Consider the following 72,089-nt stretch of genomic DNA (forward strand, 5'->3'; position numbering starts at 1 on the left):
TCTGAATACAGATTGAAGTATAGTTTTATTTGTTAGCTAATCTTTCTAAAGTTATTTTGTCTATTTTCTTTCACAACCTGACTAATGTGAAGATGTTTTGCATAAGTGCACATGTATGACCTATATTGAATTGCTTGATTTCATAGGGAGGGTTGAAGAGGGAGGGAGGAAGAAAATTTAGAACACAAAATTTTAAAAAATCAATGTAAAAAAAACACTCTATTGAGTCTGCCACCTAACTGCTTAATTGCATGTATTTTGCCATTTTATCCTTATAATCATTTGATATAGGTTCTATTATTATTCTAATTTTACAGATGATGAAACTGATGATGATATAGGTTAAATGATTGGTAATGTTTGGACCTCCTAATATTCCACTCTGGTACCCTGTCTCCCACTGGGGTAGGAGTTTCAAACTCTCTTACTATTTCTATCACTCAGCAATCTCTTCTTTTGAGGTTCACTCACAAATTTGTTGTCCAGTCCAGATCCTGTGGCTGTAATATACTAACCCCAGAACACAGTCTCTTCTTCCTCAATGAATTTAATGCATGGCTTATAGTCTTGCTACCCTAATGTTTGCTATCATTGCAAATGGAACTCGGCATACATTTTGATGTTCCCTCAAATACTCTTAATTCTCAAGTACTCAAAATACTCAGGTTCCATGACCACCTCTCAACATCAGCTATTCTAAAGAATGATTTCCATGGTTGATCTCAAACCCTCCACATCATAATTTTTGTATTTCCATGATTAAGAATTCTGAAATTTTTTATAAGATCATAATCTCCTGTCTTTCCATTTCTCCCTATTCTTTATTCTTTCTAAACCAATTTATTTTCATTATGATCTCCAGTCCTATCCCTAATACTTCCTAAAATTATAGTTTCTTCTCTGAGTATAATCTTCTATACTTTCATAAACATAAACCATTAGTGAACCAGTTTAACTCAACAATATTCTTTGGCTTTGAATTCCTTGAATTCTTGCATTAGTTGCTTTTGTATCCTCCCAAACATCACCTACTGCCACCTCTAGCCCTGCTCACCACAGCTATTAAGAGGAACTATTTTAAGTAGCTGCATATAAATTTATGTTAATTGATATCATCTGAGTTCTCAGGACATCAAGGAAATTTTTTTCTTCCTCCTAATTGCTTTACTTCTCACACAATTGATCATACTCACACAGACACCATTCAAAATTTTCTCTTCTTTCCTTAACCTCCCAGAGCATCAAATCTATCTATGCTTTTATGTGAGGAGCTCATATCTTACTGAAAACAAAAATCAGGCTTCCACCACCAGCTCTCTGTATTATCCTCCCGTTTAACTCACAGTCATATGAAGACACCCCCTGTTATTTCCTCCTTTGATGGAAAATGGCCCTTCTCACAAAAGCCAACTTATATATTCCCCTATTCCCCTCCTATATACACAAGAAAATTATATCCACTGTCATTCACTTTTTCTCTAGCTGGAAATCCTCCATTTTCTTTTATGAAACCTACGAACTTTTCCAACTCTTCTTTATCTTTATGTGGAAAAAAAAAAAACCCAAACCTGTCTATAGCCTTCCATGTTTTATCTGTTATCTAATATCTGTCTTGTGTGTGTTGACTGAACTCCCTGAAAATATTTTCTACATTTAGTGGTTGAACTTCTTGTCTTATTATTCTTTTCTTTATTTTCTGCACTTTGGTTCCCAACATGACAACAAAAATTCCTATTGGTAAAATCACCAACAATCTTTTATTTGTCAAATCACATAGTCTTTTCTTAATCTTCATCCTTCTTAACTCTTCTTCAGAAGATAAGATGTGATACTTGACCACCATCTTCTCCAATATAGTCTATCTTCTCTTTTTTTTTTCCTTACTACTTTTGTTTGGTTCTCTTATAAAGCTTACTATACTTTTTCAGTTTCCTTTACTGGATCTTCTTAAACATCTGAAAGATTTCTTCATCTCCAATAGATCCATCATCATCTTTATGCAAGTGACTCTCAAGTTTATATTCATCTCTATTCTCTCTCCTGATTTCTATTCTTTCACCAACAGTTGCCTATTGAACTTTTCAAACTGGCTAAATCCAATGGGCATCCCAAACTCAATATATCATAAATATATATCATCTTTTACACATGTTAAGGCTAAAATTCTAGCTAGTCAGTCTAAAATATCTAATGAATGGTCGCCAATAAATTATAAGCTTTAGCAAGAGTTAGGATTTTAAGCATTTATTAAGGAGAATAAGAATTTGGTAAAGAGAGAGAGAAAGGCCTACATTCATCTATCTATTAAAGGGAGAGCACATTTCTAGCTCCCCTTTCTGTCAGAGTCCACAGGAAAGAGTGAGTCAGAGCACCAGGCTCCCCCTCCTTCCTCCCACAAGCAAATGTCACTTCCTGACTCCAAAGAAAAGATGCATGGTCTTGCCCTCAAAGACCTTCACCTCATGGGTGGAGCTCTTCTACAGTAAGTCTCGAGCAGGTGGCATCATTCCAATCTTTACACACAAAACCCACCCTTCTTACTTAAGAACTTGCCTATTAGTATTGAGATCACCACTACTCTTACAGTAACTCTTTTATAAAAATTTAGTATAATAGCATCATAAATTTATAGCTAGAGAAGACCCTAGTTCACATCTTTATCACCTCTTCTCTGACATTATACAATTGTTTTGTAACGATTGGAATGACGCCACCTGATGGAGACTTACTGTAGAAGAGTTCTGCCCATGAAGTGAAGGTCTTTGAGGGCAAGACCAGGAGTCTTTTCTTTGGCATCAGGAAGTGACGCCAGCTAGTGGGAGGAGGAAGGAAGAGACTGGCGCTGACTCTGGGGCTCTTTCCTGAGGACGCTGGCGGAGAAGGGAGCTAGAAATGTGCTCTCCCTTTAATAGATAGGAATCTAGGCCTTTCTCTCTTTACCAAATTCTTATTCTCCTTAATAAATGCTTAAAAGTCTAACTCTTGCTAAAGCTTGTAATTGATTGGCGACCACTCATTAGATATTTTAGACAGTTTAGCTAGAATTTTAGCCCTTAACAGCTTCTTATTAAGTTTAGATGTTTCAATTATTTCCCAACATCAGTCTGTCTTCCAAAAATTTGCCAAAATGATTTTCCTAAAGTACAGGTTTACCTTGGTCATCCCTCTGTTTAATGAATGTCACTGGCTCCCTATGATCTTTGGAATACAATGTAAATTTCTTTTTTGGGCAACTTTGTCCTTTCCTATCTCACTATGCTTCTTACAAATTATTCACTTATACAAATTTTATCCTAGCAATACTTGGTTGCTCTTAAAATTTGATACATGTGTCCTCTCACCTCTCTAATGTTTTTAGAGGTGATATAGATAGTTAAACACTAGAGGCAGAGAGCCTGGGGTGGTTTAGTTTTGATGGTCTTAAGAGAAAAATGAAATGAGGGGGAATAGAGCACATAGTGACAAAAAAGGGAGAAAAAGGGACAGAGATTATTATTTTCCTTAATAGGGTTTCATGAGACAAAAATTATACAAAATGAAAGATAGATTTGGGGAAATAGGAAACTCATGATGTTCACTTTCAACTGACCAAGGCAAAAGAAGCATGAAAATACTCATCTATTTATACATTCACACAAAGACTCATACATACATACATACACACACAAAAATACAGAATTGGGTGTTGAAATACATTAATCTCAACAAGAAAATAGACAGATCTGAAGAGAAGGGATAAAGGACCTTAAAGAAGATATAATAATTTTTTTTTGGCAGGGCAATGGGGGTTAAGTGACTTGCCCAGGGTCACATAGCTAGTAAGTATCAAGTGTCTGAGGACAGATTTGAACTCAGATACTCCTTAATCCAGGGCCAGTGCTTTATCCCACCTAGCTGCCCCCAAGAAGATGTAATAATTTTTAGAGGGATAGTTTTAAGTAAAACAAATGTCAATATTAGAGGGGAGAATGTGAATGAAGGATTAGAAGAAAAGAAACAAAAAGAAAAAAAAACAGTGGTTGGTGACAGAATGAGGGAAGAAAAGAAAAAAAATGGAGTGAAATCAGATAACCTTATTTTAGGTTACTAATGTTAATCAAAATTCTTTTTCACTATCTTTTCTATAAGAAGGCATAGGACAAGAAGAAGAAAAAAGTTCAAGAGGACATGATGAAGAAAATTGCACAATTAAAAATCAAAACATGAATGTAAATGGAATCAACTCACTCACAAAATGGAAAAAAATAATAGAATGGATTAAAATATTGAATCAGATAACATATGCCTAAAGGAAACAAACTTGAAACATAAAGATGCACTAATATAAAAATAAGGGCTTAATTATGGCTCTAGACAGAGCTAGTATAAAAGGGGGTCTATCAGGAAGTGCAATGCACAACTGTTTTAACTGGTGGGAAGTACAAGCAGATGTACAGAAGGAACAATGCAATCTAAGTGGAGAATCTGGCATAGTCAAGTTTGAATCAGTTAGTGATAATGCCAGTACCAAAGCAATAGCATGATCTATCCTAAATTCATAAATATCGTTGGACAGAGAAAGCAATAGTATGGAAGTACAAGTCAATATTGAGTCAAAGCCAGTCAAATTCTGACACAACTGTGGCAGTAGTAGCATGGAGGATGGTAGTAGTGCTCTTGGCTGTGGTCATGGTGTTGGCTCATCAGTTGGCATGCCAGAAGGTAAATTCAGTGCCACCAAGTGGTCCAAAGAAACATCAAGATAAATTGAGTAAAAAGAGTACCATGAAGATAAATGAGACCAGAGAGGACATGGATGCACAGCTATTAGAGCAACATAGCATGAACTTGAGTGAATATGACTCACCATCTGTAGCTTACTCCCACTTAGGGAATTTTTTTCCCCAATTTAGCTCTGCATCATGTCTTCTGAAATCACAGAAAACATTTCTGTAAGTATACATCATTCTACTGAACTTGATATTCATATTGAAATCCAGATGATAATTAGACAAAAGTTTTCTGTGTTGTGTTACCTTCCATGGAATCATTTATAATCTTGTAGTTACTTTATTCTTTTATTTTATTTTATTAAATTATGGTATTCTCCACTGCCCTTTTTGGTAAACAATAAACAATAATGGAACAATATATATTATTTTCATAACTGTCAATTAATTATGTGACTGTGAAAAGTCATCTGTTGTACAATAAACAAATGAATAAACACACATCAAATAAATGTGAATAAAAGTCAGCAGCCTGTTATCTTCTCACATTTTTTTTGGCATGGTAATGAGGCTTCAGTGAATTGCCTAGGGTCACACAGGGAGTATGTGTCAGGTGTCTGAGGTCAGATTTGAACTCAGGTCTTCCTGAATCCCGGGCTAGTGCTTTATCTACTGCTCCACCTGACTGCCCCATCTTCTCACATATTTTACAATGATACCCTCAGTATATAACAATTTTACAGAGAAAAGAAAGAAAGTATATAGGTCAATAGTGGCAGATGTCTTCCAGGTGTTCTTTGGGTGTAGGGAGAATTGGAATGAATTGAGTCAGTAATTTTATTACCATGGGTATTTCTATTATTTTTGACTCTTTATATTTAAAAAAAAATATTCAGAAACCTTATCCCTGAGTGTCTTTAGAATCATCCCCTCTAGAACCAGTTTATTTCTTCCTTTCTTCCTTCTTTCCTTCCTTCCTCTTTTTCTTTTTCTTTCTCTCTCTCTTTCTTTTTTTCTTTCTACTTTCTTTTCTTCCTTCCTTGCTTCCTTCCATCCTTTCTTTCTTTCTATCATTCATTGGGTATTGATTTGGTGGCATTCAGTTGTTTGTTCAATTTCATGTGTCTCCTGAAATATGTCACATCTACACAATTATCTAAGACTATAATTTAGCTAGAATATGCTGAAATACTTTGGTAAAACTTTCTCGCTGGAATTTATTTTATAACAAAGAAATCACAAGTGAAGTATATATATATATATCCTATCTCTGAGTTTGTTTATTTTTGAACATGTAGCCTTCCTTTAGTAAAGTGTAAGATCCTTTGAAGATAGGCACTTTTTCACTCCTGTACTTGGGTACTTAGTCTATGACATATATAGTAAGCACTCAAAAATGCTCACTGGTTAATTGACGTGACTGAAGATCATTCATGTTTCTTATCTTTTTAAAAGGTTAGTATTGCTAAAGAATTCATTATCTGATAAGCCACGTTCTACTGATGATCTTCAGATAATAGACACAGAATTGAAAGTTTTTCAAACTTGGCATGAATTACTAGAAATTTAATTTAACTCAGATAGTCCTTATGATTCTACTTTTTCTGTAATACAAATACTCTTGTAATTCCCTCTCAACTGCCTTCAGATTTTTTTTATTAATCCAGTTACAATAAACTTTGTATTATCTTATAGTGTAATGGTTGCTTGATAACTAAAAAGATGAATAATAGCTACAAATGATTTTCATCATATGTGGCATCATTTAAAAATTTTCCATTTGAGGATAGTAACCTTTATTTTCAACCAGTGTAATCAGTGAGTAGCAATTATGAATACATTTTTCATGCTCTTAAGAACTTTAAGCTACAAGCTCCTAAAATAATTATTTCTCCCCATTTTATTATTGCAATTATAATCAATCAAATGTATTTAAATACTGTGCACCAACTTATGCAGACCTACTAAATGAAAGTTCAACTTAAGCAATTTTATTTTTAAACACCAGCAGCATTAAATTATTTGATTATTTCATCTGCTGTATATTGCTTTATGTGCTAGGTAAGGAAATAATCTTTGATGATTGAACTTAAATTTGAACTATGTAATTCATATTTCATTTAAAAACATGGCTCAAAATGTATAAATTTATGATCAGTTTATCAAGTAAATTTTTAGAAGTTATAAAAATAAAAGCTTATGGAATGTGTATCATTGTAATCGCTGCTTTTCTTCAAAGAAATCTTGAATAAGTTACTGATAAATCACTAAGCACTAGAAAAAGAAATTTAAATTTAAACCCACGTCACATATTTTAGATTAATTCATGGAATGGGACCCAAAGCGCTTTTATTTCTTTACCAAAAGCTGCTGATGGCTCAGAAAAATGGGAAATATAATAGAGCAATCTCATTCCAACTTTTATCTGTCATCCCAGCCCAGGTCACCTTCTGGAATAACTGCATTATTTTGACTGATGGAATAAAATTTCAGCTCCTTTCCTTGTACTGGCTAGGAAGAATTCAAGAAGTGATTTCAGTAGTCCTTTCTATATTACTAGAGATTTTGATATTATTCCACAGTTGTAAGATCCAAAAGCAATCAATATGCTTATTTCTATATAAAATTAATATTCATGATTAATTTCATGACCTTGTATAAGTGGGACAAACACTACTGAATGTCCCATTGAGAAAAGAAGCCAAATGAAGAATGCTTTCTCCCTAAGACTTCATTCTTTTTCCTCACTATTTCTCTTATGTTACAATACACCATTTTCAAGACCTGGTGAAACAGCTACAAAATGCAATATAATGCAATTAGAAAAGTATTAATAGGAAAAGACTTTGATTCAAATCTTGGCTTTGCCATGTATTGTTTCGAAGACCTTCTTCCATGTGAACTGGTCTAGGACTCAACTATTCCATCTTTTATGTATTTCCCTTACTACATTACCACTCCTTTTTAGACCAGACAGTATGTTGATAATAACTTTTACGTGATTACTTATATTTTATTAGGGAAAGCTGATGTTATAGTGAATAGAGCTTGGGATTTAGAGCCAAAAAGTTTTAATCCTGCCTAAGACTCTTCCTAGATTAGTGACCCTAGGCAAATAACTTAACCTCTCTTTACTTCATTTTCCTCATCTGTAATATGGGGATAACAATAGTACATACCTGACATAGTTGTTGTAAGGATCAAATATGAGGTAACATATTGAAAGTCTCTTAAATAGATATCATCATCTTCATCATCATCATTAAAATCACAGCTCTATAGCATATTTGGACACTATCTGCCATCCACTATTGATATTTCCTTTGACCTTTCAGTTATCCAGATTTATCATCATTATCAGGGACAGTGCATTGCTCTGAAGTTATTTTCCCTTTTGGTTCAAAACAACAATTTCATCAGAATGAAGTTCTCTTTAAAATGTAACTTCGCAACTTGATCTAGATGGTTTTAGGCACAGAGATGTTGCTTGGTAATTTACTCATATTAAAACACTTACTATGTGTGTAGGGTAGGACTTGTTCTTGGTCCTCCTCAGTTCAAAAGTGGCTCTCCATCTTGAAAGCAATGTTAACTATCCACTTAGAGAATATTAGTATAAAAAAAACCAACTAGATTTCTTTGTAGTTTTTTTTTTAATTAAAGAACAATTTGAGATAATTATAAAATATCCCAGATTCAATAGAGCATACTTTCTTTTCCCTACTCATTTCTGGACACAACTTTTTTCAAGATAAACTTGCTGATGGACTAACTCACTGGATTATCATCTGAATGTCATAAATTGATCAATTTGCATTCTTTATTCACATTTTTAAGTATATACTTTTCTGTGCTGTTCTCTTTTGAATGACTATAGAGCTCATTCATGAAGTCCAGGAGTGTTATGGGGTTTGATGCAATCAACAAAATTGCATCTGGAAATGAAAATAGCCAAAGGACCTCACTTTCTGTAAAGAATACACTTTATTTAAATTATTTTTAGAATATTTTTGTAAAAATTAGGAAACATCTTTCTTGAGTATTACCTTTTTATGCTTGGTTTTGTATTTATAGATATAGTAGAAAAATTTGCATTTACATATTTCATGAAATCTTACATTTTGTGGCCTCTTCTTTAAAGGAAACTTTAATATTTCTTTGTCATTTGGACATGTACAATCAAGGTAGTGAAAATGTTGGCTTGAGAGGAAATAACTGCAATAAAAAGTAATAGAAACATCATTGTTTGGCTGACCAATTTTTTAAAAAAAATATAGATTTCACTACTTGTCAGGGTCAGATGTCATGAAGCCCTTCACATAAAAGGATCTTCCAGGGGGGCCACCTTGCTTGCTAAACAACTTTCTTAGCAGTCTGGGATTTGGAGGCAATGGTTATAAAAATTCTGGATCTTGTACGAGAGAGTAGGTAGAGTGGAAACAGAAGATTTAGGGGACTCTTGTTCTGTGATGTTGAAGAAAGACTGAGATGGTTCTTGAATCTTCTGGTTAACTGCTTATTTAACTAAGAGAAATAAGAAGGAAGATAGAGTGAAAGAGTTTATTTCATTATTGGGATATTATATTAGGAATAAATAAATGTTAACTCTTTAATGCCAAAGCTTCTAGGAATCTTCCTTCCTTTAGGAAAAATTAATGGGTGAACTCAAGCAAATAGGCATTCTATATTCTTTTTTTTTTGGCAGGGCAATGAAGGTTAAGTGACTTTCCCAGGGTCACACAGCTAATTAAGTGTCAAGTGTCTGAGGCTGGATTTGAACTCAGGTCCTCCTGAATCCAGGGCCAGTGCTTTATCCACTGTGCCACCTAGCTGCCCCAGCATTATATATTCTAATGTCAGATAAGAATCTAAATGGAAAATGAGAAATGAACTCTATTTGAAAATTTTTCTTGAGTAATCTCTAGGTGAAAACAATACAGTTATGGGATATTGTAGGTGAAATAAACATGACAAATTATATGTATGCTATGTGAAATATGTACTCATGCATGCACACATTTGCAAACAGACATTTGTATATCTATAGGATACATGTTTGCTATGTGTTTTTTTATTGTGACAAACTGTGTTTTCTAAAATTATTTGCTACTTATATATTAATGGCTATTGCACCCATTTTGACAGTAAGTATTTATTATTAATTTATATCATATATACCAGTAAAAAAAACTGACCATATATCTCCCTAACTTCCTCATAGTCTTTGGCCTTCTGACCTCCATACCTAAGAGCATGCACCAAGCAATAGCACTCAGAGCCAAGGGAACAGGTCCAGGAAGCCAAGAGAGAGGAAAAGAGAGAAGTAAGATGGCACCCATCACATGATCAAGGCTTTTATCTTCTTTTGTTAGAGGCAGGTCACTATACATTGATCAAAGCTAATTGGTTTTAGAATCATTCAGTTCCATTGGTTGACATGACTTGAGGGTGATCCAAATTAAAATGAACTCTACAGATGACATCAGGGAAAAGAATGGAAAAGACCCTCCTTTAAGTTGTCCAAGGCAAAGTCCATCATCTAGGTGTGGTTTAATCCCAACAATCCTTCAATAAACTAGAAAAAAAATCCCCATTTCTTTTTTCCCTCTGGCTTGCCCCAAACAAGATTTGTTGGAAATACTGGACTTTCTGGAGGGGGAAGGAGAGAAGGGACTGATGCTGAGCTGTGGGTCTCCCCTAGAAATTCATTATTAATAATTATTTTCTCATATAAGTATGCATAATACATATGTGTCTTCAAACACATACATGTACATTTATAGAATACACATGTGAAACATACATTTATGTGTATGTGAATTTAGACTGTCAAGAAATCTAAACCAAGCTTGAGGACAGGAAAGTTAGGACTATCTCTCTTCACTTAGTACAGCTTTTTAAAATATCCTTTATTAATTTAAAATAAATTATTATTGTTATTTTATTCTCATATCATCTACATTTCAAGTGTGTCTCTTCCCTCCTCCTCCCAGAGGACAATATCAGATGACAATTTATAAAAAAAGAAGGGAAAAAGTAGTTGAATCAAATTGAACAATATATCAAAGAAGATTGACATTATTGTAGTATTCTACATCAACTTTGGAGACAGCTAGGTGTTGCAGTGTATGGAGTGCAGACCTGAAGTCACGAGACTCATCTTCATGAATTCAAATCTGCCTCAGATATTTACTAGTTCTGTGGTCCTGGGTAAGTCATTTAACCCTGTTTGCCTCACATTCATTTGTAAAATGAGCTGAAGAAGGAAATGACAAAACATTCAATTATCTTTGCCAGGAAAACCCCAAATGGGGTGAGAAAAAGTCAAAGATGCCTGAAAAATGACTAAACAACAACAACATTCCTCCAATATATAAATAAGGTGGTATACCTTTTAATTTCTTTTCTTTGGGACTAAGATTAATCATATACTTTCATAGCATTTTGTTTAATATTTTCAAATACATTATATGAACATATATGAACTTATATTTCAATTGTTTCTATTTTTGACCAGTACCATTTAATTTTTATGATTATTGTTTTTAATACAGTTTTAGGTGTGGAGATGAATTCTTTATTATTTCTACTTCTCTTTCCCCCATTGCTTCCCTTGATAGTCTGGGCTTTTTGTTTCTCTAGCTATTTTTTTTAATTATTATTTCATCAAGCTCCAGAAAGTATCCATTTTGCAATTTGATTGGCATTTCATGAAATCTAATTTCTTCTTTTGTATGTTTAATTTCTCTTTTGAGTCATTCTGGAGTTTTTCATTCCAATCTCTCTTTGGAGTCCATTGGTGTTTCATATTTCATCACACTTTGGTTGACATTCCTTTGTCTTATAATATCTGTGAAGAGAGCTTTGCATTCTCTGAGGATTTGTTATTCATCCTCATTTCTGCCTTTACAATCCTTGGTTGATTAACTTTCTTTGTTCTGTGATTTTATTGATCTGTTTCTCTTGAAATATTTGGTGTTTCAACATTTTGAAAAAAAAATCTTTCTGGACCACAGGCTGTGCTGCAAAGTTTCACCAGTCTTAACACATTGGCAGGATTTATGGTTCACTACCTTGAGTCCTTGCCCTCAGTATTCTGTGAGAGGCACAACTTACATTAGGGAGGTTTCAGGCCTGTTTACTTTGGGCCAAGTCTTGCTGCTTATGTTGTCATCCCATTCCAAATCCTCCTTGAATCTTCTCCTTTTCTTCTTAATTCCTGTATTTAATTGATGTGGGTCACTTTTTTGTGATATTATAGGAAGAGGAGGATAGTATTTCATTCAGAATTTCAAAAGCCTACAGTACAGTTAAGCTAGATGTGGGTCACAGTTATAAGGCAACACTTTGGCTGCTCATGACTAGGTATATTTAGTATCTGGTGATCTTTGAAGGGAAGGATGATCACAGAAAGAGTTTTGGCAAAAACTCAAAAGTAGCTGGAAATGCAAAGATGAGCTCTTGAACAAATCTATGAATTAGCTTGAGCTCTTGCTATGCACCAGTAGAAACTAGCTAGGCAAGAGTGTTAAGTGTACACTTTAATGATAGACTCATTCATAAAAATTTTATCCTATCACAACCCTCTCCTTTTACTTCTATATATTTCGCTCTAATTATTCTACATTTGGTGTATAATTCTTTGGTTTTGTTTTTGAAGTGTTGAAGAGTTGAAATGGTTTCAAGAGTGTCACTAACTTGCTATCCTGCTGGTAACATGACCACATTTCTTCTAAATCATAATAACACATGGGATTCACATTTGTAGAGGACAGCTTTTAAAACTCTTGTTTACTTGACTAAATTAATGTTTTTAATAATCAAACAACCAACACAGCAAGATTTAACTTCTTTTTGAAACATTTCATTGGCATTGTGAAAATGTGTTTAGTTTTAGAAAATCCATGTGTGAAAAATCTGTCTCTTCACTTCTAGTGTTTTGATCAAGAATCCCCTGCATATATTCAAATTCATTTTCTTAAAGATTACATAAAGATATGAAACTAAGTATAAAGAGTTGTTGATATCCTCTTGATTCCCTTTTGGAAGGTGGTTATAATAATTTTTTTTTAATTTTCAAGTATTTTTCTCACTTTGAAATATTTTGATAATTACTGAATATCTATGTCCCTACTGAATGTCTATATGACCTATGACTTATTTCTTCTGTATACCTGAATTAGTTTTAAACATGTCCTCTAATTTCATCTTCCTAATTTCTATTTCTACTTTTCAATATGTAGAACATCCCCATAGTGTTAAAGTTCATGTATATTGAAACAAAGACAAATCACAATAGAAATTCAAGTATATCTGTTCAATTTTGAATCTACTTGTTATTCTCCTATTTTTTTTCCTAAAAAAAATTTTTAGTTGAATCGCAGACTAAAAGAGTTTTTTTGGTTGGAAAGGACCTCAGTAGTCATCTAGACCCTGTAAAAGAATACCTTCACCAAATTCAAGAGTCATCATTTGACTATCAGTTCTTTTTGTATCCCAAGCACTTATCACAGTGCTTGGCAAATATTAGGTGCTTACTAAATATTTGTTGATTAATTAGTTGATGTCTGGTAGAAAGAAAATCACTCCCCCATGAAGCACCCAATCCTAATCCCATTTTAGCTTTCCTTAATATATTTCCTCTTTGCATTAATCTTAAATGTCCCTTCTACACATTGTTCTTAGAATTACCCTCACACAGAACAAATCTAATCCTTAGTACAGCCCCTCAAAAACTTTGTACCTTCATATGTAACTGAAGCACCCCTTTTCAAATGTGGTGCCAAGAACTAGTGTTCTGAAGAGGACAGAGTCAAATGGGCTTGTGACCCAACAAATTCTGGAAAGAATATTTCTCAATGGAGAAAATCCCATATTAGCTCTTTTTTTTTAACTGAATTTATCTTATAATCCATTAAACAAACATATATTTTTCCCCAATACAAATTATTGCCTAAACACTTCTCTTTCATTTTATACTTGTGAAATTAGCTTTGTGAACTCAAGTGTAAGGTCTTTATATTTATCTGTATTAAATTTCATATTATTAACCTTTGTCCATCTTTCATGTCCTGGTGAAATACTTTTGGATTTTGTTTCTGTGATTGAATGTGCTTCCTATTTCTCTCAGCCTTTAACAATATGCAAATTTTATATTCATATTATAAAACATACAATAAAAGGTGAAGAAATACAAGACAAAAGACAGACTTATGGCCATTTCACTAGATACTTCTAAGTTGTCATTGAGACATTAGGGGCTACTTTTTATTTGTGGTAATTAAAAGAATTCTTTAAGTCATAGAACTACCACATCTGACCCATGTCATGAGATTGTTTTTTCTATAGGAGAGAATATGAGTAATTTTAATGTTTTGCTAAAATCTGGATCAACAAATGTGTATGTCATTATTTTACTTTTTAGACTGGGAATTCTGTCAAAAGATGAAGTGACAGCACCTAACATGATTGGTTCTTTAATAAGCCATTTTTTTAAACAATTTTTGCATTTTCAGAATTTAATTTTCGAGACATTCCCATTTCTATTGGACTGACATGCTTTATAGAATTTTAGATAATGGAAGCAGATAATTTCTAATGTCCTTTGTACTTCTAAATATTCAAAGAGAAAGCTCTACTTAAACATGGCTCTAAACCCTTTGAATCTGTGTTTGAGAATCTCTGGTACAAATGAGATTATTCCTGGCTTCCCTTTTGTCCTTTATCACAAATTCCAAGATGAAGTGTTAACTTCACCAATGGTTGCCACTATTTAAACTTCAGAAAGTTCTCCCTTGTTAGTCAAAATCTGATTTAGAAAGTCAGCTTCTATTATTTTTTTTTCTTTTTCAAACAACACATTTATTACTGACATAAGCAGAGGTTTTTTTAGTTGCTGTTTTTGGCAGGCAAAATTTGAGATATCCAATAAATGCAAGTTTCTTATCACCACTATTCTATATTTCCAAGCCAGGCTTTTAAGCTATTTATTAAACTATTTATTTATTTTCTTCTTCTATTCAGATGTTCTATAGTCCACTTTCACAACATTGATCTAATTTCTCTCTCCACTGATTTCCACTTATGTGCTTTTCATCATTTTTATTAAAATATAAACTGAATATGCCACTTTGTACTGCTTTTGAATAATGGTACAATAATTTTCTTACATCATATTTTAGTAATGTGACCTATTTCATCAAGTCTCAGTGATGCCTGTCAGGTCAATTTTGCTTCCTTACATTAGAATATCTATTTCATTTGTTGTTCATACTTTGTACTGTTAGTGCTAAAAGCTTATGGAAAATTATGTCAACATTTCATTGCCAAGAGAAGTTCGTCAGTATTGTATATAAATTTCATGACAGGATGCTTGTCTGTGTTTTTGATGATGGACAATGGTCTTGCATTTTCCCAATCACCAGTGGAGTAGGACAAAGCTGTATGCTTGCTCCCATACTTTTTAGCATGATGTTTTCAGCCATGGTGGCAAATGTCTTCAATGAGGACAAACACAGAATTAAAGTCAGCCACCACACTTATGGTAAATTCTTCATCTGGAAAAGGCTACAAGTCAAGATTAAAGTGGAGGGAGTGTTTGTGGACTTTTTGTTTGCAGATGATTGTACATTCAATGCAGCTTCTGAAGCTTAGATGCAACAAAGGATGGACCAATTCTCTGCTATTGTGATAACTGTGGCCTAACAATTAATACTAAGAAAACACACGTGCTGCATCAGCCAGCACCACAGCATCTTTATGTGAAAACATCAGTTATAGCACATGGAGAAGTTTTTAATACTGTGGATAAGTTCACTTGCCTTGGCAGTATACTTTCCAGGAATGTACTGTGGTAAAAAATGCAAGTTTTAGCTGAATCATTTGAAAGTTGAGCACATGCTAATGAAGTGGCTTTTGAAGGACCTCCCTTTTGGGGTGGAGTCTGTGATGAACTTCTAGAACGCCAGTTTAAAACTGAGGGTGGAACAGAAGTTCGGTCTCTCTGGCTTTTCAGCTTAGCCGTGGCAGTGCACATGTTTGATGTTTGGTGCTGGTTCTCGGCCTGTCAGGCAGTTTGGGATTTGGTGAGTTTTATAAAGGAATATAGACTAAGCTTAGATCTAAGATTATTCATTTGTATTTCTACTTTCCTATTTCCCTAATTGCTATCACCTTTTGTTGTCTAATTAATTCCCAAACAATAAAAACTAATCCCTCACTGATTAAAGTTCAGAGGCTTCTTTTTCTTAGTGGTCTGGGAGTTAAAAGGGGGAGTTTAATGCTCGTATATCCAATTTTAAATCTCACAGCACACATTGATGATGAGGTAGATGCTTGCATTGCCAGAGCTAGTTCAGCATTTATGAGGTTCCAAAGGAAAGTATGGGAGAGAAGAGTAATACCTTCTGACTACCAAACTGAAGGTATGTAGAGTCAATGTGCTGAGCTCATTGTTGTATGTCTGTAAAACCTGGACACTATACCAGCACCTTTCCAGGAAATTGAATCACTTCCACTTGAAATACCTTAAGAATATTCTAGCATAAGATAACAGACACTGTGTCCTTACTCCAAGGCTCAGGATTTGTTCTATATTCCTTTTTTGGATTTTACCTACTGTTTGTTCTATCCTTCATACATTATAGCTATTGTTTTTATGATATTTCATGCAAGTATTTTTACAGGTTTGTTTTTGCTCTTCACAAGTAATTATAATGCAAAATAATACAAGAGACAGAGGAAAGGCAGTGAGCTCTCGAACTCACTACACGATCACTCCAAAAAAAATCTTAATAATGCCATAGGACAATTCTTGGAGCAGCAAAATCCACAGAAGAATGTGCTGAGATTATTTTCCAACCAAGGTTGGCTTGGAAGTTTGGAAAGAGAGAGCTGCTGTGCTGAGACAGGAGTGGAGTTCAACCCCACAGTCACCCTGATAGAGATCCGGTCCCAGGAGGACCTCACCAGAGAAAGAGACCCCCAGAGCCTCTTAATTAGCTGCAATGCCAATGTTGTCTAGAAATAAACTCAAAATCTGGTGAGAGGGCTAAGCCCTTGGCCAGGGGGAGATTACAGAGCTCTCTGCTGGTGCTGAGGAGGAACTTGTTTTTTTCACCCCTGCTAGGAACCAGGAAGTAGGCTTGAGTAGCAGTGGCCAAGGTGGGGTAGGGGCACAGGCTCTTTGGAGCTAACAACCAGAGCACACAAAGCTGGTTGATTAGAAAGTTGGTCTGGGGTCATCTACAGAGTAGGCAACAGACCAGGTGAGTGAAGAAACAGCTCCTCCTTAAATCATATCACCTGAGACCCCCTGAAGCTTGGGACAGGGCAACCTGGAAAGAGTGCCCCACTTTAAGGAGCTAAAACTCAAGTAAAAGAAATGCAAGATGAGTAGACAGAGCAAAGGGAGCACCATAGAAAGTTTCTCTAGTGCACCCTCAGGTGCACCCTGATGTCAACATCAGGGGCCCTATATCTAAAAATTCCAAGAAAAAATATGAAATGGTCTCAGGCCATAGATGTGCTCAAAAAGGACTTTGAAGATAAAGTTAGAGAGTTAGAGGAAAAAACGGAAAGAGAAATGAGGGTGATGCAGGAAAGACATGAGAAAAAAGTCAAAAGCTTAAAAAGCCAAATGGAAAAGCTCTCTAATGAAAATAATTGCCTAAGAATTAGGATTGAAAAAATGAAAGCCAGTGAGTCTATGAGAAACCAAGACACAATAAAGCAAATCCAAATGAATAAAAAAATAATAGATGGCAATGTGAAAGATCTTGGTGATCTTGCAAATAGGTCCAGGAGAAATAATTTGAAAATTGTTAGGCTACCTGAAAACCATGATCAAGGAAAGAGCATAGATATCATCTTCCAGGAAATTGTCAGGGAAAATTGCCCTGATATTCTAGAAGCAGAAGATAATATAGAATCTGCTGATCACCTCCTGAAAGGGATCCCAAAGGAAAAACTCCCAGGAATATTGTAGTCAAATTCCAGAGCTCTCAGGTCAAGGAGAAAATATTGCAAGCAGCCAAAAAGAAACAATTAAAGTACTCTGGAGCCCCAGTCAGGATAGCACAAGATCTAGCAGCTTCTACATTAAAGGACCAGAGGATATGGAATATGGTATTCCAGAATGCAAGGGAATTGGGATTACAAACAATAATCATGTATCCAGCAAAATTGAGTATAGTCTTTCAGAGTAAACATGGGTCTTCAACAAAAAAAGAGGACTTTCAAGTATTTGTGATGAAAACACCAGAACTAAATGGAAAATTTGACTTTCAAATACAAGACCTTAGAGAACCACAAAAAATTGGAGTTGGGGGACATACCTGGGGGTGTGCAGTGGGTGACTGTCTTGTGTCTGAGGCTGGATTTTGACTGGGGTCCCCCTGAGTCCAGGGTAGATGGGAGGGTATACTGGAGGAGGAGACAGACAGAAGCAAATCTCTTTTGAAGAGGGATCAGGTGAAAGAAGATAGATAATAGAGTAAATATCATGGGGAAGGGAATATGATGAAGGGAAAGAGTTAACAATAGTAATCATGAAAATGAGAAATTGTACAAAATAATATTTATAGCAACTCTTTGTGGTGGATAAGAATTGGGAATCAAGGAAACATCTATCAGTTGAGGAATAAATGAAGAAGCTGTGGTGGTATATGATTGTAGTGGAATGGTATTGTGCTATAGGAAATGACAAACATGATGATCCCAGAAAAACCTGGAAAGACTCATATGGACTGATGTATTAGTGAAATGAGCAGAACTGGGAGGACATTGTGCATAGTGACAGCAGTATTGTATGGTGAGCAATTTTTAATGACTTAATTACTCTCACCAATACAATGATCCAAGAGAATCCCAAGGGACTAATAATGAAGCATAATATCCACTGCGATAGAAAGAACTGACAAAAAGAATACTTGTGGATTGAAAATATATAACTTATACCAGATCGGTTGCTGTCTTGTGGAAGGGGGAGGAAAGGGAGGGAGGGAAAAAAATTTGGAACTCTAAATCTCATGAACATTAATGTTGAAAACTACCCTTACATGTAACTGGAAAAAATAAAATAAATGTTTGTTGCAAAATAATGATAATAATAAAAATAGTAATAGTAGTAATAATAATAGTAATAATAATAATAATAATAATAATAATAATAATAATAATAATACATAGTCCTAACTGAGATAGAGAAAACCTTTTACTCCTCGGAAAGTGACTTTTTATACCATAACTCTCAGAAGGTGCTCTGACCCTCTTTTCTCCTCAAAATTCTTCAGAGTTGATTAGTTCTTCTTTGGAAATCTATAGCATTTTTCATCATGGGTCCTTTAGAATTATCTTGGATTTTAATCTTTATTAGAATACTTAGGTCTTTATAGTTGATCATCCTTATAGTATTGATGTTACTGTGCAATACTTTCCTTCTGGTTCTGTGAGTGAGATTTTCCCTACCCCTTAGTTATAAGAGATATAATATAGTTAAAAATGATTTAATTATTATAATATTCAGCATATTAACTGAAAATGTGATTTATTATATTTAGATATCTTATTTTAATTGTATTAGTAGATTAAGTCTCTCTTCTTACTACTTAGTAATGTCATATGATACTTTCCAATGTCAAGCATTAAGTAATATCACAAGATATAATAGTCAGCAGTACTATATTTTAGAAACCATGAGTGTTATGCTTGATTAGAAGGGGTCATGGAGCAGAATTATGACCCTGTTGCCACAAGAAGGATGATATGAGTATTGGAAAATGCTGACATTTGTCACATAGGCAGTTTTGATATTTCCTAAGAAGATACTTTAATTTTAGATAATTATTAATTACTATTGTACAAAAGCATTCAAGCTCTGGAAGGGGTATAAAAAACCCATTAATTTTGTAACTCATTGTCTTTCAGGTCCAACCCTTGACTGACCGGCTTTATTGTGAGATGAGGACTTCTCTCAATAAATCTTTTTTCTATGGCTTGGAGACTTTCTTGTTTCTGTTCCTCCATCAGACTTAGAAATTTTCCTGACAGTTTACAACCTCACCAGTAGTACATTTATGTTGCAAGTTTTACACATCCCCTCTAGCATTTCTCACTTTCTTTTTTTTGGCATATTATTTATTCTAATAGGCATGAGGTGGTATCTCAGAGATTTTAAAAAATTTTTTCCACTTAATATTATTTTATTTTCTCCAATCACTTTTAAAGATAGCTTGTAACATCAATTTTTATAAGACTTTGAGTTCCACTTTTTCTCCCTCCCTCCCTCCCTTTCCTCTTCCCTCCCTAAGACATCGAGCAATCTAACTTGGGTTATATATGTATAATTATGTTGAACATATATCCCTATTAGTCATGCTGTGAAAGAAGAATCAGAATAAAAGGGAAAAAAATAAGAAAAATAATACCCAAAAAAGTGAAAATAGTATGCTTCGATATGCATTCAGGCTCCATAGTTTGTTCTCTGGATGTAGATAGCATTTTCCATAATGAGTCTTATGGAATTGACTTTGATCATTGTATTGGTAAGAACAGCCAAGACTATCATAGTTGATCATTGCACAATGTTGTTTTTAGTGTACAGTGTTCTCCTGTTTCTTCTCACTTTACTCAGTATCATTTCATGGTTTTTGTTTGAAATCTGTGTGTTCATTCTTATCACGGAATAGTATTCCATTACATTCATAGACCACAAGTTGTCCAGCAATTTCCCAGTTGATAGGCATCCTTTGATTTCCAATTCTTTGCCACCACAAAAAGAGCTGCTATAAATATCTTTTTAAATCATCTCTTTGGGATATAGATCTAGTAGCCTTATTGCTAGATCAAAGATATAGAAAGTTTGATTGCCATTTGGGCATGGTTAAAAATTTCTCTGCAGAATGGTAGGATCAGTTCACAATTCCACCAACAATGCATTAATGGTCCAATTCTCCCACATCTTCTCCAACATTTATCATTTGCCTTTTCTGTCATATTAGACAGTCTGATAGTATTTAAGTGGTATCTTAGAGTTGTTTTGATTTGCATTTTTCTAATCAATAGTGATTTAGAACATTTTTTTTATATGACTATAGATAGCTTTAAAATCTTCATCTAAAAATTGCCTGATCATTTTCTTTGACCATTGGAAATTACTTGTACAGAAATGTTTTAATTTGCATTTTTCTAATCAATACTTATTTAGAACATTTTTAATGTGGCCACTAATAACTTTGATTGCTTCTGAAAAATTCCTATTCATGTGTGTCAACTATTAAATGACTATGTTTCTTAGCCAGTGCCAAATAATTTTGATGATTGCCACTTTATAATATAATTTTAGATTCGGTATGGTTAGGCCACTTTCTTGTGAATTTTTTCATTAATTCCCTGAATTATGTTATTATTTTTCTAACTTCATAATGTAATTTTGCGGTAGATTGATATAACACTGAATAAGTAAATTAATTTATGTAGAATTATCATTTTTATTATTTATTATATTAATTCAGCCTATTCATGAGCAACTGATATTTTTACAATTATTTAGATGTGATTTTATTTGTGTGAAAAGTGTTTTATAATTGTGTGCATATAATTCCTGGGCTTGTTTTGGCAGGTGGACTCCCAAATATTTTTTTTATTGTCTACAGTTATTAAAACAGAATTTTTCTTTCTATCTGTTGCTTTTGGGCAACATATCATATCTGGAAATGCTGAAGATTTATGTCTCCTGCAATTTCTTTCTGAACAGTTGCCAGGTCTCCTTACCATCTCTGGATTTATAATTCCCAAGGCTTCTGCTACTTCTTTTACTACCTCTGTTGTTTTATCCACATGGGCTCTGGACCAGCCTCCTTCCTCATGTCAAAGATTTCACTTTCTGACCTCCTATTTTTTTGAGGTGGTAGAGTCTTAGAAGAATGTCTGACTCCAACTTGTTGTCGTTGCCACTCTATAATGTGATTTGATGTGTTATTTTAAAATTATTTCAAAGGTAATGTTGGGAAATTTTGGCTAAGTGCTTCTCTACCATCTCCACCCCCAGAATTGTTGGGTATTTTTTTAAATTAATAAACATTTTTATTTATATTTTTGAGTTCCAATTTTTATCTCTCCTTCCCTTCCTACCTCCCTGCCCCGAGGTGGTAAGCAATCAGATATGGCTTATACATGTATGATTCTGTAAAACATTAACATATTAGTCATTTTGGACAAGAAAATGAATAAAAGAAAAAAGAATGAAAGAAAGTGAAAAATAGCATGTTTCAGTCTGTTTTCGACCAATATCATCTCTTTCTTTGGAGGTGGACAGTATGTTTGATCATTATTCCTTTGGGATTTCCTTGGCTTATTGTATTATTGAAAAGAGTTGAGTCATTCAGAGTTCTTCATCATATAATATTGCTGTTTATGCACAATATTCTTTTGGTTCTGTTCACTTCACTAAACATCAGTTCATAACAAGTATTTCCAGGTCTTTCTGAAATTATCCTGTTTGTCATTTCTTACAGCACAATAATATTTCATCACCATCATATACCACAATTTGTTTAGCCATTCCCCAATTGGCATGTCATCCTTGATTTCCAATTATTAACCACCATAAAAAGAGATGCTATAAATATTGTTGTAAAAGTAGGTCTTTTTCTCTTTTGGGGGGATGTCTTTAGGATATAAACCTAGCAGTGGTATTGCTGTATCAAAGGGTATGCACAGTTCTATAGCCCTTTGGACATAGTTCCAAATTGCTCTTCAGAATGATCGGATCTTTTCACATCTTCAGCATTCTACCTTTTTCATATCCTCTCCAACATATGATATTTTCCTTTTTTGCTGTATTTGCCCCTCTAATAGATGTGAGGTGATACCTCAGAGTTGTTTTAGCTTACATTTCTCTGATTAATAGAGATCTAAAACATTTTTTCACATGATTATAGATGGCTTTGATGCATTTGTCTGAGGACTGCCTGTTCATATCTTTTGACCATTTATCAGTTGGGGAATGCCTTGTATTTTTATATATGTGACTCTGTTTTCTCTATAATTGAGAAATGAGGCCTTTATTAGGGATATATGTTTCAAAAATTCTTTCCCAGTTTTCTGCTTCTCTTATAATCTTGGTTTCATTAATTTAGTTTGTGTAAAAAACCCCAAACCTTTTAATTTTATATATTCAAAATGACCTATTTTACATTTTGTTTTATTCTCTATATCTTCTTTGGTTCTAAATTATTCCTCTGCCCATAAATCTGACTGATAAACAATTCCATAGTCTCTTTATTTCCTTTATGTATGAATCATGTACCCATTTTGACCTTATTTTAGTGTATGGTGTGAGATATTTGTCTTTACCTAGTTTCTGCCATATTCTTTTCTGGTTTTCCCAGCAGTTTTTTTCAAATAAAGCATTTTTGTTCCAAAAGCTTGGATCTTTGGCTTTATCGTACACTAGATTCCTATAGTCATTTACTGTTTTGAGGTATTTTGTAAACCCTTAAGTGCTATATAGTATTTTCTGTTTTTATAATATTTTGATATACGGAAGTCTTCTTGTCCATCATACCACATAGATAACTTCTTCCAGCTAGGTCACATAGTAGATACAACCCTGGCTTTGGAATTTAAATCCTGTCTCAGACAACTGCACAGTCTTGAGTAAGTCATGTAACTTCTCAGTACCTCAGTTTTCTTTCCTTTCTTTCTTTCTTTCTTTCTTTCTTTCTTTCTTTCTTTCTTTCTTTCTTTCTTTCTTTTTTTGGAAAATGTGGATAATAATAGCACTTACTCTCTGGGTTGTTGTGTGGATCAAATGTGATAATTTTTGAAAAGCAACTATACAAATCTTAAAGCACAATGTAAATTCTAGCTATTATTATGTTAAATCTGACTCCATGTGAATTTACTAAGTTAATCTGAAGATAATGAGAATGAATATGGAAGCTATAATTCATTTCTAAACTATAAACTCAACTTCACAAATATCCATATATTCTTCCCACTCAGGCTAAAAGAATGAGAGAGAATTTATGCCTGGAAATATAGCATATTGTATTTATTATATATTCAAATGTATATATATTTAACTGAACACAAATAAATCGCCTTACTTGAGTTAGGAGTTTTATATGAAAGGTACTAACATATTTCCCGAGAATACTTGTCATGATTATTGTAGTTCTTTTTATATCTCTAGCATATTGGCAAAAGGCAACTTTCTGATAATGTTTCATCACCTTCTCAGTGCATTATCACTGTTTCTTTCATTGAGCTCAGCTAATCCTTCCTGTCTATTTATACAAGCTGCTACTGCTGACAGATCTAATGAATATCATATCCTGTAGCAAGTTGACTGGCTAGCATTTATACACACACACACACACACACACACACACACACACACACACACACCCCACAAACCTGACTGGGGTCAGTAAAAATAAATAGGATATCTATTCTCTGCATCTCATTTCTCCTTATATATTTTCCTTGTCAAAGATATCAGTAAAATTCTCTTCTCTGACTCACTATGTAGAATGGTTGAGGATTTAAATGTCATACTTCATTACTGTTTGATGTGATAAGGGTTTCATGCCACAAACTTAGCATGATAACTGTTTAGCCAATTCTTTTTAGGAAATGTATTAATTTTGCTCCTTCAGACCTTTTTATAAGAATATTCTTTGTTTTCAGTTCCATACAATATTAAATAGAACTTACTAGCATTAAAGTTCATCTAGAAATAGATTTAATGTGTTTGGTGAAATGCCTTTTACGTGGGGTACATTTGAATTCTCTAAGATAGGAACCTCAATTGCTTTTTCTTACTGAAGGGGATGGAGGTGAGGTGACAGAATGAATTAACTTTAAGGTTTTGATTTTTCATGTCTAAAGACCTGAAGGTCACATTTACTTATATTAACTCTCAAATGGGATGTTGTTTGGTTCCATAGCAGACACTCAAGAGCCACACAAATTGTCAGGCATGGGGAGCTCTATTTGGAAGATAATTAATCTAAAGAGGTAATAATTTTTTTAAATTATATAATGGCTTCAGATCTTTACATAAGTTTAATCCCGGTCTCTATAGCATCCCTAGGAGTCAGTGTTCTTTTACTCAAGTTTTTAATTTTTTTTTAAATTCCATTTTATTTGAAATACCTAGGGAAAACTATGCCACAAAAAAGTAAAATGAACTTCCTGAGGTCACAGAGAAAATCATAACAAAACTCAAAGAAAGACAATGTTATTATGAATCTCCTAGTAAAAGTCTGTTATACCACTAGAAAACATACATTGGCCAAAATCATCTTAGTCTCTCTAGTCACCTGTCACATTAATAAGTTCTAAATTCTACTTATTTATATTTGGTAAACATTTTTGATATTTATTTATAAAAGACATGGTAGGAAGCCCAATATTTGAAAGTAGTTAGGGGTGTGAAGGTGAATGAAATCTTAAACTACAGTGATTTTTTATTTCACATTATATTTACTGAAAGTTTGATTATTTCATGCAATAAACCTAAGATTGATTTCTTGCTACAGAACATTTTCAATGGCAATTATAAGTATTCTATTTTTATGAATATGACTTTGGGAAATACTATCTTCAAAATAAAATATATTTGACTCAGTAAAACATTCATAGTGATGGTGTGTTATCTATCCACTTAACTCTTACGTGTTCCCTGTACTGATGAACACATAGGTCTACATGAAAACAGTTGAATCAGGATATTTATTATAGTGCAATCCTATAATCACTGCTACAGTGGGAGACTGAAGCTCTTGGAATGCTTCAGTTTGGAGAACTTACCTGTAGTAAGATCATGTCCCCACTAAGTTCAACATCAATATAATGAGTCTCAAGAATCAGAAGGTCACAAAGCTTTTTTAAAAAGTGTAAACTGACTCAGGTTGGCAAATTAGGGAGAATTAAAGTTTCTTTAATTGGATATGTCTGAGATTTATTGTTGTACTTCCAGCTTATCTGAGATAGGGAGCATAATCTAAAGCCACAAGATAAACAAAAGTAATTGAGTGGGATAAATGATATAATCTTCATAGTTTCTCTTAGTTCTTATATGTGAATTGAAAACATATGAAAAAGTTGGTAATTGTTGCTCGTATAAACATTGTTTTAATGATATTCATTTTTCCACTTTTTCATAGCAGTCCTTTATATTTTAGATGTTGCATTTTGTTCATACCCATGAATCTCTCTATTCCCCTTTGAGATACAATTATGCTTATTATTTATTTACTTTAAAACACATACATACGTACATATACATACATACAAATACAGAAACTTGTGAATTACATTGGAGCAAAATGTTTCTTTAATGATTTTTTTCCAACAAAGTTTCATTCACACATATATTAATTTTATACAACATATCTCTTAAAAGTTCTCACAGATGGTGGAGGAAAGGCAGTGACTTGCCTGAGCTCACCCCAAGACCCCTCCAAATACCTTCATATAATGCCATAAGACAATTCCTGGAGCAGAAGAACCCACAAAAGGATAGGGCAAATATTTTTTTCCAATCAAAGACAACTTATATGGTCAGCAGGAAACATTTGTTGTACCAGGGTGAGAGTGGAACACAACCCAGTGCAGGCACACAGACCCAACTCCAGCCCAGAATCAGCCCCAGTGAACCAGGTTTCAGGAACCTCTGAATCAGCTGTGGCAGCATCTCTTTCTGGAACTCAGCCCATGGACAGTGAGGGGGTTGAGAAGTTGGCCAGAGGGATATTACAGGAGTTTCTTTGGTGGTACTGAGGTGGTACTCTGTTTTGTCCATGCTCAGATCTAGGTTGCAGTCTTGGATGACAGTCCCAGGCAGGGGAAGAGCACAAGCTTACCAGAGCTTGAAGCCACAGTGGAGCAGGGTTCTGTCCAGATTCCAAGGCCTGTGGTACCAGAGTACAGGACAGGAGAGTGGTGAACATACCTCTCCTTAAATCATACTACACTGGAACAACTAAAACTTACAAATTCCTAGAAGTATCTCTGAAAATTAGCTGCACAAACCCCCTGAAGTTTAGGACAGTGGGCCCTCCACCCTGGAAGCAGTGCCCCACTTTAACAAAGAGTTAAAAGTCAAGAAATAGCCTGAGAAAATGAGCAAACAAAAATAACGCTGAGAAAGTTTCTATGGTGACAAGGAAGATCAAAATACGCCCTCAGAAGAAGAAAACTCAGTCAAAATTCCTACATTCAAGGCTTCTAAGAAAAACGTGAATTGGTCTCGGGCCATAGAAGGGCTAAAAAAGGACTTTAAAAATAAAGTAAGAGAGGTAGAGAAAAACATGGAAAGAGAAATGAGAGTGATGTAAGAAAATAATGAAAAAAATCAACAGCTTGAAAAGCCAAATTGGCCAAATGGAAGAGGAGGTACAAAAGCTCTCTGAATGAAATAATTCCTTAAAAGTTAGGATTGAGTAAATGGAAGCTAAGGACTTTATGAGAAATCAAGACACATTAAAGTAAAATGAAAAGAATGAAAAAAATAAAAGGCAATGTGAAATATCTCCTTGGAAAAACAACTGACCTGGAAAATAGATCCAGGAGAGATAATTTAACATTCAGTAGAGCAATTTGGAACTATGGCCAAAGGGCTATAAAACCATGCATACTCTTTGATGTAGTAATACTACTAAAAGGTTGATATTCAAAAAGAGATAAAAAACCCAAAAAGTTGAATTCAAAATTGAGGAGATGCCCATCAATTGGGGAATGGCTGTACAAATTGTGGGATTTTGAGGAAACACTATTGTGCTGTAAGAAATGATGAGCAGGATGCTATCAGAAAAAAACTTGGATATACATGTGCTGATACAAAGTGAAATGTACTGTATACAAAACAACAGCAATATTGTAAGATGATCTGCTGTTGAATGGCAGTTATTTTCAGCAATACAATGATCTAAGACAACTCTGAAGGACTTAAGAAAAATGCAATCCATCTCCAGAGGAAGAACTGTTGGTGTCTGAATACAGATTGAAGCACATTTTTTTAGTTCCTTTTAAAAAAGTTTTTTTGACTGTTTTCTTTTACAAACTCACTAATGCCAAAGTGTTTTGCATTACTACACATGTATAACTTATATTGAATTGTTTGAGTTCTTAAGAAGAGGGTCAGAAAGTGGGGAGGAAGAGAATTTGGAAGACAAAGTTTTAAAGATCGATATTAAAATTTGTTTTTACATGTAATTTGGGAAAAAATAAGATTTTTTAAAAAAGAAAGAAAGATCTGACAGCAGAACTAACTTGGCTCAATTACCATGTGATTATTCATATTTGGCTAGGAATAAAATATAGAAATGTTTGCTTGCCAAAAGTGTTAACCATTCTCAAGGAGGAGATCCAGGATGATGTAACATGAATAAAGGGTCCTTTATCTCTCATTAAATTTTCAAAATACTCCTGTTTGTAATTGTCATTGAGCTAGTTTCATCAAGCTTTAAAACACCATAGAGCCTCCTTGATAAGATGCAGAAACAGACAGAGCCTAACCAGTAACACAGGAAAATTAAGTGAATAAAAAATACTAATTTTTCATATTATAACAGGATTATATGGAACATTTATAAAGCCCACTTATTAGTATTTGCACACACACAGAATAAAAAAAAACCTCTTGAATAGACATTACATATAACACTGAAATTAAACTGGAGGAGGAAATAGGGTCAGTCTATATATATTTTTTTTGTTTAGAAATTGAAGAGGTCATTCAACAGTTCTAAATTTTGTTGTGAAACAAAAACCCATGTTTCTACCAGCATTATTTTTATGGCTTGAAGTCAGAAAACATTAAAATCTCAAATAAAGCAGTATTTTTATATATGCATATATTATTAATGATTATATATGACACAATATACATGCGTATCTAGATGTATATGTGCATTTATATATATACAAATATATGCACACATATGTAACCAAAATACAAACTGATACATGATGAAGGTAAAAAGTGAATGTGAAAGGTAAGTGTTATGATATTTAAGCTGGAAAAAATATTGATGAAAAAGTAGGTCATTTAAAATATTTTATGAAAGAGTTGATATTTGAGTTTAAAGTATAGGTAAGAAATTATCTATATAGAACTGAGGAAGGAAAGGTCATTTCAGGCATAGGCCATATCTCAGTGGTGGGAATGTTAAAATGTTAATTAATGGCCTGTGAATAATGGTAATAGTAAAAATAATAATTTTATTTACTAACATTTTATCTAACATTTATACAGTGCTTAATATGTGACTACTTTTATATTAAATGCCTTTTGAATATTATCTCATTTGAACTGTACTACTGAAAGAAAAAGAAAGTTAGTGATTAGCCTAGGGTCACATTTCCATTAGGTATTTAAACTATGGTCTTCTTCACTCTAGGCATTCAATCCACTGGACCACTTAGCTGCCCTAACCAATCCACTTTGGCTGAAAGAGTATAGTTTGAGAGAAAGCAAAAAAAAAAAGTTTAGCATGGGATAACTTTGTTAGATTACCAAAGAGTTTGAACTAATATATACTCTTTAGGAAATTAGGAGTTTTTGAAGGGTTTGAGCAGAGAAGTAATATTACATCTCCATGCAAGATGTTTAGTTTGTTTTGAACAATAGTAGGGGGAGAGTAGATGAAAATCTCTTAGTGTACTATTTTTTTTTAAAAAGATCCTATATTGTTTCTTTTTTGGGGGTGGGTGGGTAATGAGAGTTAAGTGACTTGCTCAGGGTCACAAAGCTAGTAAGTGTCAAGTGTCTGAGGCTGGATTTGAATTCAGGTCCTCCTGAATCCAGGTCTGGTGTTTTATCCACTATGCCACCTATCTGCCCCAAACCACCATCTTGGGGGACCCAGTGATCTCCCCTTCTTTCTCTTGGTATACTATTGCCATATTTGGCACTGGTGTTGAGGACATTTTTTAACTTTGTGTCGGTAGGGATTTCACTTAGTGTTGAGTCAAATATTCTTACCATATTTAATTTCTTTTCTATTCAAAATATCCTGTATGTTTATAGTATGAGCTTTATAGTTGTTAACCTAGGCATTCCTTCTAATGAGACTATTTGGAAGTGGTTTGGTCACTGTATAATCAGACTGTTAAGAAAGAACATTACTATGGGGCAGCTAGGTGGTGCAGTGGATAAAGCACCAGCCCTGGATTCAGGAATACCTGAGTTCAAATCCGGCCTCAGACACTTGACACTTACTAGCTGTGTGACCCTGGGCAAGTCACTTAACCCCCATTGCCCTGCAAAACCCCCCAAAAAACAAAAACAAAAACAAAAAAAGAAAGAACATTACTAATCATCTAGTCTACTATCTTCCATTTACAAATGAAGAAACTGAGGTCTAGAGAGTTAAAATGTCTCACCCAAGGTCACAGAATTCATCACTGACAGAGACAAAGTTAAATTACTAGGTCTTCTGATTCTATGTTTTGTCCTCTTTGTACTAAATTAAACAGGTCTCTGAGAAACATATGACAAAGTCCATCAAATCATTAATTCATACTGAATGGGAAAGGTCTTCAGGATTTATAAAGTCCAACATGACCCATAGCAGAAATGCTCCCTACAGCATAATTAAATAAATAACTTATTGAGCTCCAATGATTAGGAATTCATGACTTTTCAAAGAAGCCTATTCCCACTTTTGGGTATTTCTAATTGTGAAGCTGTTTTTTCTCCTTATTTTGAGCTGAAATCTGCCTCTCTTCTACAATATGCTTTTCTTCCCCATCTGTTAGTTCACACTAATCTATTTCTATTGCCTTCCTTTCTGCATATGTTTTAGAATTACAAAAGTGGAGGTGGTTGGGTTCTTAGATTTTTTTACCTCCAAAATGAAACTAGATAGACTTGAAAGTTTACAATGATATTAATTTTTTAAAGTCCTTCCTTAAGTTAATTTTTATCAAAGTATTTGCAATAGCTAGAACTTCAAAGACATTGAACACATTCATCTAAAATTACATGTGATTTTAAAGTGAATATAAGAAATTTTCTCCAGAATAGAGGGAAGTATATTGATCTATATATTTTAATTCTTCCACTCATGACATAGAGAGAAGTCTATATTCCTAAATTTTAAAAATCTGTTTCATCTTCCCTTCTTTCATTTATGTGAACCAAAGCCATTTATTTTCTTTTTTAAAATTTTATTTATTCAGAATTTTCCCCAAATCACATAAAAACAACCAATTTTTTCACATTGATTTTTTTTAAAACTTTGCATTCTAAATTTTCTTCCTCCCTCCCTCCTCAACCCTCTCTAAGAAATCAAGCAATTCAATATGAATTATGCAAAACATCTTCACATTAGTCAGGTTGTGAAAGAAAACAGACAAAATAACTTTAAAAAGAGGAAACTAACAAATAAAGTTTAACTTCAATCTATATTCAGATACCATCAGTTTTTTCTCGGTTGATGGTTTGCATTTTTCATACATCCTTCTGATAGCATCCTGCTCCTCATTTTTTTTTGAGGGTCATTTGGGGTTAAGTGACTTGCCCAGGGTCACACAGCTAGTAAGTATTAAGTGTCTAAGGCCGGATTTAAACTCAGGTCCTCCTGAATCCATGGCTGGTGCTCTATCCACTGTGCTAGCTGGCTGTCCCCATCATTTTTGCTAGCTTTATTACCCTCCATCCTATTCCCTCCCCTTGATATTTACTCTATTTTCTATCTTCTTTCATCCTATCCGTCCTCAAAAGTGTTTTGGTTTTTACTTCCCCCTCCCACAATCTGCCCTCCCTTCCTTCACTTCTCCCCCCTTTTCCCCTCTCCTCCTCCTTTCCCTCAGGGCAAAATATATTGCTATACCTAATTGAGTGTGCATGTTATTCACTCTTTGAACCAATTTTGATCAGAGTAAGGCTCACTCACTCTCCTGCTCCTTGTCCATTGTCCCCTCCAATCCATAAGGTTTTTCTTATTTCTTTTATGGGAGCTACTTTACCCCCTTCCAGCTTTCCCTTTGTCTTTCTTCCAATGCATTCTTCTTAGCCCTTACCTTTATTTTTTGGTTTTGTTTTGTTTTGCTTTTGGTGAGGCAATTGGGATTAAGTGACTTGCCCAGGGTCACAGAGCTAATAAGTGTCAAGTGTCTGAGGCTGAATTTGAACTCAGGACTTCCTAATTGCAGGACTGGTGCCACCTAACTGTCCCCCCTTAACTTTATTTTTAAGACATCATTATGGGTCAGTGAGGTGAAACAGTAAACAAAGCACCAGCCCTGGACCCAGAAGGCCCCGAACCAAAAATCTGGTCCCAGACATAAGCCACTCCACCCTGCCTGTCCCACAAAAGACAAGGATAAGCAAAAAATAAATGCTTTAAATATATCATCCCTTTATATTCTTTTCACACCTGAGCTCTCTGTCTAAATATCTTCCTTTCAGCTGGCCAAATACTGAGAAAGTTCTTATGAGTTAGAAGTATTATCTTCCCTTGTAGGAATGTAAACAATTTAACCTTTTAATATCCCTCATGATTTCGTTTTCCTGTTTGCCTTTTTATGCTCCTCTAAGGACTTGTATTTGAAAGTCAAATTTTCTACTGAGTTTAGGTCTTTTCATCATGAATGACTGAAAGTCCTCTTTTTCATTGAAGTCCCATTTTCCCCCCTGGAAGATTATATTCAGTTTTGCTGGGTAGGGGATTTTTGGTTGTAATCCCTGTTCCTTTGCCCCCCCCCCCCAGAATATCATATTCCACATCCTCTGGTCCTTTAATGCAGAAGCTGCTGGATCTTTTGTTAAACTGACTATAGTACCATACTATTTGAATTCCTTTTTTTCCAGCTGATTGCAATATTTTCTCCTTGACCTGGGATCTCTGGAATTTGGCTATAATATTCCTGGGAGTTTTCCTTTTGGGTTCTCTCTCTGGATTTCTTTCAATTCCTATTTTCCTTCTGCTTCTAGAATATTAGGGAAAATTTCCCTGAAAATTTCTTGGAAAGTGGTATCTAAGCTCTTTTTTTTGGTCATGGTTTTCAGGTAGTCCAGCCATTTAAAAATTTTCTCTCCTGGATCTATTTTCCAGGTCAGTTGTTCTTCCAGAAAGTTATTTCTTATTGTCCTCTATTTTTTTTTATTCATTTGGATATTCTTTATTGTATCTTGATTTCTCATGAAGTCATTAGCTTCTATTTGCTCTACTCTATAATAGTAATGATTTTCTTCAGAGAGGTTCTGTGCCTCCTTTTCCATTTGGCTAATTTGACTTTTTAAGCTGTTGAATTTTTTCATGAGCCTCCTGTGTCACTCTCATTTCTCTTTCCATTTTTCCTCTAACTCTCTGTCTTTCCCCTCTACCTCTCTTACTTTATCTTCAAAGTCCTTTTAAAGTGCCTCTATGACCTGAGACCAATTCATATTTTTCTTGGAAGCTTTGGATGTAGGAGCTTTGACTTTCTTATTTTCTTCTGAGGGTGTATTTTGATCTAACTTGGCACCAAAGAAACTTTCAATGGTCTACTGTTTTCTCTGCCTGCTCATCTTGCTGGCCTATTTTTTTTTTTTGGCTTTTAATTCCTTCTTACATTGGATCCCTGCTTCCAGGATACACTGTTATAAACTACAGGGAGTCCCAGGGGTACTCAGTCCATCTGGCCTGTATGTAAACACGGACCCACTTACTCTTTAACCCAGAAGGAGAAATCCAATTGAAATCTCATTCTCTATGGTCAGAAGCTTGGTGTGCCTGTGCCCCTCTCACACTGGGCTGCTGCCACTCGAGTTTGCTTACTGGTTCAGAATACAGGCTCCTACTGTACCTCAGGCAGACACTGCAGCTATTTCCCCCTGGCCAACCACTAGACCCCCTCACTGGTCCATGAGCCAAGTTTCAGAAGTAGCAGGTGATGCTGATGGTTCTGAGGCTATGGAGGTGGGGACGACCTGGGGCTGGTTCTGTGCAGCTTGCTGTGCTCCTCTCTCAGTCTGGTTCAACAGACCTTCCCTGTCACTCTTTTAAGAAGTCTTTGGCTAGAAAATGGTTTCCCTCTGTTACTTTTTGGGTTCTGTTGCTCCAAGAATTGTCTTTTGGCATTATTTTGAAGATATGTAGATAGTTTGTGTTCAGGACTTCCAAGGGTCACAGCATTTCCTCCCATTTGTGTTCTTTTTTTATTTGTTTGTTTGTTTTTGTGGGGCACTGAGGGTTAAGTGACTTGTTCAGGGTCATACAGCTACTAAGTGTCAAGTGTCTCAGGCTGTATTTGAACTCAGGTCCTCCTGAATCCAAGGCCGGTGCTTTATCTGCTGTGCTACCTAGCTGCCCCCTCCCATTTGTTTTCAATGCATTGAAAATAAGAAGTATATTCAACTTAAAGCTGGAATTTATTTAATTCTTTATGCTCACAAGTCAACACTCTAATTGTATTTAAAGGCTTTTAAAAAATGTTCCAGTAGTGAGAAAAAGAAGTGGCACAATGGATAAATCACTGTCCCTGGATTTAGGAGGACCTGCGTTGAAATCTGACCTCAGACACTTGACACTGAACTAGCTGTGTGATCCTAGGCAAGTCACATAACCCTCATTGCCCTGAAAAAAAAAGGAATAGAGAACATAAAGGGAATGTGATTTGGAGCATTGGAAGGTATAATGGAAAGAACACTGGTTATAAAGTTAGAGGTCATAGATTTGAGTTCTACATTTGATTCTTGCTACATGAGTGACCTTTATAAAATCACACCTTTTTTATCTGAGTTTCATCATCTGTAAAATGAGATTATTTTAGATGATCATTGATATCCCTTCTATCTCCATTTATGGTCCTATGACCCACATTTATGATCTCACAAATTCAATTAAGTATGAGATTAAAATGTAATATATTTAAATAATTCAATTTAAATAGTCCATATATAAAAAGATTTATGAAAATCCAATATTTCTACAAACTTAGGTGCTGCTTCTATATCTATTTTCTTTCATATTATAATTTTCAAACTTCCTCCTTTCTGGTTAGATGCACATATTAAATGGAATAGTTTGTAACTATTGCATATAATCCATTGTGAAAATTTATTAGCAAAATTGCATTAGGATAATATTTTTAAAATACAAGTTATTTCATTTTCATTTATTACCTTTTGGCCTCTGTTTTCTCATTACATAAAAATGTTTTTCTTCTCTTTAGAAAAAAAAAGTATTTCTATTTACATTCTATTAAATTACTTATTCAAAATTACTGTCAGTATGAGTTAATTTTCCCATTTTTCTCCTTCCAAGCTGAATTAGAGATTAAAACTATCCCCTAATAGTAGTTCTCGCTGCCTTTTTTTTACCATGGTTGATTATCATTTACAAGGATCATTATTAGCCTTATAAAGTCTCCCTTTTTGCACTTTTATTTCTATGAAATGTTCATAATTAAGTGTGTGTAATTAAGACTTTCATTAGATTCTCTTAATTCTTCTTATCCCAATAAAAATGACAAATACCTTGAGTCTATTTAACGCCTTAATTGTTCCCTAAGAGTTAAATTACATAGTGCGGACCTGATTTATAACAGATTTTATGCACCATTCCCCTCACAATTTGAAACATTTTCTTCAGAATTTGGGGTTTTTGGGCAAAATGTGTATGATTTTGATTTACACCAACCCTCAGGAGGAGAGTTACTATTTCATTATACACTTCATTATATGCTATGTGCACTTTAAGAGGAACAATACATTGGTAATGAAACATACTGTGGCCTAACTTGAGTTTCATCAAATTGTTTCAAAGGAGCAGTAACTACAGATATTAGTTAGACCTACACACAAATATGCATATTGTCAGAAATAAATTTAGATATGTTTTCACTTTATTCTATCTCTCTACAATATATCCATATAGATATTTAAGGATTTTAAAAATACTAAACAAATTTTAAATATTTTCGTTAGTGCCAAGCCTCTTAAAATTTTAACCAAATCTCACCAATAAATCACATTAAAAAAACAGAGAGAAAGCAACATATTAAATTGAAAGTTGTGAGAAAAAAAAAGAAAATGAAGCACCCTTTGTATTTATGAACCAGGGAACATCCTTAACCAAAGAACAAAGGTGATCACAAAGCACAAAGATAAAATAGATATTCTAAATTACATGAAACCAAAAACCTTTTGTACAAAATAAAGTCATTGCAGCTGAGATAAAAATGGATAATAATGGAAATTATTGATTGGGAACTATTTGCAAAATTATCTTTGATAACATTCTGATATCCAAGATATATAGGGAATTAACCCAACTACAAAAAGCAAGAGCAATAATGTTGAAAGGATAGGAACATAATTATCATCACCACTTGTGTAGCACCTAAAATTTATGCCACACCCTTTGTTAAGCACTTTACAAATATTATCAGATTTGACCCTCACAACAATCCTTGGGGGTAGGTGTTATCATTATCAATTTTGTAGTTGTGGAAACTAAAACAGAGATTAAATGATTTGCCAACAGTCAAAAGCTAGCAAATGTTTAAGGATGTATTTGAATTTTATGAGGATAATGATTTGTGCTTCCTGGAAAGGAATAAGGACATGGATGATTTGGGCAGCTTTTCTAAAATAGAAGTTCTAGGAGGAACCAGTAAATGCTATTGAGTTCCTTTAGGGGCACAGGTGAAGGGTTATAACATACCTTAGAATCTGTGGAAAATAAAGATTAAAAAAAACCATCTGCCATCAAGGAGTTCAAATTTTATTGGTAGAAAACATCATGTAAATAATAAGTAAATAAAATGCATATAAATAATTTGACAGGGAAGGGAAGTAGTAACTAGGAGGATTAGGAAAGGCTATAAAGTAGTAATTGATATGAACCTAGAAAAGAAGTGACTTTTAAAATAAGGAAAGTGTATATTAATTAAAGTCATGGAAGATAGCTCCAACAAAGATCAGTGCAGAGATCCCTTTTCCATTTAAATATATTCTATGTCTCTCTATTGCCTATACAACAAAATAAAAACTCCGCTCTCTGACATTTAAGACATTCCACAATTTAGCTCTATTGTATGTTTCTAGGCTTACACTCCCCATTATTCAATCTAAATTCCAGAAAAATAGCAACCTAGCCGTTTCCTAATGGTTTGCTACCCTTTCCCTCTGTGCATTCATGTATGGTTTTCTTCATGCCTGGAATGTGATAGCTCCACAAATCAGTTAAACAAAATCTTTATCTTCCTTCCAGGCCTACCCTGGTAAGCATTCCTGATCTCCATGATTTCCCCAGGTGAAAGTGAACTCTCCCTCTTAAAATGTTCTCTTACTGCTTTATTCAGATCTCTCTGTTGCTCTGTTCAATTTTACATTCCACTATACTTATTTGTGTGTATGTACATGTAACAGTATAACAATGTATATCATCTTTAACTTACTGACAGAATTTGAAACAAATTTTTTTTTTCTTCACTAGTATTGCAATCCAGGCAGAAATGGATAAAGAACACAATGCAATTATTTTTTTATTAATGAATCAATTAAACAATAGATATTTATTGAGTAGCAATTGTTTTGTAGGTACTGTGTTCTGAAGAGTATATCAATAAAGCATGGCATACAATTCTCACTTTCAAGGATCTTTCCTTATATGGGGAAATGAAATATTATAAGAGGAAAAGTGCAAAAATAAAAAGAGAAGACAGTGATAAAGCAAAAGAGCAATAGAAGACATGTCACAAGGTGGCTATATTATTTACCACAAAAAGCCAGATAACAATTGTTATGAATTTTGAGGAGGCAAAAATTTCTGTGTTCTCACACAGGATTCAAGGAAAACTTCTATGAGAACATAGCATTTGTGCTTGGTCTTTAGGTATAATGTAGGATAAAGGACAAAGACATGGCCTGGAGGATCTGGTTTTAAGTCTTGCTTCAGAAACATTTTAGTTATGTGATGAAGGGAAAGTCATTTATTTAATCTTTCAGAATTCTAGGCAACTCCCTGAGACTGTAATATATAGAGAGAGGGTTGGTCTGTATTGGAAGAGGGAGTTTTCATACCTAGGGAATTACCTATACCAATGAGATCACAGAAATTCCTATTCCATAGCCTCAGATGTTATAGAGAATTTTGATAAGAGGGAGAGAGAGAGTTGAGGGGTCCTTTCAGGTACAGGAAATGTTGTGAACAAAGGCATGGAGGTGGAAAAGGTCAAAATGCATTCTGGAAACAGTAACTATACCAGTTTGTATGAAGCTTTGTACAGTTCCTGATAATATGCTTATCAGTGAGATAATGGATAGGTGAGAGTCCTTTTAAAAATGTACCTAAATTATTTGCATACCAAAAATAGTTAAGTAGGCAAGAATTTCTTTAAATGACCAAATTAAAATTGCCTTTAGAGAGAAGGTCTAAAAATGTATTATTTTTATAAGCTCTTTACCAAGGTATTTTTCTGAGAAAGAAATATTTGTCAGCATTTTGACATTAGATAACTGTATTTTTTCTTTCACTTACCATTTTTACCCCACAATCTCTGAATACTCAAGATGTTTCCATGGGTCCTAGGGGTAAAAATGTGATAAACAAGAAGACACCAAGCAGCAAAATAGTGCAATTGCTTTTATTAGTCTGGGGCTTTAGAAGACTTAGTACAAGAGAAAATATTACAAGTGATATTGTTATAAGTAGGTTTTTCTGCATAATTTTAACTTTTAAAGTCCCAGTGAAAGACCCATATAGCTCTATTATATCAAAACAGCAATTTCCTTCCTGTAATATTAAAAAAAAACTCCACTTTCTAAAATTCCTTTATATTTATTGAGATTCTGGATGGAAACACTGAAGTCTCCCTATTTACCCCTTATTTTCTTGGCCAGTATTGTAATCAAAATAAAATTTGCTCTGAAGTACCTTGGTAATAGAATTCTTTAGCACATGACTTAATTCTTTTATGCCATATCTCTTTTCATGTGTGGTATTGCATTAAACAGAGTAGAGAACCAATTAAACAGATCAGGATACTTTTCTCAAGATGTCAACAATAATTCCAAAATTAATATTTTGTGCCAGTATGTATCAACACATGTATGGTTGTATTGTGCTCAGATAAAAAATGCTGTCATTTGGATTTACTTTGGCCCATCTACTCAGTTTGAAGAGGATTGCAAAACCCAAAATGTTTATCCTATTTCAAATGGGAATTTTAAATAGCTGTGACTGAATAGATAAGAACAAATCTTTTTGGTAATGAAGAAAGGCAAGAAGAAATAAAGGATAGAAGGCTAGCTTCAGAGTCTGGATGACCTGCATTTAAGTTCTGATGCTGACAAATATCTGTATGACTCTGGGCAAGTCACTTAAATTTTCAGGGTCTCAGTTAACTCTCTAAGACAAATTATAGAACAATCAGCAGTCATAAAATCAAACATACACACAGAATACACACTCATGCACACACAATTACTGAGGAAAAATAGACCTGAATCCTAAAACCTTTTCTTAGGCTCCCAGGATGAAAAGAAGTTAGCCTCCTCATGATATATGTAAGAACCATGCTAGTTTTGTTTTAGGAATACAATATTGTAAACAAAAGGAAAAGCAGGGATTTTTTTTTTACCTTTGCAGAGTTTGTCTACTTATTATCAGGATGAAGATCAATTAATCAATCAATATGCATTTATTTAGTACATGCTATGTGCCTGACATTGTGCTAAGTGCTCGCTTTAGAAAAAGAGGCAAACGATAACCCCTACCCTCAATGAGCTTACAACCTAATAGGAGAGGCAATGTTGAAATAAATATATACAAAACAAGCTATATGCAGGATATATAGGAAATAATTAACAGTGGTAACGCACTGGAATTAAGAGGGTTTAGGGAAGATTTTCTGTAGAAAGTGTGATTTTAGTTGGAACATAATGGAAACCAAGGAGATAAGTTGTTGGAGCTGAGGAGGGAGAGAGTGTTCCAAACATGGAGTAAAGAAAGAGAAAATACCACAGGAATACATTCAGTGGAAAATAGGGCAGAGTATGAACCAACTCTTTGTTACTCAAACACTGTTACCAGGACAATAAAGAGACATCTCATGGCACCAACAAAAGCCTAGAAAAAGTATGCCCAAGATTACACATTATGATGATGATGATGTTATCATCATTATTGTTATTTTACAAATACATTATTTTCCAAAAAAGTAAGTAACAAAATAGGTAAAACATAGAAGGCTGAATCTTGACCAACTTTTGGGATGAGGACAGAGTGAGATGTGCTGTACTGAATGTGTAGTCTTATATTCAGCAAGGGATTTAAACTTGGGCTATAAAGTCATTCCCCAAAGCTTTTAGCTAACATTTTATAGCCTCACTCATATTCTTAGAAAAATTAAGGTTTCTCTTGGGTACTGCTCCCAAACTTGGTGGCCATCTTATAAAGGAAAATCAGAGAGAAAGAGCAAAAAAAAGGAAAAATTAATAAACAAGGGTCTTTACTTTTATCTGATTTGATGACTTGTATATAAACATTACTTATCTTTATGGGATTCACCTTTTTGATATGACATTTCAATAATTCATAGGATAGCATATATAAGGAACTTGAAAATCTACATGACTTTTCTTCTAATTTGTTTTTGTCCTATAGACTTCATCACAGGCAACCAAATTAAAATAAAAAGGAACACTGTTTCTTATTTGTTTTAATCATATATAAGGATATTTACATATATATTTACATAAAATATCCACATCAGACTGCTTTATAGTGCAATTCTGATCCATTCCTAAGATATTCAGAATAATAGTGAGAGCAAAAATTTCATTCAATGCTTGTAATCCATATAAGAGCATAAGATGTATATATATGTATAAACATATATTAAGCAATATGTATATGAACACATACATTACACACCTAATTCAGCAGTGCAAATCAACTTGTAAGGCAACATAATTTTTGACAGATGCAAGAAATAGATAATTATATATGTATATATACATAACATATATGTAGGAAATATATATGTAATATATAAATACATACACACACATATAAACATTTAATAATGGCATAAAGTAATTTTAGAAGTATTTTTAAAGATAGCTGATTATATTGAATAGTAATTCAATGTTTAAAATCATCAGAATTATTAAAACAATGATAAGAACCTCAAGATATTTAAGTCTATTATAAAATTTCTATAATCACTCAAACTGAATATCTTCATGATTCCTTACAAAACTGGGTTTAAGAAAATGATATAAATTAATTCTGATTCATAAACCCAGTACCTAGCTGTTTTTAATGGTGTTTTTCATTTCTATATAAAATTTATTTCCAGCTGTGATCGTTTTCTTATCCCAAAACAGCAAGCCTTCCCTTGTAAGGGTAATTTAAAAAAGAAAACAAAGGGGGAATGATTTATCAAAAACAAACAGTATTCCAACATTTCTGATAGTATAAGTAATATTCCATTTACATATTCTCCACATTTTCAATGAAAGAAAATGTGCATTTTCTCAACTATTTTCCAATGGTCAAGATTAGTTATTAAATTATCCCACAACAATGAGTTTCATTTTATTATTTTACCACTGATATTGTTACAGCAAAAATATATTGGGTTCCTAGTTCTACTTATTTTAATCTTCATCCCTTCCTATATTTCTCTGAATTTCCCATATTGATAATTTCTTGCAAGACAATAGCATTGAATTACATTCAACTAAATTTGTTTAGTTGTAATACCAACTTTGTTTCTAGTACTTCACTATTACAAAAATACTAAAATGATGATTTTGATAGGTTTGATAGATTTTGATTGGGTGCTTTCTATCTTTGGTATTCTTGGAAGCTATGTCTAGTAATCAAAATGAATGAACATCTCAGTCTTTGTTAAACATAATTCTAAACTGTTTTGTAGAAGAGTTGAACTGATTTTTAGCTCTATCAAGAGAGTACTCAAGTTCCTTCAACTTGTCTAACACTGGTTCTTAAATCCCACACAAATATTTATTAACCAATAGCTATGTGCCAGGCACTGTGGTCAGTTTTGTAGATAGAAATACTAAAGTTACACAATACACATGAAGACTAAATTCTAATAATAGAAGATAGCACATATAGAGAAGCAATGATCAGGGAATTGGAGTTTATTTTGTACAGTAATTATTAAAGTGAGTTAATCTATAGGGAATTGAACTGACAAATACTTTCCAGAAGGATGACAGCAATGATTTCTTTACCATGACAAAAATAAGAGATGTATGGGAGGGTGTAATATCATGGTAACAGAGGCTATGGTAAAGATGACTAAATTGGATGTGAAACATGTTTTGTTTTAGGGATGACTAGATACAAAATAGTAAGTAAATTTGTACTTATTCACCAGTGCACACAGATGAGTCCCTGGATAGGAAATATAAAACTGGATGAATTCACTTCTCCAGAAAATGGTGACTTGGTTTCTGGAAATCACATCAATATGGTCCTGTTCCATGTGGGAGGAATGAATCTTGAGGGTAGTTTGCAAAATGACTGGACAGCTGAGTGGGAAGTAAAGCATGGTTAGAACATAGCCTGGTGAGATGTGATAGGGTTAGGTGATTATTTTGTTTTCTTAATTTTTTTACCAGTTTCCTGGGTATGAGGTCAAATTTCAGGGTTTTTAAAATTTGATTTTGTTTTATAATTGTGCTTTTAATAATCTTTAGTATGTCTCCCAGATTGACTCCTAAATATGTATTACACACTGCAGTTATTCTGAATTGTATTTCATTTCTATTATGTCCTCCAGCAATTTGATTTTTGGTTTTTTTGTTTTGTTTTGTTTTTGTGGGGCAATGGGAGTTAAGTGACTTGCCCAGGGTCACACAGCTAGTAAGTGTCAAGTGTCTGAGGCCGGATTTGAACTCAGGTACTCCTGAATCCAGGGTTGGTGCTTTATCCACTGCGCCACCTAGCCGCCCCCAATTTGCTTTTTGTATTCAGAAATGCTAATAATTTTGTTGCATTTATTCAAAAATTAATCAATGAGTATTTTTGTAATGCACACACAAATACACATATGTTAAATGATACTGTACCAGGAAAAGAGAGCATGCTACAAATAAAACAATTCCTTTGTTCATTAAGCTAACATTCCATTAAGGTAAACAACATGCAGGTATGAATTAATAATTTATATAATATTTTATAAATAAATAATAAATTCAGTATAATTTTAGGGAAGCTCACATTAGCAATAGTGAGGATCAAAAAGAACATATGTATTGTATGGCAAATAGCAATCCAAAGAGTCTCAAAAATAAAAAAAAGACTGTTCACATGTTTTATTCCTCTATTTTAAAAGAAACAAAATGATTTGGTATATACATTAAGTACTCTTTAATAATTTGATAAAAATCACCTGAAATTTTATCTTTGTGTCATCATTTGTTTCAATTGATTTTCTGAGATTTCCCTTTTACATTTTTGTGCATAATCATCCATTTCCTTTAAATCCCCAGTTTTGCTAGCATATAATTGAATATGGTAGATTTCAAGAATTCTTTTAAAAATTCTCCTTTATTGTTATTTCATATTATAAAATTTTTATTTGGGAAAATTTTATTTCCCTTATTTTTTGGTCAGCTCAACATAAGATTGATTTGTTTAATATATATACTTCTCCAAGTATTGGCTTCAGTGTTGTTTATAATTTCTGTGATGTTATATTTAATATATTTCTCTTTCTAAGCTAAATATTAAGATTTCAGCTTATCCTATTTCCTTCCATTTTCTATGGCAACAAAATTATGAATATTGACTCTTAAAGTAAGAGATATGTAATCAAAATTGATTGGCTTTGAAGATTCATTTATCCTTCTTGTGAAAGAATGAAGGCCTGGAGGGGAGGTGAGGTGCACCTTTTCTTAGAAAAGGTGTTATCATGATGATGATGGTGGTGGTGGTGGTGGATTGGTTGATGGATGGATGGATTTATGGATTGATGATGACTGGAGGATGAAAAGGATTGATTAATGAGGATTTTTTTATGATGACTGATGAGGAGGATGTTTGAATGATGAAGATGAGGACTGATTGATAATGATGATGGCAATTGATAGATGATTAATTTTTGATGGTTGATTGATGATGATGACAAAATGTATGGTATTTACTTTGTTCGCCTATTGTAAAGAAAATTCTTTGTCAGGTACAAGGTACTATATAAATGTTATCTATTACTGTTGTAATAATCAACCTCATGGGTTTATTGTAAGGAAATGTCCTTTTAAAGTGCTATATAAATGTAGTTTACCATAAAATATGATGAGCAGGATGCCATTGGAAAAACCTGGAAGCACCTGAATGACCTGATTCAAAGTGAAATGTACTGTATATGAAATAACAGCAATATTGCAAGATGAGATACTGTGAATTCCTTTTCTGCAATGCAATGATCCAAGATAACTTTGAAGGGCTTATGAAAAATGCAGTCCATCTACACAGAGAGAACTGATGGCATCTGAATACAGATGGAAGCATAATTTTTTGTTAGTTCCATTATCTGAAATTTTGTTTGTATCTGTTTTCTTTCACAACCTGGCTAATGTGGAGATGTTTTGCATGACTACTCATGTATAACTTATGTTGAATTGTGTGAGTTCTTGAGAGTGGGATGTGGAGGGAGGGGAGGAAGAGAAGTTGGAACACAAAAGTTTTTTAAAAATTAATGTGGGGGCAGCTAGGTGGAGCAGTGGATAAAGCACTGGCCCTGGATTCAGGAGGACCTGAGTTCAAATGCAGCCTCAGACAATTGACACTTAGTAGCTCTGTGACCTTGGGCAAGTCACTTAAACCTCTTTGCCCCGCAAAAAAAAATTAATGTAAATTTTTTTTTTACATATAATTTGGAAAAGCAAATTCTAAATACAAAAGTGGTATCCAAATGTACAAAGTTCATGGTCTTCCACCACCAATACCCTTCCACCCTCCATTATCCCCATAAAGCCAGTTATTTTTCTGTATTTGACTATAGACATACACCTACCCTTACTTGAGAATTTCTTTAAAGTAAATATTTTTCCCCTTCAGGGATGTGATACACCTTTTACGTGGTCCATCTTAATCTTCCCCCCTGTTATTTTTATTTTATTCTCCCATATCCTCAACATTCGTTGAAAGACAAGAAATAAAGAAAAAACAAGAAAGAGAAAAAAGATTGAAATTCAGGAAGAAAAGGAGAAAGAATAGAAAAGAAAGAGTCCATTGGTAAGCAGAGAATTATTCTTTGTTTAATCATATATGTACTTCTTAGGGAATTCTAGGACCTTTCCCATTTACCTGCCTGGTATTGATTTGTATCACTTCCCTATATGTTTTTCTTTCCACAAAAAGCTATTGATACACTTATAAAGGATTAGAGGATCAATCTAGAGTGCACATCCAACTCTTCCTCCTCTTCTGATTTTTATATTTGCTCTTAATTTTGAATCCTTTAAGGAATTAAGCTTTTTCTTGTCCATCAATAATTTCTTCACTTCTTTTTGCTTTTCAGTTAAAAAATACCACAAAAATAGCATAAATATGACAGAATTAATTTCATAGCTTAATGGATTTTTTTTTGGAAATGATACTCATTGACCTTTATCTTCTCTTGTTTAGACTATTTACAGGTCAAATATTCTGTATATTCCTTTTTTTTTCTTTAGGAACATTCCAAACCTTTTTATTTTGTTGAAGATACACCCTTTGATTTTTCTCCATTGATAATATGCCTCAGGTTTGTAGTATGTGTTATTCTGGGTTGCAGTTTTAACTTCTTTGCTTTTTTTTTTTCCCTCCAGGAGGCAGCTAGATGGCTCAGTGGTTAAAACACTGGTCCTCAAGTCAGAAAAACCTGAGTTCAAATATGTCCTCAGACACTTACTGTGTGACTCTGAGCAAGTCACTTAACCTTGGTTTACCTTAATCCTCTGGGGAATGAAATAGCAGGTTACTCCAAGAAAGCCCTATGGATAGTATGGTCTATGGGGTAATGAAAAATCAGAAATGACTGAAAAAAAATCCATTTTTTAACAACTACATATTAATCCTGAATTCATCTAGTCATCTTTGCTTCATATTTGATAGTTTCTAATGGCTGCTTGTAAACTTGATACTAGTTATTCAAACTATAGGATCTATCTACTTAAATACCTTTATGAATCTTTTTGGTCTTTCATCTGCTTATGAAATAGGTTTATATTCAGTACTTCTCCCTTAGATTTGATCTTTCAAGCATTTGTTTGTATTTCAGGTTTCTTGTCTCAGTATCACTCTCCCCCCTCCCCCTTTTTCCCCTTTACCTCTTTCATATATGTTACAAATTCCCCTGATGAGTTTGGTCATCCTAATCCTTCTTACTTTGAGGTAGATTGGGATCCATCCTAGGTGCCCTGTCTAAGTAAATTGGGGGCGGGGGGGATATTGGTGACAGGAGTATTGTTTTGATTTCCCTTTATGGAAGGGAAATTTATCTCTTTTTTGATAACCAAATTTACACCCACAATTTGGACCTTATCAAACCCAATTTATCTTTTCCCCCTTTTCTATTTTTTCTCCATTTTATTTCAATGAACCAGAACTGGTCTTCTATGTTTTAAGAATTTTTTTTGTTTGGGTTATTTTTTTTAGCAGCAATCATCAAAAGCTAAGAAACAGAGTGGTAGATCAATGAAACAGGTTAGGCACACTGAACTATTGTAAATGGCTATAGTAATCTACTGTTTGATAACCCCAGAGACTCCAGCTTCTAGGATAAGAATTCATTGTTTCACAGCAACTGCTGAGAAAACTGGAAAATAATGTGGCAGAAATTTGACATAGACCAACATCTCACACTGTAGCTGAAAATATGGTCAAAATGGGCATATTATTTAGACATAAAGGGTGATATCATAAATGAATTATGAGAGCCAGGAATAGTTTACCTGTCATATCTATGGAGAAAGGAAGAATTTTTGACCAAACAAGAGCTAGAGAACATTATGAAATGCAAAATGGATTTGATTACATTAAACTAAAAAAGGTTTTGCTTATAAAAATAGTTCAACCAAAATTAGAAGGAGAGCAGAACACTGGGAAACAATTTTTATAGCCAGTGTTTCTGATAAAAGCCTCATTTCTCAAATATATAGAGAACTGAGTCAAAGTTTTAAGAATACAAGTTGTTTGCTAACTGATGTGATTAAACGATGTGAACAGGCAATTTTCATTTGAAGAAATTAAAGTTATCTAAAGACACATTAAAAATGTTCTAAATCACCATTGATTAGAGGAATGCAAATCACAACAATTCTGAGGTACTACTTAATGTCTATCATATTGTCTAATATGACAGAAAAGGAAAATGATAAATTTTGGAGATGTGGAAAAATTAGAACACATTTATTGTTGGTGGAGGTATGAACTGATCAAACCATACTGGAGAGCAATTTGGAACTATACCTGTGCATACCCTTTGACCCAACAAAATACTAGATATGTATACCAAAGAGATCATTAAAAAGGGAAAATGACCTACTTTTGCAAAAATATTTATGGGAGCTTTTCTGTGGTGGCAAATATTTGGAAATTAAGGGGATGTCTATCAATTGGGGAATGGCTAAACAAGTTATGATATTTGAATATAATATAATACTATTGTGTTATAAGAATTTATGAGCAGGCAAACCAGAAAAAAAATGGAAATACTTAAATAAACTGATGACATTTGAAGTGAGCAGAACCAGGAAAACACAGTAATAGCAGCAAGTATGTGAAGATCAACAGTGAAAGACTTAGCTCTTTTCAGCAATACAATGATCCAAGACAATTCCGAAAGATACATGATGGAAAATGGTCAAAACATGCTATTTTCACTTTTACTTTTTTCTTTCTCTTGGTTTTCCCTTTGTTCTAATTCTTTCAAACATTACTTATGTTGACATTTGTTTAACATCATTGTATTTGTACAACCTATATCAGATTGCTTGCTATATTAAGGATGGAAGATGGAAGGGAGGGAGGGGAAAATTGGAATTTCAAAATATTATAAAAATGAATGTTGAAAACTATTTTACATGTAATTGTAAAAATACTATTAAGAAAAAAAAGAGAATTTTGAGGGGCAGAGGTGTTTTTGCTGAATTATTTTTGGGAGGGACCCTCACAGTAAGATTGTGAAGTATAACAATTTTTCCCAGTTTTCTGCTCTCCTTCTAATCTTGGTTGAATTGGTTTTTTTATATGCAAACCCTTTTTACTTTGATTTAATCAAATTATCCATTTTGCATTTCATAATGTTCTCTATCTCTTGTTTGGTCAACAGTACTCAGTTTAATATATAGACTATGGAATTTGGAAACTAAGTGGATGCTCCAAAAATTTAAGTTTTCTTATGCTATTAATAAGAATATTATTTTTTATTATATTTCTTATCAATTCAGGTTTATTTAGTTAATAATTTTTTAATCAGAGGATTTCATGAGAAAAACAATGAGAAAACTACTCCCCCATATTGTCTTTCATGGGAGGTATATAAAATAAAAATGAAGGCAATGTTTATACCAACACAGTGAAACAGAAAATATTTCAATAGTATGGAGAAAAGGATAAAAAATAAACCTATGATTTCATTGGTAAAAGGAACTACCTACCAAAGTAGATCAGCACTTTTTCAGCTTTAGCCATAGGCAACAATGAGAGCTCTGATAGTCACTAAACCAGTCTTCAAGGTCAGGCTCTGAAACAGATGGGCATAACAGACTTGAACCTAGGTTATCATGGCTTCAAATGAATCATTGGTAATCCTATCTAACCTAGGCTCAAGTAATAAGTATGAATTGTTTGTTTTGTTTTGGGAAGTGTGATAGGGACTCACCAGGGACCTCCACTGAGAGAGCCTGACCTTTCTTAAGGTTAGACCTTTTTTAACTTCACCCCAAATTCAGGAAGTTACCTCATTCAAAAGCACACATACCTGAAAGCCTTGTTCCCACCAGAGGATCTGTTCTCTGGGCTTTGACATCAGAATGATTGCACTGAACCACCCTCAAATCCAGTGAACCAATAGATTTCAATGATACTAGTGAATTAGCTTTGAACAATATATATGGGCAGTCCCTGCTCCTGCCCACAGCAAGCTTGCAAAGACACTCACTCTCTTGGCCTGGGAACAGGGAAGAGGAGCCACACAGCCCAGTTCTCTCTGTCTCTCTCTCCCTCTCCCCTAGATCCTAGCTAGGCTTTCTTATCTTTCAGAGCCATGCACACTCTCTTTGCAAATGTTTAATATACTTTAATAAATGCTTAATACCCACAAACTGGTGCAGTAGCCTCTAATTTCTTTTTTTTTATTTGCTAGTCCTCATTAATAAATTTATTATTTTTCCCTTAAAAGTATTTTTATTTTTTCCAGTTACATGTAGAGATAATTTGTAACATTTGTTTTTATAAGATTTCTAGTTTAAATTTTTTCTCCCTCCCTCCCCCCCTCCCTCCTCCCCAAGACAACAAGCAAATATAGGTTATATAAGTACAATCACATTAAACATATTTTTGCATTAGTCATGCTGTGCTAGAAGAATCAGAACAAAAAGAAAAAACACCTCAAAAAAGAAAAACAAACAAAAAATAAAGATAGTATGGTTCAATCTCATCTAGATTTCATAGTTCTGTTTTTACTGGATTTGGAGAGCATTTTCCATCATAAGTCCTTTAGAACTATCTTGGACCATTGTATTGCTGAGAAGGGTCAAATCCATCACAGTTTATCAGCACAAAATGTTGTTGATAGTGTGTACAATGTTCTCCTGGTTCTGTTCATCTCACTCTGCATCAGTTCATGCAAGTCCTTCCAGGTTTCTCTGAAATCTGCCTGCTCTTCATTTCTTAGAGCACAATAGTATTCCATTACATTCATATATCACAACTTGTTCAGCCATTCCCCAGATGAAGGGCATCCCCTCAATTTCCAATTCCTTCCCACCACAAAAATAGCAGCTATAAATGTTTTTGTACATGTGTGTCCTTTTCCCTTTTTTATGATCTCTTTGGGGATAAGACCTAATAGTGGTATTTCTGGGTCAAAGGGTATGCAAAGCTTTATAGCTCTTTGGGCATAGTTCCAAATTGCCCCTCCAGAATTGTTGGATGAGTTCACAGCTCCACCAACAACGCATGAGTTTTCCAATTTTTCCACAGATTCTCCAACATTTATTATTATCCTTTTTTGTCATCTTAGCCAATCTGATGGGTGTCAGGTTGTACCTCATAGTTGTTTTAATTTGCATTTCTCTAATCAATAGTGATTTAGAGCATTTTTTCACATGACCATAGATAGCTTTGATTTCTTCATCAGAAAAATGCCTATTCATATCCTTTGACCATTTCTCAGATGGGGCATGACTTGGATTCTTATAAATTTGATTTAGTTCCTGATATATTTTAGAAATGAGGCCTTTGTCAGAAATACTGAGTAGTCTCTAATTTCTAACAAACAAATATATGATAAACCCCAGCTAATTTTCCCTATACTTGGGTCGGAAATAGTGTTACCACATACAGTTTTACTCATCACAGAAGAGAATCTTTTGGGGGAAAAGACACCTATGATTATATAAATATATATCATCTATCTATCTATCTATCTATCTATCTATCTATCTATCTATCTATCTATCATCTATCTATCTATCCATCTATCTATCTACCTATATATCTATCTGCATTTCAAATATATTGCACATATGTATGCAAACATACTTTACATATGTTAATATATGTATATATATGCATATGTATTTCTTTTTGCATATATAAATATCTGTATTGTTCTCTGTATGCATGTACATACAACTACTCTGATTTCACAGATGTAGAGAATATCCTATGAGGAAATAACTCCCTCTTCCATTAAATATTGGTACCTGTTCTACAAGGTATACTCTTAGACTTTTGCCTAGAGTCCAAAGAAGTTAAATGAGTTGCCCAGGGTCACCCAGACAGTGGGCATCAAAGAAAAGACATGGATACAGGTATCCTTGACTCCAAGGACAATTCCCTATCCACTCTCTCATTTCAATCTTTCCATGCTGCCTTTCTATATATTCAAAACAGAACAAAACACAACAGCAATAAGAATTGGAAATTCAATTCATAGGAATATTAAGTAGTACCCTAAGAGGTGACTACCCTTAGAGAAGGAAACATTTACTGTAAGGTAGCAAATTCAGGTGATAAAAAATCAGTTTTGATAGAGTAGAAGGAAAAGAGAATAAAGGGGCAGAAGGTTATAATATCTTAGAGTTTTATCTTAATAACATATTTGTTTCTCATTTGTACCTATTCTATGTCTTTTTGTCCTCTTAATACCCTGGAAAAGCTGATAGAATAAGTCCTGCCATCCCTATTTTTTTTTTAGTGAGGCAATTGGGGTTAAGTGACTTGCTCATGGTCACACAGATAGTAAGTGTTAAGTGTATGATCCAGATTTGAACTCAGGTCCTCCTGACTCCAGGGCCAGTGCTCTATCCACTGCACCACCTAGCTGCTCCCTGCCATCCCTATTTTACAGGTGGCAAAACTATAGATGAATATGGCAGTGGATTATAAATATTATTGCCTCATAAAATATCAAATAGCATTTGCACAAAACGTTTACCAAAAAATGGCACAAAACTTAATTGAACCATATCATCTTGTGAGCAGTTGTAGATGAAAATGCAGGAAAACAACAAGTAGAAGAAAGATGAAACATCTTAGTCAGTCTTTCTGTGATGACCTAGTTCCACCATCAATGACAGAGTAAGTATCACATTTGGACCTTAATATCTCAGTCCTTTATGAGGGGCTTGAAATAAGACTTCTGAAGACAAAGTCAGGAAGAGTAGCTAGACCTGACTGAATACTCATCAAGGCCATCCATGCTGGAGGAAGCACAATCTTGAAAGCATAGATAGATCTTTCTACAGGGTGGGTATTTAAAGGAAAAAGAGTGAAATAATTGAAGAAAAAGCAGACAACATTATAAGCTTCCAAAGGTAATAAAGAAGACAAAAATACCTATAGGTCTATGTGCCTGATTTTTTAATCTTATAAAAAACTTTATGGGTATGATCTACACACATATTGAGGATATCCTTGATGAAGAAAATGAGAAGTGAGAAAGTAAACTTTGATAAAGGATTATCTACAGCAAATTACATCTATAAAGCCATAAAACTGACTGAGATATAAAGAATACATGATCCTATTTTATTTATAATTGGTTTACCATAAAAATAATTTGATTCATTACAGAAACAAAAATTACATAATACTTACCATTTATTATTATTTTAAAAGCTTTTGATTCAGTAGAGCAAAATGTCATCTTAAAGTATTTCCTATATTAGTCTCTCTAATAATGATGTAAAAATAGCAGAGATAGGGGCAGCTAGGTGGTGCAGTGGATAGAGCACTGGCCCTGGAGTCAGGAGGACCTGAGTTCAAATCCGGCCTCAGATACTTGACACTTACTAGCTGTGTGACCCTGGGCAAGTCACTTAACCCCAATTGCCTCACTTAAAAAAAAAAGAATACAAAAATAGCAGAGATAACTTTGATAACTCTCTGTTTAATTAAAGAGAAGAAGAAGAAAGGGAAGAAGAAGAGGAGGAGGAAGAGTAGGACATATAAAATGTCAATAGTCAATTCAAAATAATTATTAGTGATTTATAACCTAATATACTTAACATCTTTCAAGAGGTATAAAAAGAAAGCAATATAAATCATTTCATTTTTAAATGATTATAATTCAATTAAAAGGAATATATAAATAGCTTCTACTGGACATTTCTGGTCTTAATTTCAGATAGATCTCAAAATGAATAAAGCATATTGGACCTGGAGACAGGAAGAATTGGGTTCAAATCTTGTTTCAGAAATTGATGTAACCCTGTCTCCTTTAGTTTCCTCACCCGTAATATGGGGATAATGAGAGCACCTAACTTGCAGTGTTGTTGTAAGATAAAATGAGATAACACTTGTAAAGTGCTTTACAAATCTTCAAGCATTAGATAAATGCAGTTATTCTTGTTGTTATTGTTTTTTAATATGGATGGTGTTATTTATGCAGATCAGGTTTTTTTTTTAAAGGAAAAACATTGGATTCCATAAAACTTTGAGGGATATCAAAGGTCACTTTTTAACCCTTACATTTCACATATGAGGAAACAGAAGACCAATGAATTTATGACTTGCTGAAGATCATAGAGGCAGTAAACTTCAGAGATCAGATTTGAATTTTAGGTTTTCTATGCACAAAAAGTATATATTTCCTAAAAGGATAACATAATTTTACGTGAGTGAATTTTTTTTTCCGGCACTTAATTCAAGAAGGAATTTATTTCTTAGAAATATTCTTCCATTTAGCAAACATTTATTGTGTAGCTATTGTGCACAATTTAGACAGTTGGGTTAATCATTTAACAAGAGTATCAGGCAACAGATGTCATTATAGCCTCACAGTGGCATAAATGAAATGTTAAAGGAATCAGAAGTACTCCAGCATATCATCTTAAAAGAATGAGTTATAGAAAAACACATGAAAGTGTTATAAAGGATGATGAAATTTTAGGTATTTTGTTCTCTCTCTTCTCCTCTGTGAGGTACCAGAGTTCTCAAAGTTCTGAACTATATCTATTAATCTTAGCATATTCCCTAGTAATGTCACTCCAGTTAATTCCATAGTCTTAAGATATCTAAATAGATCATGAAATTTTTACACATAGCCTAAAGCTTATAATGGATTTATTCAATAGAGATATACAGGCCTTGTTTATACATAATTCATTGCTCTGAATAATAATCCTTACCTGACAATGGTATCTGGGGTGGAATCTTGTCACTTACTTTAAGTGAGGTAGAGTACTTTATTGATTAATTTAATTGCCCCCAACCTTTACACTAAATCAGTATTGTCCTGGAAAGGGGTTGCCAAACCTCCTTCACACTCACCTATTCCATTTAGCTATCTCCTCGTGCATTATCTATTTTTTCAGAATGCCCTCCTCTTCTAAGCCTATAAATTGATGTTAGACATTTTTGTTGTTGTTGTTATAAGAGAGTTATACTGTATACTGCACACTGTACTTTCCTCAGCTTCATATTTCTCTTAGTACCATGTTAAGTATTGGACATATTCTGACCAATATATTCTTCCTCAAAATTCACAATTAGTGATGATGAACAGAGGTTTAGAGTAGGAATATTTTAAATGGAATCTCTACTTAAATATTATATTCATATATTCTTATGTATTATTAAATATCACAAACTATTAAGAAATAATTTAAAATTTTATATTTAATGTCATAAATCAATAAAATAAATAATATATAATACATTTAAATATATGAAATAATTACTTATATTATATTAAATATTATATTAATAAATGTTAACAACTATTTCAATATAATTTATTTTCTTATCTTTGTCTTTATATCCATCTATCTATCTTTTATCTATATCCATTTAAAATATTAGCTATACATTTCACTCTCCTTCCAGGGTTCTACAGTAATTTTAAGAGGTTTGGGGGTTTCTAGGCTCTCTTTGATTTGCTTCAGCCCCTAATAATGATGTTCTCCCAATTGTAGGAGAGGCTTCCTACACACAAGCTCCATTTAATTACTTAACAGTCAGTTTACCTCTTCTGAAGATTTATTTACATAAAAAGAATAGTAAGAATAAACATGCAATCAACCCTCTGTCCTAATAACCTAGAGCATAAGTACCTGTTTACCACCTGATACTCTGGGGAGCAGAAGGGGATTAAATTCACAGTTTAACTCAGTTCTAATATTGTACAATCCTAATCTCTAAATTCAAAACTTCTCTTGGGCTCAAATCCCAGGAAACCTGTCTTCACAGGACTTCCCTCCTGACTAGCAGCAACATCTTGCCTAGTATCCTGCCTCCATGGTCTTCATGGTCTGAGTCTAGGTCCAATGGGAACTCTACTTTCTTTGCCTAGCACAAAATAGAACAAAAGAAAACAAAATAAAACCCTAACCCTGGGAAGGATTCTCAAAGCTAGAGAGGAAAATGGGGTAGGAAGAGAAGGTAATCCTTTCCTCCACCCAGTCAGTTCATGGACCCAATGCTGTAGGTGAACTTGGCTCTTCACTCTTTATGGATGGTGTGGAAAAGTGAGTCAGTGTCCAGGCTTACAGTTTTTAAAGACACAGTCTATTTTCTTTAGGATAGTTTTATTATTTCATATGCATTATTTGGCATTGGAAAGTTTAATTTGGCAGGTCATAAGGGTCATTGTATTTTATATCAGTATAGTAAATAATCATAAAATCTTTGGAATTATCATTAGCTCAATAATATCAGAGGCTATTGTAATGAATTAGTATTGCCATATTACTTTCTTGAGGGGAGTGAAAGGAAAAGAATAAGACTTCTAATTCACTTCTTCAATATTTCATCTCTTCTACAAGAATGTTTCTTGGATAAATGCCATGTCTGCCTTCAGATATTTAACTTACTGATAATTCCACCTCTTTCCTGAGAAGTGCAGTGTTTATTCATGGAACATGGCATGTCACAATATTATAATGATTATCCATTTGCTTTATCTTTGGTCATAATGCCATCTGCTACAAAGCTAGCCTTCTCGGTACATATGTACCATCTGGATCACCATCCATCTGAATTCTAATCATTGTACAGATGAAATTTTTTTGTTTCTACACAAACACCATATTGGCACTGTCCTTCACTGATTGCTTATTTTTGTAAAAAAAAATAGTTCTAATAAAAAAATCCTAGGTTATTAAAGTGATTTTCATCAGAAAATTCACATTTATGTTTTAAGGAATTACCATAAAAATAGTTCAAAATATTTGCAGTATTATGGTAAATGTGTTGATGTTTAGACATTTAAGAACTTCATTTTACTCTGCTATCAAAACTGTATATTTGTCTTATGAAAATTTATCTTGTGAAAAGTTTTGTTCCTCCAAAAATTCTTACCTCAATCTATATAGTTTTAGTTCCTCAAATTCTTTTTGATGTTACTCTTTCAATATGACTTAGAACAAATATACAAGATTAAATTATTTTTCTTATATATTGTAATTGGTTATATACATTTAAAATTCTACAGGATCAAGCATACAAAATATCAAACATATATTTACCTTTCTCCCCTTCTTGTAGTGACTTAAGTTCTTGCTACAACTTACATTTTTAGATAGATGTTTGTATTTATGGTAATTTTTGGAAAATCAGACTTTTAAAGATAAATAAGCTAGTTATTTATCTAATAAATGGTGCAAGTTCTACTTTCCCTTGTAATTGGAACCTAAAATTGGGATAACGTCAAGGTAGATATTAAATTATATAGTGCTCTTTACATTGGCAAAATGCATACAGGAGTCTTTAAGCTGTAGTTTAAATATAGTAGAATAGCCTTTCTTTTTCAGGTTGCTGGAGAAAAATCAATCAATAAATTGTAAAATTCTCTTAATTGGCTACAATTTGAAATGAAGTGCCCTTTTCTTAATAAATCTGGGGATCTTCATGTAGACAGAGAAAAGGTTTAAATAATCATAAAGATGGAAAGCTAAATTTGTTTGATATTGGTTAACAAAAATTACTACCAAAATTTCTTTAAGGTTGAATAATAGGCTGATATTTAAACACAGAGAAGCTATTGAACCATCTATCAGAGGTTCTTATAATATCATTATTGTTCCATGTTATAATTAATATTTTTATTATACTTCCTTTTTCCCACAAACTCTATTAATTTAATTCACATTGTTCCTTATCCCCAGTGTAAACTCCTAAGAGTAGGCACTATATCATTTTTTTTGGGGGGGGTAATAAAGGACCTTAGACATGTTGTGCATTATAATTAACATATGAGTACAAACTCTCAAAGCTAAATGACTTTATATCTAGCAGACACCAATCAACTTCTAGCCATCTACCCTGGCCTAATATCCTCTAGAGTCCTAATCAATGAACGAACACTGGAAGATTCAATCCATCATCTCTGGAACTCTTAGAGCAGGACCTTATGTCTTCTTTGATAAATATGTGAGCACAAACTAACATAATTAAATGGCACATAGTATCTAATTAGGTCTAATCATGCTTCACTTTCTATCATTGTATATTGTTACTAATTGTTTCACTTTCTCTTCATTCCCCAAAGCTTTCCATCTCTTCCTTAAGGAACTATAATAAGATCAATATGTACATTATTACTTGAAAGAATGTAAAATCAATTTGTCTATGACTCAATTCAAAACCCCATAGACCTTCCACACCAAAACACTCTTGCCATAGTCACCACTCCTTTATTGTTGTCTCACTCTATTAGAATCTTATTTGAAGGCACAGAACACCTCCCTTGGAATTTGTAGATAGTCTTAGCACTATGCTTTATACACTCTAAGTGTTTAATAAATGCTCTTTTGCTCATTTATTCGTTTATTACCTATTATACTGAAATTTATAAAACAAGAAGAGAATTCAATGTTGTAGCTATAGTGAAAGTCTAAACTGTAAATTTTTACACTTTGTAAAAGTGCAAAAGAGGCAAGGGAAGATGTTGAAAAATGAGGAATGTTTTTCAAGTTGAAAAAATAGTCTTTTGCAAAGTCCATGGATTTGTTACCTTTAAACTAACCCTGATGAAACTGCCATTTTAATAATATGAGAATCAAAAGCTTTCTATTTCAAAAGTTATTTCCTTTCTTCACTTCATCTAGTTTCCTTAATTCATGTTTCCTTAAAGCATATCTATCTATCTATCTATTTATAAATGTGAGTATGTGCACACATATACATATATATTCACACACATATATAAGTAGATATATAAAGTTATTTGTATATCTCATATTTATTATATGTACATATTATATGCATATGTGTGTATACATAGGCAAAGACAGATATACACATACACACATATACATACACACATACATATATGTGTGTATAATATATTATATAATGTGATACAACACAATATAATATAACATAATACAATAATATTAGTACAATATATTATATACAATATGACTTCACATATATGTGATATGACATCATGATATAATCTCATATATACATATACAAATAAACACATGCTTGCATGCACATACACATACATACATGCACTCATATGAGATTATATCATATAAGGAGACAGGAAGTACCTGATCAAATGTGTTGTATGTCAATAATCTTCCAAAGCAAGATAAACATGCAGTTGTAAAGAAATGTGATTTTCAATGAAATTTTGCAAATTTGTCAACTTACAATTTTTCCTGGAAGGTTATTTTTCCTCCAGGATTATATTAGCACAAGTAGTGACAGAAAGTGGAAAAAGAGGAGTAGCAGACGTTTTTTGTTATTTTTTTTTCCCAGTTACCGAGCCAGAAAGGACCCGTCTTCTCAACAATGTGATTTAATTTCTAATTACTGTGGAAATTTATTTTGATTTGGTGACCCTACCTTTGGGCTCAGATTAGAAAGCCTTAGGCCCTCAGGTTTTTCTTCTCTATGTAGGAGGGGCTGGTGCCTCTCCCCCTCCACTTCAGCTGAGCCAAAAAATCTCCATGGGCTGTAAAAGATGCCAGGTCAGACAGCTGGGGGAAAAAGCCCCAGGTCCCTCCACCCTGAGTGGATCTATCCAAGAGATCCTGGGCTCATCCAGGCCGGCCTCTGGCATAGCCCATGCAGAAGTCCCTGGGCACACAGTATGGGGCACAGGCCCCTGGAGCCCTGGGTGTGGTATGCATGGGACCCTGGAACATCTTCCCCAGCCACAGCACTAGTGCAGTTGGTGGATTAGCTTGGTGTGTGGGGGGGGCACAGGAAGCCCCGAGGTTTGAGTGGAGAGAAGGAAGATAGATTATAGATATAGATATAGATATAGATGTAGATAGACATAGACATAGACATAGACATAGACATAGACATAGACATAGACATAGACATAGACATAGACATAGATATCTATATATGTGGGAGAGTTAGATGCTGAGGGGAGCATACTGACAGAGCAGACAGACAGAACAGGAGATGGTACAGGAGATTAGAGAAACCTGGAGGTGGTGGAGAGCACAGAAGTGGTCAGCACAGGATACAGGTTGGAAAAAGCACTAAGAAATGGGGGAAGGAAAAATGCTAAAAGCAAGAAGGGACAGAGACTGATATGGAGCAGGGGGGCTTTTCAGTGAGGGGAACACTAGAAGAAGGTCTGTTAGTAAGCAGGAGGAGGCTAAAAAAGTTCCAGGCACAGCAGGTGGAAAGAGACACTCCAGAATGCAGTCAGTTTGTACATGATTTCCCTCTGTTTTTATGTTTAAATTGTATCTCATAAATAAACTCTGCTTTGATTATTTAGTTAAGAGGCTTTTTAATCTTTTGCTTATCAATTTTGGGAGTGGAGCAGTGTGGTGGAACTTTATACATGGCCTATATTAAATTAATAGCAGTCAGATAGCCAGCCAGTCAAAAGTCCCCAGATTAGTCCTCTAGTCAGATTTATCCCTCCAAATTAGGCAAGCAAAGTAAAAAAATTAGGCCAGCTAGTCAAAATATTTCTACATTTGAATGGTGATCCAGATGGGACTTACGGCCCATTTATAATTTTTCTAAAGTTATAATTTTTCATATAATTACAGTTACAAATGTTTCCAGGTTAGTAATAGTTAATATTTTTTTTACATTACCCATCATTCACTAGGCATCAGCTGTTGGAACTCTTTCCCTGAATGTGATAGGAAACCACAGACAGAAACACCCAGCTAACAAATCTCACCTTGGGGGTCTTTAATTCTCTTGTTTCTGTAACTTCTATATCCTTTATTATAAAATATATGTTCTCAAATTTGAGCAATTTGAGGGAGACTTTGTATTGATATCTCTTTAATCTTAAGGCACCAGAATAAACATATGCAATATAACACGTGCATAAAACAATGAAGTATATCCTGAAGCAACAGAATTTTGCTTCCATCCAGAATACAAAGGTTTTAATACTGTATTCTCCAAGATGAAAGTGATACTATAACTTTATTTTATTTTATTTTATTTTTAGTGAAGCAATTGGGGTTAAGTGACTTGCCCAGGGTCACACAGCTAGTAAGTGTTAAGTGTCTGAGGCCGGATTTGAACTCAGGTACTCCTGACTCCAGAGCTGGTGCTTTATCCACTGTGCCACCTAGCTGCCCCATACTGTAACTTTATAATTGAAGTGGAAACAGAAATAAGCATCCCATAAAATTAATTAACAGTTTCACCTTTTCTTGTAAGATTTTCTTAAACTGTTTCATTTTGGGGTTGTATATTCAAGTACTTATTTATCATATTTTGGCTCTAAATTAAACTTATAATTCCAGTGAATTATTCTCTTATTCTAAAATAAGACCACTTTACCCCCCAAATGAGGGGGTTGGAATAGATCTGTAGGCATCCAACTTTTTTGTTTCAAGATATATTTAAACACTTTTATTTTGTGAGGCAATTGGGGTTAAGTGACACAGCTAGTAAGTGTCAAGTGTCTGAGGCTGGATTTGAACAAAGATCCTCCTGAATCCAGGGCTGGTGCTCTATCCACTACGCCACCTAGCTGCCCCATCTTTAAACTCATAAACATTTATCAGCTGATATCTGATGCATTAGAAATTTAAACATTTTATTATTACTATGAAAATTGTTTTGATTTTATGAACTACATGATGGTTCTAAGATGTCTAATGATCCCTTATTTATATGTTGATAAACATTAGACTAGAGTATCTCACATGAGGAACCAATAAGAGGAAGGCCATTTTGACCATACTGGAGAGTATGGGAAGGGGACTAATGTATAACAAATATATAACATATAACAAAGTTAGAAAAGTAGATTAAGAGAACTTTGTAAAGGTCTTTAAAAGCCAAAGTTAATATGTGATCCTAAAGAAAACATCCTTGAGAATTTATTGAGTAGGTGAGTGACATGATCAGATCTGAACTTAATGAAAATCACTTTAGTGATTTTCTTCCTAATTGGAGGATTGATTATAATGCAATGATTTTTGAGGCAAATGTACCAATTAAGATGTTAGTGCAATCAGAGGTGATCCAATAATCTAGGACTTTAATAAGGGTGGTGCTCATGTGAGCAAAGATAAGACAGCAAACTGAAGCAGAAATGAAAAGGTGTGGCAAAAGAGGGTGAAGAAAATAGGGCTTAAGGATAATGCCAGGGTTGGAAAACTGAAGAATTGGGATTGGAAGGATGGTAGTGTTGTAAGTCAAAAGAGGAATGGGTAGAAGAGAGATCAGTTCTACTGGAAACACAATGAGAAATGTTGAAGAATCTTTAGGAAGATACCGATAGGACATCCAGTTTGAAAATTACAGTAGGCAGTTAGATATGTTAAAGCTGGAGTTCAAAGAATGAGCAAAAATTGTATTTATAGGTTTGAGATCCATCTACTGATAAGTTCAACTAGGAATAAATTAGAAAGAACAGGGTGTATAATAGGGATGATTCACCAGGAAAAGATACTGAGAAGGGGAAGCATAATGGGTAGGGAGAACAATTTGAAAAAGAAGTGTCATAGAACACCCTGACACATGCTAAAGAGATATCAAGATTAGTGAAGTTTGAGAAAAGTTTATCAGATTTGGAAGTTAAGGGATCATTGGTTACTTTGAAGAACAAGGTTTCAGTTAAGCGCTGAGGTTATCAGGCATCTTGTCACAAAGAACTGAGAACCCAGTGAAAAACAGCAGGAGTGATGAGTATAGGAAATCCCCTTCAAGAGTTTATTTGCAAGAGGAAATAGAGGTATAGGATTAGGTCAATATCAAAGGATGATAATGAATTATAAGGCTTTTTTGTTGTTTTTTGTTTATGGTTGAGGGTGACGTGGATATGTTTGTAGTCAATAGAGAAAGGACCAGCAAAGCAAACAACAACAAACAACCTCCCTTTTGATCATGAAAAAGACCAAAAGCAAAATAAATATAAAAACACTTTCTCTAAAAGCTTTCATTATTGAGTGAACAGTTCCCATTTATATGAATAAATAAAATTATGTGCCTTGCCAAATCTTTCTGCTCACCATTGATTAAAAATATATAATATGCATATATGTGTGTATATATGTATATATAAATATATGTGTGTGTGCACACACACACACTACCTCTCGAGTACCCTTTCTAGCCTTTTCAGCAAAATAGCGAATGTGCATCTAAATTCATTAGCTCTTGTGTAAGAGGATGATAAGAGTCAAGTGTTGTTTAATGTGGTCTTGCATACTTTGGGTGTTCACATCATAAATTAAATTCCCTAGAAATAGTTGGTATTGGTTTTGAAATCAACGTACAAAGACCTAATTTGCATATTCTTAGAAGTATAACACTATAGAGAGTTAACCTCAACAGTCCCATATTTGAGCCTTAATCACACAAGGAAACCACCAAAGACCAATGCCATAAATAATTTACTTTATCAATATAAAGGTCCTGGGGTTTGGTGCCTATTGTAAATTATTTACATTCATTTAAAAACATGTTTAATTACCTAAGAATTTATGGTTTTCTAGAACTTTAATACTATTTAACAACATCCCAACTATATCATCCTGAAAACAATTTTTAAAATACATCACAGAGCTTTTAGAAATAATAACTTTTGGAAATGCACACATTTGGCAATCTTCCATTTGCACATTACCATCCTCAAAGAGCCTGATAGTTATTCACTACCAGCTGTTCAAAGTGCAGTGATGACTGTTGTCCAATTGACCAAGGCTTATTACTTCCTCTCTATTTAAGGTGAAGTGTTTTCATCCTCTGTGAATTCCACTGATGAACGACCATGTGGGAAAGGCCTGAAGCATATGGCACAATCAATGTATTTACTTTCTCTTCATTTTCAGGGATTTTTCACATTGATCTATAGGATACATTGGTCTAAGTGGAGGAAATGAACATGCAATTTTATTTTTGTATACTACATTTTCATGTGAGTTTTTAAATTTTTAAAGAATAGAAATTTGAATATGAGAGTATTGACCACTTCTTTTTTAAATAACCAATTTAATAACCAAAACCCTGAAGTTTGAATTCTTTTATTGGAAATAAAATTTATTTTTTAAATAAAATTTGATAAGCTTCATTAATTTCTAATAGCTAAGATTTTGAAAGAATAGTGTAACTGGCAACTTGGAAATCCTTCACATCCCCTCCATATATAATTCATGTCATAATAGAGGTAATAGAATACTAAAATGTCAATACCTAGTCATTGTTCTAAAGGTGTGAACAAGGGAAATTAAGAAAGGGACCTTTTTGAATTAGCTAAAATTTGACATGACTTTGAAAGGATTTAAAAATCTAGGCCACCTTAAGGAAAGCTCCACAGTTCAAGTATGTGCAGATTTATGGGACTCCTGCATGGGAATGGGGGAAACATTTTTTTCTTCCCCCTCACAATCCATGATAACTTTTTTGTTTTGTTTTTTTTTTGTGAGGCAATTGGGGTTAAGTGACTTGCCCAGGGTCACACAGCTAGTAAGTGTTAAGTGTCTGAGGCCGGATTTGAACTCAGGTACTCCTGACTCTAGGGCTGGTGCTCTATCCACTGCGCCACCTAGCTGCCCCTCCATGATAACTTTTTAACAGTGACCTACCCAGAGACAGACATCTTCATCTAGCAGTTGTACAGTTCATTAACTTGAAAGCACATGAGGTTTAGTTTTAGGAGAATTGTTATAGACAAATACAGATGAAAAATTAAATTCACTTGGAGGCAGAGCCAAGATGGCTGAAGAAAGGCATAGACTCACCTGAACTCTCCCCAGAACCCTTGCAAATAATTTTAAATTATGTCATAAGACAATTTCTGGAGAAGAAGAACCTACAAGAAGGTCAGGACAAAATAAGTTTCCTGCCTAAGATAACTTAGGAAGATCTTTTGCACCTGGGTGAGAGTGTAGCACAGTCTAGCTCATGCCCAGCCAGCACATACTTAACCCCAGCAAATCAGGAGCAGATCTTGGGAGCAGACTAATAGCAGCAGCTGCAGCTGTTTCCTGAACCCTTAGCCCAGAAACAATTAGGGGGTCAAATAAATGTTCAGAAAGAGATAACATGGGTCTCTTTGTTAACACTGAGGCAATATTCTTTTGCATTGCACACATTTAGATGTGGGTCAGAGTTGTTGGTAGCAGTTCCAGGATGAGGAGGAGCAGTAGCACACCAGAGCTTTCAACCACAGTGGAAGAGGGAGACACTTCACGATTGCAGGGCAGAAAAGAGTATTCGTGGTCACTCATAGACTCAAGGACAGGACAGAAGAGTAGTAAACACAGCTCTCCTTAAAGCATACCACTTTGGAAGAACTAAAAACTTACAGGCCCCTAGAAGAATATCTGAAAACAGCTGAACAAAATCCCTGAGCCTTGAGAGAGTGGGCTCTCCACCCTGGAAGCAGAACCCTATTTTACCAAAGAATTAAACATCAAGAAATAGGCTGAGAAAATGAACAAACAAGAGGAAAAAATCATCCTGACCTTAGAAAGTAAAGAAAAAGGTCAACAGCTTGGTAAAGGATACACACACAAAAATACTGAAGAAAATAACACCTTAAAAACAGACTGGACCAAATGGCAAAAGAGGTTAAAGAAAGCAAATGAGAAGAATACCATTAAAAGCAGAATTGGCCAAATGGAAAAAGAGGCACAAAAATTCACTGACAAAAACAAAATACTCCTTAAAAAGTAGAATTGGCCAAATGGAAAAGGAGGTACAAAAATTTACTGAAGAAAAAAAGCTCTTTAAAAACTAGAATTGGCAAATACAAAAAGAGGTACAAAAGGTCACTGAAAAAAAAATAATTCCTTAAAATTTAGAATTGGGCAAATGGAGGCTAATGACTTTATGAGAAATAAAGAAACAATAAAACAATTCCAAAAGAATGAACAAAATAGGGGCAGCTAGGTGGTGCAGTGGATAGAGCACCGGCCCTGGAGTCAGGAGGACCTGAGTTCAAATCCAGCCTCAGACACTTAACACTTACTAGCTGTGTGACCCTGGGCAAGTCACTTAACCCCAATTGCCTCACCAAAAAAAAAATAGAATGAACAAAATAGACAATATGAAATATTTAGTTGGGAAAAATGACCTGGAAAAAAAAGGCAGGTGACATAATTTTAAAATTTTTGGATTATTTGAAAGATATAATAAAAAATAAAATATCAAGAAAAACTATTCTGATATTCTTGAACTGGAGGGTAAAATAGAAATCAAAAGAATTCACTGATTACCTCCTGAAAGAGACTCCAAAATGAAAACTCCCAGGAATATTATAGCCAAATTCCAGAATTACCAGATCAAGGAGAAAATACTGCAACCAGGCAGAAAGAAAGACAGTCACAGGACAGTAGCAGGTGAGCAGCCAAAGCCTCATGGATCCAATGCAGCACCAGCCCCACTTTGTGCCCCAGTCCTGTACTAGGAGAATGACAATGCAAGACACACAATGCAAGACAAGCAGCAAGGCTCCCTGCAAAATTTATGGAACATCAGACTAGCTCATTCCTGGCACTCCAGAATCAAAATGCAAATTTAAAAATAATGGAATACGCTGGATAAAGAAAGTAGGAAAGAAGGAAGGAAGGAAGGAAGGAAGGAAGGAAGGAAGGAAGGAAGGAAGGAAGGAAGGAAGGAAGGAAGGAGAAAAGGAAAGAAGGAAGGAAGAAAAAATTTATAAATGGTTTTGTACATCAAATAAGAGAGTTAGAAGAAAAAAATGATAAAAGAAATGAGAATGATGCAAGAGAATAATGAAAAAAGAATCAACAGCTTCATAAAGGAAACATGAAAATTGGGAAAAGATGCAGAAAAGGTTACTGAACAAAACAACTCCTTAAAAAGTAGAACTGGCCAAATAGAAAAGGAGGTTTAAAAAAATCTAACTGAAGAAAATAATTTCTTAAAAATTAGATTTGGAGAAATGAAAGCTAATGACTCCATGAGACATCAAAAATCAATCAAAATCAAAAGAATGAAAAAAATATAAAAAATATCTCAGTAGAAAAACAACACACCTGGAAAATAGATGCAGCATACATCATTTCAGAATTATTGGACTACCTAAAAGCCATGATAAAAATTAAAACAAACAAACAAACAAACCTGGACATCATTGTCAAGAAATTAACAAAGAAAATTGTCCTGATATTTTAGAACCAGAGAGAAAAGGGACATTAAAAGAATCCAATGATGACCTCCAGAAAGAAATCCCAAATGAAAATATAAAAAAACATTATAGCCAAACTCCAGAGCTCCCAGATCTAGGAGAAAATTATGCAAGCACTCAGAAAAAACAATGGAATATCATAGACACATAGTTAGGATTACATAGTATCTTCAAGGCAGAAACAAGAATCACCTACCTAGCAAAACCATGCATAATCCTTCATGAGCAAAAATGGCTATTCAATGAAATAGAGGATTTTCAAGTTTTCTTGTTAAAAAAGATCAGAGTTCAACAACAATATGATCTTCAAATATGAGCCTCAAAACAAGCATAAAAAGATAAAAAGGAAATAGGAAGCATAAGGGATCGATTCAATGAGTTCAAACGCTATATTTCTACATGGGAAAATGATACTTTTAACTCAAGAACAGTTTCACTATTAGTGCAATTAAGAGGTGTATACATAAACAGAGTTTATAGGTATAATGTAACTTTGATAAGAGCATATCAATAAAACAAATTTAAGGGGTAGGAAAAAGAATTAAACTGGGAGGAGAAGGAAGGGACAGGTAAATGAATATACTATAAATTGCCCAGTTTAGCAGAAGGAATTAAATACTTAAATGACACAATCTTAGAAAAAGAAATTGAATAACTATCAATGAATTCCCTAAGGAAAAATATTCCCAGGGACAACTCTATTCACATGGGAATGCTATCAAATGACAATTAATTATAATACTATACAAAGTATTTCAAAGAAGTAAAGATTCCTACCAAGTTTTTTTCTTTTTTGACACAAATATAATGCTAATACTTAAACCAGGAAAAGGTAAAACATAGAATGAAAACTACAGAACTATTTTCCTAATGAATATTGATGCAAAAAATTCAAATAAAATACTAGCAAGGAGAATATGGTAATACATCACCAAGATCATACATTATGACCAGGTTGAATTTAAACCAGAAATTCAGGGTTGGTTCTGTCAGCATAATTAATCATGTCAATAATAAAACCAACAGAATTGATATGATTATCTCAATAAATGAAGGAAAAAACTTTTGATAAAATACAGCACTCATTGCTATTAAAAAACACAAGTGAATATAGGAACAAATGGGACTTTCCTTAAAATAAATACATTAATTCTATCTAAAATAATCAGCAAGCATGATTTGAAATGGGGATAAGCTGAAAGCCTTCCCCATAAGATATGGGGTGAAGCAAAGATGCCCATTATCACCACTATTATTCAATATTCTACTAGAAATGATAGCTATAGCAATAGGGGAAGAAAAAGAAATAGAGTGAATTAGATTAAGAAGTGAGGAAACAGGCGCAGCTAAGTGGCACAGTGGATACAGCACCAGCCTTGGATTCAGGAGGAGCTGAGTTCAAATATGGCCTCAGACACTTAACACTTCCTAGCTGTGTGACCCTGGGCAAGTCACTTAACCCCAATTGCCTCAACAACAACAAAAAAAGAAGTGAGGAAACAAAACTATTACTCTTTGCAGATTAAATGATGGTGTACTAATAGAATCCTCTAGAATCAACAGAAAAACTAATTGAAATAATTAACAACTTTAGCAGAGGTGTAAGATGTGAAATATCATATAAATAATTAGCATTTCTACATGTAACCAACAAAACCAAGCGGCAAGAGATAGAAAGAGAAAGTCTATTTAAAATAATTGTAGACCATGTAAAATACTTGGAAGTCTACCTTCCAAGACAAACCCTAGGGACAGCTGGATGGTGAAGCAGATAAAGCACTGGCCCTGGATTCAGGAGGACCTAAGTTCAAATCCATCCTTAAGATACTAGACACTTACTAGCTGTGTGACCCGGGCAAGTCACTTAACCTTCATTGCCTCACAAAAAAAAGCAAGACAAACCCTAGCACTATATGAACACAATTAATTAAAAACCACTTTTCACATGAATAAAGTCAAATTTAAGCAATTGGAAAAAATTACACATGGAAAGCCAAGCCACTATAATATAAAATGACAATTTACCTAAATTAACTTACTCAGCACCATACCAATCAAACTACCTGCATTTATTTTAATAGTTAGAAAAAAATAACAAAATTAATGTGGAAGAACAAAATGTCAAGAATGTCAAGGGGAATAATGAAAAAAAATATGAAAGAATTTGAACTAGCCTTACCAGATATCAAATTTTATTGTGAAGTGGTAATCCTCAAAACTGTATAATACTGGTTAAAAAATAGAGTAGTGGATCAGTGGAATAGATTAGGTACACAAGACACAGCAGCAAATGCCCATTGTAATCAGGTGTTTGAGAAACCCAACGACCACAACTTTTTAAACAAGAACTAAATATTTGACCAAAACTGCTGGAAAGCTGGGAAACACTATGGCAAAAACTAGGTAGACCAAGGAGTATACTAAGGTAAAACTGTTTATACTATTATAAGAATATATGATAATTCTGATTTTTAAGAACTTCATCATTTTTAGGATAATTACAAAGAGGACATTGACAAAGGGCATGGATGTGAGTTGCCTAAAATGAAATGATTTTAATAATAAATTTAAGATGGAAAAAAGGGATATACGGGGAAAAGGGAGAAGGTAGGGGAAGAACAAAACAAAACAAAACAGCTAGTGGAAATAATTAAAAATTTCAACAAAGTTTCAAGATAAGCACATATAAATACCAACATTTCTATGTATGACCAACAAAAATTCAGCAGGAAGAGATAGAAGGAGAAAGTCCATTTAAAGTAACTTGAGGCAATATAAAATGCTTTAGGAGTCTACCTGCCAAAATAAATCCAGAAACTATATGAATACAATTACAAAACACTTTTCACACAAATACAGTCAGGCCCAAACATTTAGAAAAAATATTAATTGCTCATGGGTAATATAGTAAAAATGGCCAAAATTAATTTATTTATTCATTGTCATACCAATAAAATTTATTTGGAAGTACAAAAAGTAAAAAATATCAAGGATATCAATGAAAAAAATCAGTGAAGAAAGGTAGCCTACCAGTACCAGATCTCAATGTGTTTTACAAAGTGATGATCATCAAAGCAAACTAATACTGCCTAAAAAACAGAATGGTAGACCAATGTAATAGATTAGGTACACAATACACAGTAGTAAATGACCACAGTAATTATTTGTTTGAAAACTGAAAGATTTAAGAATTTGGGGAAAAACTCATTATTTGACAAAAATTGGTGGGGAAACTAGAAAAGTATTTCTTAGAAGCTAGACATGGATCAAAATTGCACACTAAATACAAAGATAATATCAAAATGGATAAATGAATTAGACATAAAGGGTGATATCATAAGTAAATTAGAGTAGTATGGAAAAGGTACCTGTCCATTCTCTGATTAAGGGAATAATTTATGAGCAAGGATGTAGATAATATTGATTGCATTAAATTAAAAAGGGTTGGGGCAGCTAGGTGGCACAGTGGATGGAGCACTGGCCCTGGAGTCAGGAGGACCTGAGTTCAAATCTGACCTCAGACACTTGACACTTACTAGCTGTGTGACCCTGGGCAAGTCACTTAACTCCAATTCTCTCACCAAAAAAAAAAAAGTGAATGCTAAAATTAAAAAGGGTTTGCACAAATAAAACCAATGAAGCCAAGATTAGGGAAAAAAAGAACCACAGGATAGTCAGAAAAAATTGTAGAAAGTTCCTCTGATAAAGGTTTCATTTCTCAAATATAGAGAGAAATGAGTCAAATTTACAAGAATATGAGTTGATAAATTGTCAAAGAATATAAACAGGCTGTTTCCAGAGAGGGTAAGAATTAGTTATATATATACATATGAAAAAAGTGTTCTAAAGCACTAGTGATTAGATAAATATAAATTTAAAACAACTGTGAGGTACAAACATACACTTATCGGATTGGCTAATATGACAGAAAAGGTAAATTGAAAAATGTTGGAGGGGAAGTGAAAAAACAAAGACACTAATCAACCTTGATTGAGTCTTGAGGTGATCCAATTACTCTGGCAATTTGGAATGCTGGCCAAAGGGCCATTAAAATTTGTATACATTTTAATACAGTTTACTTCAGTAATACCACCCCTATAGTATTTCAAATAATTGGAACAGAAAAGAAAAGGACCTATTTGTAAACAAATATATATATATATATATACACATACACTTACATACATATATACACACATGTAAAATTCACACAAACATATACTGTTTTTGTGGTGGCAAAGAGCTGGAAATTTAGGGGATACACATCAAATTGGGAATAAGTAAACCAGTTGTAGTACATAATTTGATGGATATATATTGTTTTATTTTTATAAGAATAATGAACAGGATGCTTTCAGAAATTTACGCGAACTTACATGAACTGATGCAAAGTGAAGTGAGGAGAACCAAGAAGTGATCAGAATCACTTTGTACAAATTAATAGCCATATTGTACAATGAACAACAATGAATGACTTAACTTATCTCAGCAAAACAATGATCCTAGGCAATACTGAAAGACTTATTATGAAAAATGCTATCAATGGAAATCAGATTAAAGCATACTTTCTTTTTAAAAAAATCTGGTCTGTTTTCTTTTGCAACATGACTATATGAAAATGTTGCATGCCTGCACATGTATAATCTATCACATTGTTTGCATCCTCAAGAAGGGACGATATAATTTGGTACTCAAAATTTAGGAAAAAGGATTTTTTTTACTTGTAATTGAGAAAAAATAAAGTTTTTAGAAGCCCTGTTTTATCCTCATATTTTGTTTCTTTCTATGTATACATTTTCTATATACTTTGCAAGATAATGTGCTTTGAAAAGGAAGGTGGAAAATATATATTTTCATTATGTGACAAATATTGTGATGTTTTCCATGATAATGTATAACCCATATCAGATAACTTTCTGATGAGGGGAGGGGACAAGGAAGGGGATAGAAATTTGAACAGAAAAATAAAAATGAAAATGTTTAATCTGGAAAGGTTGGGGAGGTATGTTCTGGGAAGGGTACAGGAGAAAAGTATTTATAAACACACACATATATGTAATGCATTTATGAGTTTTTTAGGTATTATTTATATAGTAGTTATATTTAAACAAATTTGTCATATAAATTATATAAATTGATATGTATTTGTTATGTATAAAACAGTTATTTAAGGAATTAAAATATTGTTATATGTGTGGGAATATATCTATGCATATCTAAATGTAATAATGTAGAAAATTTGCTTTATATATGTCATATATGTGTCTGTGTATATTATGTCTATGTTTGATGTATGTAGAAACTATAATTATATATCACAAAGAAAAAATTTTAAAAAGAAAATATATATTTCCCTATATTGCTGTTAGATATGGAATGGAGTGCATTGCAAATTATACCAATCATTTTACCTTGATATTTTTAGCCTATAAATACAAGTACAATAATTAAATATTTTTATCATTTCAATATTAATTTTCAAGGAATAACAGAGCAGAAAAGCTATGAAAGCAGAATAACTTATACTTAAATATAAAAGATGAATCCTGAATGTTTCTAGCTTCTTCCTCTGTAACTAAAAAGAATTATTATTTTAATCTAAGTAGCAAAGATACTCTAAAATGTATTATTCTGATATCTCACTGTGGCATAGAAAAAAATTCTATATTCTTGATGTCCATGTTTATGGTCTTAGAAAAGTTTTGTAGATAGTTCCAATGACAACTTGAGTCTATTATTGAGGTTAGAACCTAGGTAAGATTGGAAAAGTTCTTTACATTTTTTATTCAAGTCACTCTAAGAATCAAAGAAAAATATAAAATAACCCAGTCATGTACAAATCCTTCCACTTCCAGGGATCAATATACTTAGAAAAATCCATGACTATTAAAATAATATGTGCTCTGTATAGGAGATTTTTAGCTAATGACCAAAAATATTGAACCATAGAAATATTGATATAGTAATGACAAGTTAAACTAAAGAAAAAAAAAAGGAAATTGTAGCTAAATGCAAGAATATAGCCTTGGAAAGAAAATAGAGCTATAGGCCAAAGGTATGTGAATTACCTAGAAGTCACACATCTATATAGCATGAATAATTTATGCTAAAAGAGAGTTGTAAGCTGTGAAATAT

The sequence above is a fragment of the Dromiciops gliroides genome, chromosome 3 (assembly GCF_019393635.1).
Source record: "Dromiciops gliroides isolate mDroGli1 chromosome 3, mDroGli1.pri, whole genome shotgun sequence".
Classification (NCBI taxonomy): domain Eukaryota; kingdom Metazoa; phylum Chordata; class Mammalia; order Microbiotheria; family Microbiotheriidae; genus Dromiciops; species Dromiciops gliroides.